Source organism: Glycine max, chromosome 4 (assembly GCF_000004515.6).
Source record: "Glycine max cultivar Williams 82 chromosome 4, Glycine_max_v4.0, whole genome shotgun sequence".
Taxonomy (NCBI): domain Eukaryota; kingdom Viridiplantae; phylum Streptophyta; class Magnoliopsida; order Fabales; family Fabaceae; genus Glycine; species Glycine max.
In genome coordinates this window covers 42,100,739-42,172,827 of record NC_016091.4, presented here as the reverse complement: position 1 = coordinate 42,172,827, position 72,089 = coordinate 42,100,739, and the positions used below count along the sequence as shown (strand labels likewise).

The following is a 72,089-nucleotide window of genomic DNA, read 5'->3' as shown; positions in this document are numbered from 1 at the left end:
TGTTATTATTGGCTGAATTTTTTTGTGGTCACTTCTTTTGATCCATATTTTGTGGGAAAAATAGCTGGAGCCCTTAGTTTGGTCAGATTTGAAAGTTCCAAAAAAGTAGCAAATTTGATTTTTGTCAAAACTTCAAACGGCCATAACTTTTGCTTCGGTTATCAGAATCGCTATTATTATATATGTATTTGGGGTAGAAAAAATTTCCCATGCCGTGGAAGCCGGCCATAGGCAGGCTGAGGTCTCCTTCTTCCAAAAATTGCGATTTTCTCAAAAGTTTTTTATTTTCCAAGTATTATTCACTTGTTTTTCTTAACTTATCATTTTTAGCTTCTATAGTTAGACTTTGAATTTTTGTTTGAAATTTTTTGTGCTATCTTCTCATCATTTTATAAGGTTGCTCACAAAATTTCAAGTCATTTGGATATCATTTAATGGTAGCTGTAGTTCAAACCTACACTGTTACTTGCATAAGAAGGCAACTAGCTGTGCATGCTGAATATAGTGTATGACTAGAGGCAATCCATCTGACTTACAACCCTTTGATCCTGAGATAGATAGGACATTTCATAGATTAGTTAGACATCATTTAGTACCTTTTGAGCATCCTGAGCATTATGCTATTGGTGATTTTGAACATTATTGTTTTAAACATTCTGATTTTGAACATTTTGAGAACATGACACAACCTCCACCCCGTGAGAGGACTCTAAGGGAAATGGTTGCACCTGACTTCACCTACGAAAGCTTCTGCATCCAATACCCTGACGAGGATGTCCCATATGTTCTTAAAACTGGACTGATCCATTTGCTCCCAAAGTTTCATAGCCTTGCAGGTGAAGACCCGCACAAACATTTGAAAGAATTTCATATTGTCTGCTCCACCATGAAACCCCCAGATGTCCAGGAGGATCACATATTTCTGAAGGCTTTTCCTCATTCTTTAGAGGGAGTAGCAAAAGACTGGCTTTATTACCTTGCTCCACGGTCCATCACGAGCTGGGATGACCTCAAGAGAGATTTCTTAGAAAAAATTTTCCCTACTTCCAAGACCACGACCATCAGAAAAGATATTTCAAAAATTAGGCAACTCAGTGGAGAGAGCTTATATGAATACTGGGAGAGATTTAAGAAATTATGTGCCAGTTGCCTTCACCACCAGATTTCTGAGCACCTTCTTCTCCAATATTTTTATGAAGGACTCAGTAACATGGAGAGAAGTATGATAGATGTTGCCAGTGGTGGAGCCCTTGGAGACATGACCCCTTCTGAAGCCAGAAATTTAATTGAGAAGATGGCTTCAAACTCCCAGCAATTTAGTGCCGGAAGTGATGCTATTGTCATTAGAGGAGTGCATGAAGTAACCACGAATTCATCTTCATCAGTCGAGACTAAGAAGCTTGAAGGTAAACTAGATGCCTTGGTTAACCTGGCAACCCAACTGGCCTTGAATAAAAAATTTGTACCTGTCGCCAGACTCTGTGGTTTATGCTCCTCTGCCGACCACCACACAGACCTTTGCCCTTCATTGCAACAATCTGAAGCAATTGAACAGTCTAAAGCTTATGTTGCAAACATCTACAATAGACCTCCTTAACCTCAGCAGCAAAATCAACCACAATAGAACAATTATGACCTCTCCAGCAACACGTACAATCCCGGGTGGAGGAATCATCCCAACCTTAGATGGTAGAATCCTTCACAACAGCAGCCTTATTTTCAAAATGTTGTTGGCCCAAGCAAACCATACGTTCCTCCACCAATCCAGCAGCAACAACAGCAACAGCCCCAGAAACAGCAAACAGTTGAGGCTCTTCCACAACCTTCCCTTGAAGAACATGTGAGGCAAATGACTATGCAAAACATGCAGTTTCAACAAGAAACCAAAGCCTCCATTCAGAGCTTAACGAATCAGATGGGACAATTGGCTACACAGTTAAATCAACAACAGTCCCAGAATTCTGACAGATTGCCTTCTCAATCTGTCCAGAATCCCAAAAATGTGAGTGCCATCTCATTGAGGTCGGGAAAGCAGTGTCAAGGACCTCAACCAACAATATCTTCCTCATCCGCAAATGAACCTGCCCAACTTCACTCTGCTCGAGAAAAAGATGATGACAAAAATTTAAAGAGTAAGTTACCTAACAATTTCTATGCAGGTGAATCTTCCACTGGTAATTCTGATTTACAGAAGCAGCATATCCCTCTTCCATTCCCTCCAAGAGCAATTTCCAACAAAAAAATGGAAGAGGCAGAGAAGGAGATCTTGGAAACATTTAGAAAAGTAGAGGTAAACATACCTCTGCTGGATGCAATAAAGCAAATTCCAAGATATGCTAAATTCTTGAAAGAGCTGTGCACTCATAAGCGGAAGCTTAAAGGAAGTGAAAGAATTAGTATGGGCAGAAATGTCTCCGCATTGATTGGTAAATTTGTTCCCCAAATCCCTGAAAAATGTAAAGATCCAGGTACATTCAGCATACCTTGTATTATAGGGAACAGTAAGTTTGACAATGCCATGCTAGATTTAGGAGCTTCTATTAGTGTTATGCCTCTGTCTATTTTTAATTCTCTATCTCTAGGTCCTTTGCACTCGACTGATGTGGTAATTCATTTAGACAATAGTAGTGTTGCCTATCCTGCTGGTTTCATAGAGGATGTCCTAGTTAGAGTTGGTGAATTGATTTTCCCTGTTGATTTTTATATTTTGAATATGGAGGAGGGATTTTCTAAAGGATCAATTCCCATCATTCTAGGCAGACCTTTTATGAAAACTGCTAGAACTAAGATAGATGTATATGCAGGCACACTATCTATGGAGTTTGGTGATATAACTGTTCATTTTAATATTCTTGATGCTATGAAACACCCATCTGAAGATCTTTCTGTATTTCGTGTTGAAATAATTGACCATATTGTTGATGAACACATGACTGATCTTCATTCTAATCTGCATGCATGTCACTCTTCATGCATTGAATCTGAACTTGTACTTGATCATATGTCTGAATTTGATGTTAAGAGTGAATCTGAATTTGATATTGATTACATGTCTGATGTTTTACCTCTTGAGATTGATTTTATAAAGTTAGATAGAACTAACCATGTTTCAGGAAGTACACATACCTCTAACTTTCTTTATGAGGTACAGACTGAGAAACCATCTCTTTCTACCACTATCCAGCTGCCCACACCAGAATTGAAGCCTCTACCATCAAATTTAAAATATGCTTACTTGGATGATAGCAAAAGTTTTCCAGTAATTATATCTGCCTACCTTGCTGATGAGCAAGAGGAGAAGCTGTTATCAGTTCTCAAGAAGCATAAGAAGGCTATAGGCTAGACCCTGGTGGACATTTCTGGTATTAGCCCATCCACATGTATGCATCGAATAAATTTAGAGGATGGGGCTAAACCAGTAAGACAGCCACATAGAAGACTCAACCCAGTGATTCTTGATGTAGTGAAGAAGGAGGTAACCAAGCTTTTGCAAGCTGGAATCATTTATCCTATCTCCGACAGCCAATGGATGAGTCACGTCCAGGTAGTCCCAAAGAAAACCGGCCTCACCGTGATAAAAAATGAGAAGGAGGAGTTGATTCCTACTCTGGTGCAGAACAGCTGGAGAGTCTGCATCGACTATGGGAGGCTGAACCAGGTTACCAAAAAGGACCATTTTCCACTGTCATTCATTGACCAGAGGCTTGAATGCCTGGCAGGTAAATCTCACTACTATTTCTTGATGGTTTTTCTGGTTATATGCAAATCACTATTGCTCTTGAGGATCAAGAAAAGACCACATTCAACTGCCCCTTTGGCACTTTTGCCTATAGAAGGATGCCTTTCAGCCTGTGCAATGCCCCTGGTACCTTCCAGCGGTGCATGATTAGTATTTTTAGTGATTTTTTAGAAAATTGCATAGAGGTGTTTATGGATGATTTCACTATATATGGATTCTCTTTTGATGTTTGTTTGGATAGTCTGGAAAAGGTTTTGAATAGATGCACTGAAACTAACTTTGTTCTAAATTTTGAAAAATGTCATTTTATGGTTGAGCAAGGTATAGTTTTAGGCCACATTATTTCCAATAAGGGCATTGAAGTAGATCCTGCAAAAATTTCTGTTATTTCACAATTGCCTTACCCCTCTTGCGTGCGAGAGGTGCGATCTTTTCTTGGTCATGCAGGATTCTATAGGAGCTTTATAAGAGATTTTAGCAAAGTAGTCCTTCCACTATCCAACTTGTTGCAAAGAGGCTTTTGATTGCCTCAAAAGAGCACTGACTACCACCCCCATCATCCAGGCACCCGACTGGATAGTCCCTTTTGAGCTTATGTGTGATGCATCCAATTATGCATTGGGGTCTGTCCTTGCTTAGAAAAATTGATAAATTTCCTAGGGTGATATATTATGCTTCTAGGACTTTAGATGTTGCCCAAGCGAATTATACTACTACTGAAAAAGAGCTACTAGCCATAGTTTTTGCTCTTGAAAAATTTCATTCTTATTTGCTTGGTACTCGCATTATTGTTTATACTGACCATGCAACTTTAAAGTACTTGTTGAAGAAGGCTGATTCAAAGCCTAGGTTCATCCGATGGATGCTCTGGCTCCAAGAGTTTGACTTGGAGATCCGTGATAGGAGCGGAGCACAAAATTTAGTTGCTGATCATTTGAGTCGGATCGAACATGTGTCTGATGAGGATTCACCCATTCGGGATGATTTCCCGGATGATCATTTATATATACTGTATAGTATTTCTGATTCTCTTTCTACTCCCTAGTTTGCTAACATTGTCAATTATTTAGTTGCTTCTGTTTTTCCTCCCTTAGCATCTAAGGCTCAAAAAGATAAAATTAAAAGTGATGCTAAGCATTTTATTTGGGATGACCCCTACTTGTGGAAATTGTGCAGTGATCAGGTCATTAGACGATGCATTCTAGATCATGAGACTAACTCAATCCTGCAGTTCTGTCATTCTTCCGCACCGGGAGGTCATCTGGGTGTTCAAAGGACAGCCCGCAAAGTGCTTGACTGTGGCTTTTATTGGCCCACCATCTGTAAAGATGCATGGAAGATTTGTAGCACTTGTGAGCAGTGTCAGAGAGCAGGAAGTGCACTTATATGGTGACAACAAATGCCTCAGCAACCTATGGTGTTTGATGTCTGGGGTATAGATTTCATGGGCCCTTTTCCTGTATCTTTTGGTTATGTTTACATTCTCCTTGCAGTTGATTATGTTTCAAAATGGGTGGAAGCCAAGCCCACTAGAACAAATGATGCAAAGGTTGTTGTAGATTTTGTCAGATCTAATCTGTTTTGCAGGTTTGGAGTACCTAACGCAATCGTTAGTGATCAAGGAACCCATTTTTGCAACAAATCAATGCATGCCTTGCTTAAAAAGTACGGGGTTGTACACAGGGTATCCACACCATACCACCCCCAAACCAATGGACAGACAGAAATTTCTAACAGAGAGATCAAGATAATTTTAGAAAAGATTGTGCAGCTAAGCAGGAAAGATAGGAGTACCAGGCTAGATGATGCTCTTTGGGCACATAGGACTGCCTACAAAGCACCCATAGGAATGTCTCCTTATCGGGCTATCTTTGGAAAGGCATGCCATCTTCCAGTAGAGATTGAGCACAAAGCATATTGGGCAGTGAAGACCTGCAACTTCTCTATGGATCAAGCTGGTGACGAAAGAAAATTGCAACTGTGGCGTCCCTAAATTAATGACTGGTTTAATAGTAATAATTTAAATAACAAAAACCATGGTAGATTTTTTTTTCTTCTTTTTCTTTTTCATTTCTTTCTCTTTTCACCATAACTAGGTTTAGAAGGAAAATCCTCACTACAGAGTCCTGAATGGCCAGTTCACAACTCTATTCGGAGTCATTTCTTTCTTACCGCTCATAATCTCTAAACTATTTTGCTGTTTCAAAAGGAAGAATGTACCAGCCATTACTTTAGGTCGTCACATGAAAATAAAAGAATAAAATACGGTCGATAAACTCTTTTACAAATAAAGTTGCTAATGCTTTCTTTTCAAATAACAAGATCGATCATAAATGCATTCATCATTTAAAGCTGTCCAAAATATGGGAGTTTTACAAAATACATAGTGTCATCCAGAGCAAAGGTGTTCATAGTGGTGGCTTCAGCCACATGTATACAATTATCAAATTCCTATACATCAGGTCTACCCATACAAAAACAAAAGAGTAAACCTAACAGTCAGTCCTAGATACACCCACCCTCAAAAGTATACAAAACTAATCCAAGGAGCTGTCCACTCCACCGTGCGCTGAAGCGTCCGTGTAGGTTCATCTGGATGCACCAAAGAAGTAGCTGTGAATCGAATGGTGCCCCGAAATCGGCACCTCGTGTTGCCTTCGAGGGTCTCCCAAGCTCCCTCTAGGCACTCCATCTCTACTCGATCACGGATTAGCTGCGTCGCCATCACGATCTACAAGGAAGAAAAGAAAGGGGTAGACTCTTTCACAAGAATCTAACTATGCCGCAACACAACACTTCTCATAACCATTACATGCAAGTAAAAAGGGTATCTTAAGGCTTTTCATCTCTGGTAATCGATTACACAGCCTTGGTAATCGATTACCAGAGGCTAAACTTGAATTACACAGCCTCAGGACATGAAATATGCAATAATGCACTGTGTAATCGATTACACATGCCTGGTAATCGATTACCAGTGACCCATTCCTCTGTGTAATCGATTACACAGGCTGGTAATCGATTACCAGAGGCTTCCACCATCTCCCAGTTCCCTTTTTAAGCCTGGTAATCGATTACACCCCTTGGTAATCGATTACCAGAGGCTTCCCTAGCTTCCTGACCTCGTTTTCAAGCCTGGTAATCGATTACACCCCGTGGTAATCGATTACCAGAGACCATCTTAGCCTCCTGTCTTCATTTTTAAGCCTTGTAATCGATTACCCACCCTTGGTAATCGATTACCAGAGGCCATAACCCACATATCAATCAAAGTTCACAGCTGGCCAGCCACCACAAGCCTCCTTGCTTTGTGGTCTTTGTTCCTTCTATCTGTTGACTGCCAGGAGCTCGCCTGCTTAGGTACATCACAGGTTCTCACTGACCGACTATGCCCGGGTTGGGTCGAGATTGGTCAAGCTTGGTTTTGGGCAATAGCACCCCACCTGACGTCCCCAAGGTCTCCTGACCCCCGCGACATATCTCCAGGTACCACTCTGTGGTCAACAATAAAAGCAGGAAGTTTCACCCTTCAACACTTCCTCATCTCAAGCTTGTAGGATTATGGGGTACCCATCACATGTGGTACTAGGTGGCGGTCGGGCGATGGTGCACAACAAGTTTTCCACATCCACAATGCGCGCATAAACCCACCATCCCCTGTTGCCCACCTCCAACTGAGCTCACGTACTCCCACGTAGCCCATATCCTCATTTCTCTCAACACCGGGTCCCCATCAATCCTCCCAAGCTTCCACAACATCCAAGCAAAACAACATTCAAACAGCACAAGCTATCACAGCCAAGCAAAACAGGGCAAAGGCAGAAAACTCTGCTCAACACACTAACCAAAATCACAGCTTTTCTCACTTAAAGACCCCAGTAACAATTCCTTCGATCCAATTCGTTAACCGTTGGATCGACTCCAAAATTTTACTGGGAGTCTATAGTGCATAAGCCTACATTTTGACCGTTGGGATCTACTAGCAAACATCCAGAACTCATTCTACATTACTCTTTCCACAACCAGCAAATACATGGATTTTTCTGCACTTGTGCAAAATTCTGCTGCACAATTTTACAGCAAAATCTGCACAAAGAGCATATTTCGAAAACCACACTTCCCCTCATCCAATCTTGCCCAAATCAAATCCTACAAGTCCCAAATCATGTATCAATCATGTCTAAACAAAAGTCAAGCTTCAAACCACAGCAACACAAAATCTAGGTGTCCAAAACCCCTCATTTTAATGGATTTTCAAGGTTTGAAAAGTGAAATTGAGAATGAGGTTAATTTGAAGCAAACTCTCACCTCACACAAGTCCATAACATCAATCTAAACTTGCTTAAAGTGAATTTACACCTAAAATTCCACCGAATCAAAATTTGACTCTTCAACACCCAAATTTGCCCTAGAAATGGCTCTTTGTTCACTTTGGTCATTTGTTCTTCTCTCTAGCACAGTCCAAGCTTTCTCCCAAGTCCTAAATGACATTTCAAGCTAGTATTAACTCACTTTAACCTCCATTTACCATAGAATTCAAACTTAGCCTTCCAACTCTCAAAGCCTCACTCTTTTTCCACTCATAACATCACATTCTCACTTTCTAACCCTAGGTTAACTCTACCTTTCATCTCTAATAGTTTCCATAAGCAATTTCAGCACATGAACATCACAAGCATCATCATAAAAACCCTAAAACAGAATGGGTATGTTTAACTCATCCAAACATGGCAATTTCAACATGCTTTCAACAAGTGTCTTCACAAATAATCATCACACAGCAGAAACCTAGCAAGACTACCCATCATATCTCCCAAAACCCCATACCCACGAAATTTAAGAGAGAAAGAAGTCCACCCAAACCTGAATTTTCGAAGTCCCACTCGTAGCCACGCACTTCACGACCCCGAAAATGCCCTCCTTTCGCGATTTGGAGCAGAAATGAGCACCAAAGGTTGGAGCTTTGTTGGGGTTTCAATGGAGAATGGAGGGGAAGAGGATGGCAACGTGAGGGAGAGAGAGAGCTGTCTGAAATTTCCTGTTTTGCTGAGTGAGGAGAGAGAAAAGTTTTTTGGTCTTAAATAAAAAGGGTTTTCCCTTTTTCCATTATTTTATTCAAGCTCTGCCACATGTCCCTATTTGAGTGGAGCCAAAAGGGCCCACTTTCCCTTTTTACTGTGACCCACACTCAGCCACAAAAGTGAGAAAAATCTGACCTTTGAAATGCTAAAATCCTGCCTCGGTTTGTGTGTCGTTTCTCTGATTCCAGTTTCTCGCGTTTCTCTGCGTCCGTCGGGGCCAGTTTTCGAAAGTAATCAATATATATATCAAAACGCTCAGAATAAAACCCCGAGCGTGGTTCAGAGGTTGGTTTCGTTAAATTTTAAGTTGCACGCAAAACGATGATTTTTAGACTAATTAATTAAGAATCAACCCGTAACTTCCCAGTTATGGACTTATCTTCCTTAATTAGCCTAACCCGCGTATCTTGCCCCCGCTATTCCTACTCTAACCAAGAACATATATGCATATACACTGAATAATACTTATATATATATAATCATTCAAAATACATCGTTTCCAAAAATTCCGGGTAGAAATTTCTAGGATGTTACAGCAACTGAGTGAGTTAGATGAGATCCGCCTAGAAGCGTATGAGAATGTCAAGTTCTACAAAGAAAAGACCAATAAGTTCCATGATAGCATGATAATTAAGAAGGACTTCATGATTGGGCAAAAAGTGTTATTGTATAATTCTAAGCTTGGACTCATGAGTGGTAAGTTGAGGTCTAAGTGGATTGGTCCTTTTGTTGTTACTAATGTTTTTCCTTATGGTACAGTTGAGATCAAAAGCGACTCCACAAACAAGAGCTTCAAGGTCAATGGACACCGAATTAAGCCATTCCTCACAAACCCTTCTTTAATGGACGTAGTGGTGGAAGAGACTTCCTTACTCCACCCTACTCTTCCTCCACCATGACTTAGGGAGTTCTCCTTTTACTATCTCCTTCTTTACTTTTATTACATTTGTCCGATTCTATTTGATGGTTTAATTGCTTTTAATCTTTTAATTGTGCTACATTGAGGACAATGTGTTGTTTAAGTGTGGGGGGGAGTGTTCTTTGGTTTTGGTTTTGCTAGTTTTGTTAGTTTTGTTTGTGTTAAATTTGTTAGTTTTGTTGGGTTTCTAGTTTAATATTTTAGGTCAATTCTGTTTGCATGTACAACTTTGCATATTTTTCTTTGAATTATAGGATATGTTCAGGAAATAGATAATTGTTCTGAAAATAAAAGTCTCTTGACATTTTGTGATTTGAAATCCTTGTTTTTCCTCTACATGTCATGTTAGTTTTGAAAGCTCAATTTGAAAGTGATAAGTTTACCTTTGTGAGAATTTGAGCCATCCAACATCATAATCTTTTGGTGTGTTTTGCCCCATTGATTGCTTGCACAATAGCCTTGGCTTGATTCTTGTTGATGCTTCCTAATTCACATGCATATTTGGAAATGATTTAGGCAATTTTGTTCTTATAAGCCTCTAGCCAAAAGGACTTACCTTGAATTAATCCCTATGATAGCCCTTTGAGCCTACGTTTCCCTTTCTTTGTTTTGAAGCTCATTACAAGCCTTAAGTGAAAAACCATGATCTCACCTTAACCTTAAGGAATTTTGGAGCTTTGGAATTGTTTTGGGAATAAATGTGGGGGGTTTTGTTGGATAACTTATTTCGTTGGCTATGCTTCATGATGTATTTTGGGCCATAATTGAAGTACATTGTATACTGGTTAAATGTTGGACATGCTGAATGATATGCTATTTCTCAAATGCTACAGTGCAAAAAAAAATAAAAATTAGTTGAATCAATTCGAAAAAAAGAAAAAGAAAAGCAATAAAGTTGAGTGAATAAGATCTTAAATGGAAAAAGAATGATGAGACTCTTGGCTCTACTCTTTGCGTTTAAATTTTATCTTTAGGTTTTCTTATTTTTTCTTAATATGCACTTATTCCCCATTGCTCCTCTATTCCTTTGGGATTTAGCTACTTATTCCATATTTTTCCCTACCTTGTCCTTGGCCCCATTACAACCTTAAAAGATGTTTTGATCCTCATGTGCTTGTGTTTATGGGTTGATTGTCAATTTTAGAATCTTGCCAAGTTTATGTGGTGTTGGTTTTCATGGGTGCTTTGAGGGTAAATAGTAGCCTAGACACTTGAGAGATAAAGTGTATATCTTGTGAGGCTTTATCACTTTTCATTCTTGAGCTGATTAACTATTTTGCCATGATTGGGTTGCTTGGATGATTTTCACGAATGTCTTGACTCTTTGGATCTCTTCATGTTAGATGTTACCCATTTTTTTCATTCCTTTAGATTCATTGAGAAATATGTAATTGTTGTTGTGTCTGTTTGTTTCTCTTTAATGTCTCTGAATTTGTCCCTTGCTTTGCTTTTTTTTATTTTGCCCAGGAATGCAAAAGGCTAAGTGTGAGGGGATTTGATGTGTCATCATTTTCTCATATTTCTTAACCCTTTTTGTCACCATTTTAATTACTGATTAGCCTTAATTGTCAAATTAATTATGTAGTTTTATCATTTGGGCTTACTGGATTAATTTTGTGTTTTTAATTTAATTTCAAGAGAATTATAAGCAATGGACTTGATTCCATAATTGGGCTTGGGCTTGAATCCATAATTGGGCTTGGGCTTGAATCCAGAATTGGGCTTGGACTTGAAGAGAGCAGACTATTTTATTCTACCAAATTTTATTTTATCTAGATATTATTTAGATTTGATCTCATCTAGATATTATTTCATCTAGATCTTATCTTATCTTATCTTATCTAGATTTTATTTTATTTATGGGCTTGGATTTAAAACATATTTGTAAGCTTTGGGGGCTGAAAAACTATATAACAGCATCAAGGTTCTAGTTTAGGCTCTCTTCTCTCTCTCTTCTCCTCTCTCTCTTTTTCGTTTTAGTTTTAGAGTGCTACTCTCAATTCATTTTAGTCTCTTTTTCATTTTGGAAGAGTAATTCTAGTTTTCTTCATTTTCTATTGATTAATGGAAGGCTAAGTCTTCAGCGTTGTTTTCTCTTGAGGATCAAGCACAGCTCTCTTTGAGGTTCTATTATTACTATTAAATTCTGATCAGTTTTTCCTCTTCACCAATTACTATGTATTTGTTGCTATTAATTCATGCATGCTTAGTGCTTGATTAATTGTCTCTGCGCTTAATTTACATTCATGCTTAATGATCGTTCATGATTAATTGGTGTATGTGTTTCTTAATCACATAATGAATGCCTTATGTTAAATTTTAATTTAATTGAGGGTTGGATTAAGTGGTTGAACTAATAAAGGATAAACTCTCGTAACCTAGGATAAGAGACTTGCTTGTGAATCAAGGGGAAACAACGTGTTTTAATTCTGATATTTTCTAATTCACATCTATTCGTTGTTTAATTTACAAAAGCAAACAACCCCCCCCCCAAATTCGTTACTATTTTCCTATTATCTGTTATGAACGTTTGGTTGACCATTGCTCGTTGGGAGACGACCTAGGATCACTTCCTAGTTACTACATTTTAATGTTTATTTGATTCGGGTACGACCTCGATCATAGATAAACTAATAGGCTTTTAGAACTTGGGAGCAATAGTCACTCTTATGACAGTGACCAATTAAGAAATACAAGAGTTCCTATCAAAGATAGGATAACAGGAGATAACAACATGATCTCTACAGTTGTTTTTAATGAAACATTAGCAATCTTTAGACAACAAATAGACCATATTAATCATGAAAGGGTTAACACTTTAACAAATCATATCGCCTCAATCTTAAATCCTATGTTAAGAACTACCAATAAAATTTATCAGTAGATGAATGATATTTTAACTCGAAAAAGAGATACTTTGGTCATTCCTAGAAACCAACTTGGGAATAGACATGTAATTCAGGAAGTACCTATACAAGAGGAACCTATTAATAATAATAATCCTGAAAAAAAATGTTAATATCCTAGCTCGAATAATGAATGATAGAGAACAATCAAATCCTGCTTTGGTTAATAGAAATTAGAATTCAAATGATGTCTTAACCAATATGCAACGAAATCAAATGCTTCAAGGGCCAAATGGTCCAAATAGAGGTTTAGGCCTCAAAGCAATTCAAAATCCTCAAATTAATCAAATGATCAAATAGGCTTTGAATAGGCATGACTCCGAAGTAGGAAATGCATAACCACCTTATTTTGTTTCTGCATTCCTTGATTATATTTTGCAATCTGAATTGCCAATACGTTATAAGGTGCCTAGTTTTTGAAATTTGTGGGAGAATTAGAAGAATCTACTATAGAACATGTAACCCATTTTCAAATAGAATGTGGTGACTTAGTATTAACATCGACATTTTTCGATTATAAAAAAATGATCTTTGACGAAGTATTGAGAAATAGTATTTTACTAGACTATTTTGACTAAGTGTCCAAATATAGTCTTTTGTCTAATTGTATGGAGATAGAAGAAATGAAGATTTAGAAATCATCAAGACACTAGAAGATATCAATGGTGGAGATTAAAGATACAAGTTATTAAGGGTGAAGATCGAAGACCAAAGTCATCGATGACAAAGATTTAGTGGAACTTTGTAGCGATTAGGGGTAATTATAATTTACACTCTATAAATATAGAACTTGTATGTTGTAATAAGGGGGGTTTGATACACAATCACTAAATTCCTCAAAACACCAGCAAGCTTACCATCAAAATTGGCAAAGGTTGAGCAGGTCATCGTGTTTGTATTCAATTCCTCACTTTTATGAATTCATGTCTATTTATTTTAATGTACATTTCTAAACCTTTTACTCTTTCCAATCTCCATTTCTTCTCAAAACTTTACTTTTTCAATGCCTATTTCTTATCATTATCAAAATTACTTACAAACTAATTACTGAATTGAAAACACGTTTATTAAAAGTTATTATATTATCTTATGAATTACAACCTTATTATAATTCAAATGGACATATTTATTGAAATTATAACCGTGATGTGCATTAAATATTAGACAATTCTCTATTAAGTTGAAAACTAGGAACTTGCTTGTTTAACCAAAAAGAACACATAATCAAAAATGGATTCTATGTCTCACTTTTAAACATTTATTTGTTGATAGAACTATTAACTGAAAATTCCTTTACTATCTTGAAAATATTTTCCTTTTGAGGAATAGATACAATTTTCATGGTTAACACTTAGTCATTGATGAATTCCTGAAAATGAAATATTTTCCTAGTTCTTTAACGAAAAATGATTTTACTTGGTTCACCACATTGCCACCAAATTCGATATACACTTAGGCACAACTCAAAAGAGTGTTCCATGAACATTTCTTTAGAGAAGAGACTATGGTTAGTCTCATGGATTTGGCAACCATTAAACGTTTCAATAGTGAAACAATTGAAGATTACGTAAATAGATTTTGACAAATGAAATCTCGATGTTATGATCAAATTCCTGAGTATAAACTAATCAAGATAGCTACTACAAGTTTAGATTTTTCAATTTGAAATAAGTTGGTGAATCAACATGTTAGAGATATGTCACAATTAGCATAAAGAGTAAGGAGAATTGAGCAAATAAAATATGAAAAAGAAAGGCATAAAAGATTTGACAAAAGTAGAAAGGTAGAAAATTGCATATTTGGAACCATTTAAAGATAATGATAATTTTATAAACTATCAAGATTTAGATGTTAGTCAAGAGAAGGATGAAATATATGTGGTAGAATTACAGTCTGAACCTCCTTATATACTTGTCAAATGTTAAAGGTGGATGAAATAAAAATTGCCCAACTCGAAATATAGTTTTGACATTAGTGAGGCAAATAAAATATTTGATGTATTGTAGAAAGACAAACAAATTTCTCTTAGTGATGATTGTAAAATACCTACATTCAAAAAAAGAAAAGGAAAAAGATATTGCAAATTTCATAATATTTTTGGACATTGGACTAATAATTGTTCACATTTTAGAGACATGATCCAAAAGGCTATTGATAAAGGAAGACTGAAGTTTGAGGAAACCCCAAGGAAAGTGGACACTATGACACCCTCTACCCGACATACATATAAATAAATAAAATATATAAAAATACAGATGAACAAATTCACGTGGGTAAAAGGTTCACATTCACTTCACTATTATCAAATAAAACTTATTAAAAATATATTCGGCTCACAACAAGGTCGTCAAAGTTTACAAAAGAAATTTTGTTAAATTAGTGAGGTAAATTAAAATAAAATAACATCATGCAATTAAAATAAAAATTCATCCCCAATGTCACATCCTATCAGAGCATTGTGTCCCAGCATCCTCTAGCATGAGGTTCTTTAAAGTCATTCACCTAGTCATCTGCTCTCACGAACACAAGGTTTGAGATCATCACAGGATCCAAACACAAATAGCACACAGGGAGTGAGTTATCACATTTCTAAAAAATTTACAAATAAACAAAGACATGATCAAAATAAATTATAAAAGTATTTATAGCATAGCTCAACTTAATACAATCCACACCACTTCACCACTTTATCATTTAAAATTCATTTTTCAATCATCAATCACATTACACATGAATCACACACTCGGGTCAAGATGAAATAACACTCATCAATTTCATAATAAGCAATTAGCAGGCGTTATGCAACAATTATACTAAGACTCAAGCCTATATGCAATGTGGTATTATGTCAGTGAAAAACCACACTAGGGTGCTTAGGAGTACATAACAAGACACACCACACAATGAGTATGTCAGGTCACTCTCACTAAGCAAAATCATAAGGTGACCAATCAAGGTCACTCTATTTTGTGAAAATGCTCCAACCATATGAGATCAACATAGGCTTAAAGGAGCACTCAAACCGAGTGTCTTTACCCCTAAGGCCTAGACTATGAAGATCCGTTAGGGTCTTACCTTCCTGATTCAGATCCAACCCCTAAAACAATTTTTGCACGCAGGCACTACTTATGAATTATACAATACTCACGACCTCACACTCGTGTTTCAAACACGTTTCACACATTGCGCTACAATTTAACACTTTAGGTTCCTAACTAGGAATCCTACATCTTCTCTTTAACACTGCGCATAAACATTTTTCTCAAAATAAATACCAGTCGGGTTATTGTATAATTCAAAACTCACAACACAAGTATTGTCACATCAAGTGTTAACCACTCACTTATTCACAACCAAATTTCATGTCCACAATTTTAACATCTCACAATGTCACAATCCACCATCACATGTTTACGTGTATCTCACAAATTAACACATGTTCCACTTTGCACTTATACTCAATCTCAATAACAATGTTATAATCTCAAAGCAAGATGTTATCCCATAATTCATCATATATTCAATTTATCACTTATACACAAATTCAATCACAATTTCATGATCCCAATATAACTTTTTATCACGCTAATCTTATCCAAAACATAAACAAATTATACAAAAATGTTTCTCACAACACGGGGAGTAAAACCCCTCAAACAATTTCACATAATCATACAGGAAGAATTACAATACAATAAGCATCCCAAAAAGAAACTCCAATTTGATCCTCTAAGGACCCCTACACATGTTCATTCTAACCCCAATTGTGATAGAATCATCCCTTACCTCTAAACGGGCTCACGTATGTAGTCCGACAGTGATAGTGGCGTCTCTAGCAATTCCCTAAGATTCCTCAAGTTTTTCCTCTGTTAGGGTTTCCAAGCGTTAGAGAGAAGGGGAAGAGATTATAGCCTCCATTTTACTATCAAGGTACAAGACTAATTTCTCTCTGTAAAAACATTATTTCGCAAATCCCAATGGTGAAAATGTTTGTAAAATAGGTTTCAAAGGTGGTGTCCAAATTTCACTATGATCCAACGGTTAACGATTCCGGGATCATAGTTTTACTAGGACAGGTTTGGGTGTATGTGGGAAACGAGAAAGGTCAGTGCGAGGAACATTTCTTCCACCATAGAAATTGTCCCAAATATCCCAACGGTAGGTGTGTGCACAAATAAGTTTCGAACTATGCGTTCAAATATCACAATGATCCAACGGTTAAAGAGTTTGAGATCGTCGTTTTACTGAGATAAGTTTGAGTGTATGCGGGAAAAAGAGAGGATTTTGGGAAAGGAAGAAAGGAAAATAGATTTGTGAGGAAGAGAGAGTGCAGGTAAAAAGTGACCTATTACGTCTCCAATTATAGCAAGGGTACTCTGAGCCTTTCATTTACTCTATTTTTCTTTCTTTCTTTATTTTATAAAAATGAACTTTATTTTATTTCCTATCAAATAAATAAATAAAATATCCTTTTTATTTTCCTTAAAACCATTATTTTAATTAATAAATTTATTTCTCCTTATTTATTTAATTATAAAAACTTCATCATTTTTTAAAACTCTATTTATTTTTAAATAAAATTTTTTTTTAATTTATTTTATGAAAAATTAGGTGTTACAGACACTGACCTATTTCACATTCAAGCTAATTATGTAGAACCCATGCAAATCATGATGATTAGAACCTCGGTTGTGACATGAAAAGTAAGCACCCCTCCGTTTGAAGAAGAGGTTAACGAAGCCCCAGAGGAGTTTGAAAAAGAGGAAGAGTCAATTTTTCCACTTGTAGGAGAATCATTGTTTGATTTTCTACCTAAAAAAACAAAAGGATGAGAAAAAGGTTATGTTATGTCCTCGTTGTAGCATCGTGTTTGATAAATTGACAAGCAAAACTTTCAAGGCATTATAAATTCGAAAGAGTTTTAAAAAATTGCAAGAAATAGAAGTTATGTAAAAGGAAAAGCAAAGTATAAGCATGATTGTGAGCTAGGTTTATAGGCCCTACAGTGTGTCTCAGAGGAATTCCTATGTCCCTCAAGCAAATGTTCGAGCAAACAAGTGGTTTCAACAAGGGAACGAAGGATCTAGTTCACATTTTAAGAAGTTTGAAGTGAGTAGTTTGACACTTCGAAGGGGAGGAACGACTGAAGGTTTGAGGAAGGGATATTATGGCTATCAAAATCCTCCTTGGGTGAATCGAAATATGTCAAAAACCCAATGGAAAAGGCATCAGAGGATGAAGAGAGATGAAATATTAGCAATGCATCATAAAAATGTTGTAAGACCGTTAGTCTTTAGCAAAATCAATGAAGGTCCACCTCCTAGGTTTGAAAAGAAAATCTCGATCAAGGATTAGGAGGAAAAAGAAATGATAGAAGACTCTTTCGAGTTTGAGTTTGAGGACTCAGTGGAAGCAATATATGGAGTTATTTTGATCTTGCCAATGGAATACATAGAAGATTATCAGAAGATGAATATATTGAGTGATTATGCTAGAGAGGATTACTTCGATGATCCTTCTTTAAGCCCCAAGGTTGTTTGGGTTACACAAGTTTCTTGTTTCACACTACATCAAAATGTTGCAGTTTTCGATCCACCCACTGAGGATATGAGATTGCACATGAAACCACTCCATTTGACTGCTATGGTGCAGGACCAAATTATTAATAAGGTCTTGGTTGATGGAGAGGTTGCATTTAATATCTTGTCAAGGTCTATGCTGCGTAGGTTTGGAAGGACTGTTGAGGATTTGATTCCTCACAATATAGTAGTGTTTGACTTTTGTGGAAAACCTTTAGATTCTGAGGGAGTGATTTGATTGAATGTTTCAATAGGTAGGAGGAGAAGGAGGAGGCCTATGGTATTATTCCTTCAACAGTTCATCAAAAGTTATTCTTTTGGAACGAGGATGGCAAACTTGAGATGGTCGAAGCAGAAATTCTATGTGAATAACAAATCAAGTGACAAAAAGGACAAATTCTTTTATTGGGATGCAAATAGAGTTTTTCTTTTGATTAACAAGGCCATTGAGAAAATGGCAAAAGCTGAAGAAACATGACTTCGACAGAAGTATATGTGAGCTTCATGGCTTGCTTATGGCCTTACAAAGCTGAAAACAACAAGCAAGTGGCTACTGCAACCGTCGAAATTGAAGCAACAAATATTGTGGCTGTCGAAATTGGGAAAGCAACTACTACGGTCATTGAAATCAAAATAATGGTTACTGCAGCCATAGAAGCGAACATGAAGGATGTTGATGCCATCAAGGAAGAAAAGAGTATAATGGATGTTGATGCCATCAAAAAAGAAAAAGGAGTGATGGATATTGGCGCCATCAGAGTAATGGAGAAATTGAAAGATGTTTCTCAACAAAAAGGTGAGGATTTGAACTTGGACTGTAGCTACGATAATTTGCCTTTAGGTTTCGAGAAACCAATGTCCTCAGGGTCGAGAAGGATGGAATCTCAAGATCCTTTAGAAGAGATTAACTTGGGGACTGAAGAAAATTGAAAGTCTACTTATGTAAGTAAGTTATTAGATGTTGGGCTTCAAGAGAAAATAATTTCTCTATTACATGAATTCAAGGATTGTTTCGCATGGGAATATAAAGATATGCCTGGACTTAGCAGATAATTGGTGGAACATAGATTGTCAATCCATGAAGGCAAAAAACCAATGAAGCAAGCACCAAGAATATTTGCTCCTAATGTCTTAGAGGCTATCAAAGCAGAAATCGAAAGTCTACTGAAGGCCAAGTTTATTCAAACTACAAGGTATGTTAATTGGATCTCTGATATTGCTCATGTGATTAGAAAGAATGAGAAAATGCATGTATGTATAGATTTTAGAGATTTAAATGCAGTAACCCCTAAAGGTGAATACCCTATGCCAATTATTGATATGTTAACTGATTCAATAGTAGGAAACAAAAATTTGAGTCTATTAGATGGTTATTCAGGATATAATCAAATATACATTGTTGAAAATGATATATCTAAAATTGTTTTTCGATGCCCGAGGGCATTAGGAACATATGAATGGATAGTGATGTTATTTGGTTTGAAAATTGTTGGTGCAACATATCAAAGAGCAATGAATCTTATATTTCATGACTTGATTTGAAAATTCATGCAAGTCTATACATATGATGTTGTTGTAAAATTAGAATCAAAAGATAATCATCTTGACCATTTGAAATTGTCATTCAAAAAAATAAGACAACATGAATTGAAAATGAATCCATTAAAATGTGCTTTTGGTGTATCTGCAAGTGAATTCTTGGGTTTCGTTATCCATCAAAAGGGAGCTGAAGTAGATAAAAACAAGGCAAAAGCCATTTTGGAGACTTCCCCTCCAAAGAATAAAAAATAACTTCAATCACTTTTAGGTAAGGTGAATTTTCTTAGAAGATTCATTTCTAATTTTTCAGGAAAAACTAAAGTGTTTTTACCTTTACTCAGATTAAAGAATGAAGTTGAATTTCAATGGGAAAAGGAACACAAAGAAGATTTTGATGACACTAAGAGATATCTTGCAAACACACTAGTTCTAGTGCCTTATGCAAAAGGAAATGACTTGACATTGTACATTGTAGCATCATATTCAACTATTGCAAGCATGCTGGTGCAAGAGGATGATAATGGCATAGAGCATGTTGTTTATTATCTAAGTTGAATTCTTAATGATGTTGAAATTAGATATAGTGCAATAGAAAAATTATGCTTATGCTTGTATTGTTCTTGTACTAAGCTCAAGTATTATATAAAACCTTTCAATGTTAAAGTATTTTCTCATAACAATGTTATTAAATTTATGTTGTCTAAATCTATTTTACATAATAGAATAGGGAAATGGACCCTTGCATTTACTGAATTTTCCCTTATTTTTGTGCTATTAGAAGCTATTAAAGGCCAAGTTGTAACATATTTATTGGCTGATCATTTGAACATCATAATATTGGAATGTTATATAGGAAATAAACCTTGGATATTATATTCCAATGGATTAAAACAGGTAAATAGGGGCAAGAAAGGGTGTTGTTTTAATTTCCCCAAGTGATACACCTATGAAGATCCTTTTCGAAAACCTGTTAGTTCCAACAATGAAACAAAATATGAGGTTTTGACAGTTGATTTGGAGACATTATTAAATTTAGGTGCAAAACATGTTTTGATTAGAGGAGATTATGAGTTAATCATCAATCAATTAACTCACAAATTTAAATGCCTAAAAAGTAATTTACTAAAGTATTTTTCATATGCATCTAAGTTATTGGCTCGGTTCAAAGAGGTTGCATTTGAACATGTGTTTTGAGAACAAAATAAGGAAGTTATAAGTTAAGTAAACAAAATTTCAAAGCATTGATAATTGTCAAAGAAAAATTATAGGAAGTGGTAGAAATTTTAAATATTGATGTGGTGACAATTCATGAGTGAAGAAAACCTTTGTTTGAATATCTTCAAAATCCCAATTTATGTGTTGATCTAAAAACAAAATATAAGGTTGTCAGTTACATCATACTTGGAGATGAGTTGTCTAAAAAAGTATGGATGAAGTCTTATTAAAATGTTTGGGAGAATCAGAACCTTATATAGCTTTGGCTGAAACCCATGAAGGAATTGTTGTTCTCACCAAGCTGGTGAAAAGATGAAGTGGATGCTATTTTGACAATGTTATTATTGACCAACTATTTTAAAGGATTGCATTAATTATGCAAAATCATGTGAAGAGTGCCAAAAACATGTTCCCAACACATTAAATGCTAATTAGACAAGATATTAAAGTAATACATGAATAGTTGTTACAAAATATTGCATTCTCTAAAGATATTACTCAAATACATTCTTTTTTGGGGGCATCTGTTACCTCTGTTATGTAAAATTTGATTAAGTTATGGAAACCAAATTTCGATGTACTTGTTTAAGAAATGAATAGAGGAATCCCTTCAAAAGCAAGCAGAAATTCGAGAAGCTTGATTGTGAAATCGAAGGAAATTATTTCAATTGAGATTGCTAATTTTGATAATTTCATTCACACTCATAGGATTGGAAAGCGTTGGAGAGCAAAGTATTTTTCGACAAATAGAAGTACCAGTTAACACGATTGCAGGGAAGTTATGTGAAGATAGTTACTAGTATCATATCAATGTATTTAAGAATATCTTTGTACATGTGTTGAAATCATGTAATTTGACTCTTAATATTAAAATTCTATAAATAAAATTGTTGACTGCCAATTTGGGGGGGGGGGGGGGGGGGGGGGGGTAAAAAACAAACCTTTTATTTCCCCAAAAACCCCCCGGCCCCCCCCCCAAAATAAGCAAAAGGTTTAAAAGGCCCCCGGGGGGGATTTCAATTCCCCCCTTTAAGGAATCCAATCCGGTTTATTTTAAAAACCTTTTTCTAACCCTTAACCTTTTCCAATCTCCATCTCTTCTCAAAACTTTATCATCCCTATTTCTTATTATTATCAAAATTATTCAAAAACTAATCATTAAATCAAAAATATTTTTATCATAGTTATTCTATTATCTTATTAATTACAACATTATTATAATTCAAATGGATATATTTATCAAGATTATAATCGTGATTTGCATTAAATATTAGACAATTTTCTATTAAGTTGAAAACTATGAACTTGCTTGTTTAACCAAAAAGAACTCTATTATCGAAAATACTTTTATCGAAGTTATTTTATTATCTTATGAATTACAACATTATTATAATTCAAATGGATATATTTATCAAGATTATAATCGTGATTTGCATTAAATATTAGACAATTTTCTATTAAGTTGAAAACTACGAACTTGCTTGTTTAACCAAAAAGAACTCATAATCGAAAATGGATTTTATGTCTCATATTTAAACATTTATTTGTTAATAGAATCATTTAGTGAAAAATCCTTTACTATTTTGAAAATACTTTCTTTTCGAGGAATAAATACAATTTTCACAATTAATAATAGGTCACTAAAGAAAATGAATGAGATACAAAAGCTTGCAGGGCATAACTCTAAAACCTCCAATCTCTAATCCATGAAGCATTACTGCCTAATTGGCCCCAAGATTCAGTCTCACCAATTTGTGTCTAACTACATCAATAAAAAAACATGTTACCCTCTTTTCAAAACTATAGAAATGTTTCAAATAATTTGACTCTTCAAACAAAGTTAGAGAACATAACCATCCAACCACTACCAAAAACATAAAATAATTGCTCTATGATAAAAAGTATACGTATGATAGTATGAAAATTAAAGAGAGAAAGAGATAAGCAAAAAATAATATACTCACAAACATTGCAATGTTTTTGTTAAACAAATAAAGCTTTTTCTTGTGCCATTCACTCACACTCATCGTTTTCATTTTCGCTAATGAGAGTAACTATATCGAAAAAAGGAAGAAAGAGAAGAAGCTAAATGCAAAAAAAAAACATTCAGGAAAATAGGTGAATAAAAATTGAAAGAATGTGCAGTTACATGTAACAGTTAAAGCTTAAAAGATATCCCATGTTGTTTCGAAGATTAATGGGAAATGGAAAAAAATTATCGGGAGTCATTTTGAACAGTTTGAAGAAGAAAATAAAAGTCATCAATCATATTGTTGTTAGACAAGTGGCCTCAGATATCTTAAGAAGGGGGGGTTGAATTAAGATATTCCAAACTACTTCCCCTAATTAAAAATCTATTTCACTTTTTATTTAAGTTATGAATTCCCTTAATGACAATATTCTTAAATATTAATTCAAATAAAACAATTTGAATATGAATATAAAGCAATAATAAATAAAGGAGATTAAGGGAAGAGAAAATGCAAACTCAGTTTTATACTGGTTCGGCCACACCCTTGTGCCTACGTCCAGTCCCCAAGCAACCCGCTTGAGAGTTCCACTATCTTGTAAATTCCTTTTACAAGTTCTAAACACACAAGGACAATCCCTTCCTTTGTGTTTAGAATTCCTTTACAACAAGAGACCCACAGTCTCTTAATTCCTTAGAGAATGAGTAGAAGAAGAAGAATGAATCTCTCTAGAAAGAGATAGATTTTTACAGATTGAGCGCTCAAATAATTCCTTAATGAATTGCAATTGAATTGGCCAAGGAATTCTTAAGAGGATAAAATGAATTTTGCTCTTGAGAGGATAAACACTTTTTGTTCTGAAAAACTCTGTCAAAATCGTGTCTCAAGTCACACATATATAGGCCTTATGAAGCCATTCAATAACCACATGAAAGGATGTGACTGATGAGAATGTTTTCTGAAAAACTCCTCTGGTAATCGATTACAATAAGTGTGTAATCGATTACACTCTTTAAAATTTGAATTAAAACGTTCAGAAACTGCTGGTAATCGATTACCATATATGTGTAATCGATTACACAGTGCAAATTTTGAATTCAAATTTTAATAGCTGTTGTAAATCATTTTGGCCACTGGTAATCGATTACATCCTCTGGTAATCGATTACCAGAGAGTAAATTTGTTGAAAAACACTTTTTAGCTTAAAATTCTTGGCCAAACCTTTTGCTAATCCAATTGGAATTCCCTTCCATTTTAATATCCTTTCTAAGACTCTATAGACTGTCTTGATCATCCATCTTGATTAACTCTAATTGCTTTGTCTTGAGTAAATCTTTGAGAAGCATATGATTCATGTAATCCTTTGGCATCATCAAAACTTTCAGCTTGATCCTTTGTCTACAATCTCCCCCTTTTTGATGATGACAATACCTGAAATCAAGACAAGCTATATACAAGATGATAGCACGTTCACACAACCCTTACTCCCCCTATCTTTTGGCATGTATGCCTAACTTTTTTAACGATAAATTTCTAATGATTTCTAATTGATTTCTAACCATGTTCTCTCCCAAGTTCTCTCCCCTTTGGCAACATCAAAAAGAACTAAGCAAGGCAATCAATAGCCAAACATTAACCAAAAATATCCAAACAAGCCAACCATTAAACCAAAATAAATCCATACATTGTCATAATCAACAAAGCAATGTCTAGAAATATAATTATAGTGCAAGATTACGATAACTAGAGCAATAAAAAGCCAAATACACGCGTTAAAACAAAGTACTAATAATACTTAACCACTAATAATACTTAGTCTAATAAAACATATAAGCTAAGAGGATGATGGAGGCGGTGGTGGTGGATCAAAGCAAGTACGGATGAAGGAGACATCTTCTTCAACTTTGGTGATCCTTGATTCCATGGCATCAAACCGCATGTCGACTTGCAATTCCATATTATCAAACTTGTCACCAACAAAAGTTTGAAGACCATCGAACTTTTCCAAAAGCTTTCGAAGAAGAGAGGAATTATCTTCAACTGGTTGGTTGCCTTCATCATCAGCGGGTGGAGCACCCTTTTTGACCCAAGAGCCATCATGCTCTTTGCGGTAACCAAAAGAAGCAATCACAGCAGCACCAATTAAAAAGGATCTCTTGATTGGAACGTAAGGTTCAGAATCAAGAGGAATTTGAAAATGGCGGAAAAAGAGAGTGACAAGCTGTGGATATGGTAGTGGAGCATTTAATCGCAATGCCTTATGCATGCGATATCTGACTAAGTGTGCCCAGTCAAGTTGACGCCCTGTATGAAAGGCCCACATGATAATTAGATCTTCCTCAGAAACCTGGGCAAGGTTGGAAGACCGTGGAAGCAAAATACGCACAATTAAATAGTGAAGGATGCGGCTTTCAAAAGCCAATGACCGGCAAGAAGACGTCCGGTCATATCCGCATTGTTGGTGCAAACCAACTGGCGGGCATCATGGCAGAGAAATCAAATTTCCAGTCGTCATTCAGTGTACCTTCAAATGGTACACCGTCACTGGGTAATTTGGTTAAGTCATGGAAAAGGGATTGGTCAATGACCATTTTTATCCCAAAAATTTCAGAAATCAGAGTGCTGTCCTGAATTTCAAGATTACAATAAAAAGCTTTAACCAATTCAGGATAAATAGGCAATTGTAATGACATAAAGGTAGAAGACCTAAGTTCTGAAAGGCTTGAATGCAATCAAAGGTTTCAGCAGAAAAGAATTCCATATCAATAAACTTAGGGTCGATAATGGAACGAGATGAGAAAAGATTGGAGTACCGTTTCTGCTGTTCGTCGGAAGAAAACACTGGGAAGAGGACAATGAGGGTGGAATTGGTGTGTGGATGCGCTAGTGGCTCCGGAACGATGAGCTCTTGAAGCCGAAGCGGAGGCGGAAGAACCCTTTCGTTTCTTTGACGATTCTGCCATTTGAAGGAGTTTTTGCAGATTTTAATCGGTGAAATCAAAAGAGAAATGAAAAAGAAGAAGATCGCAATTTACGGGAGTTGATTTGATGGAGAAATGAGTGAGATACGAAGGTTTGGAGGTTTGGGAATGGAGGAACGTCGTAAGAGAAAGGGCTGCGCAGGGATTTCTGGAAAATGTGATATTTATAGAGCAGGACGCGTTGGTAATCGATTACAAGTAATGGTAATCGATTACAGGAGAGGCAGCCTACTGGTAATCGATTACATGAATACTGTAATCGATTACAGGCTATCTGTTCTAGTGTAATCGATTACAGTATTCATGTAATCGATTACCAGAACAAAAAATAGCCTTTTTCTAAAAGAAAACTTATTTCTAAGTCTAAAACTTATACTATCTTAATAATTAATTATACTAACAAAAAGTAAATAAATTAAACAACACAAGCGTTATACTTAATCAAAACACAATCAATCATTCATAAAAAAAATTCAAACAAGATAAACAAACAAATAATCTAAACATAATAAGAGTAAATCAACCAATCAATCAATCATCCAATCAATTCCTATTTTTCTAAATCTCTTACGTCTAAGAGACCTAACTCTCTTCTAATAGAGAAGAACACTTCCTTGGGAGAGGTTTTGTGAAAATATCAGCAAGTTGATTCTTAGTATCAACAAACTCTAATACACAATCTCCCTTTAGGACATGATCTCTAAGAAAGTGGTGTCTAATCTCTATATGTTTAGTTCTAGAGTGTTGAACTGGGTTTTTGGATAGATTTATGGCACTAGTATTATCACACTTAATAGGTATACGATCAAGAATGATGCCATAGTCAGATAATTGTTGCTTCATCCATAAAATCTGTGCACAACAACTACCGGCAGAGATATACTCCGCTTCAGCAGTAGATAAAGCAACACTGTTTTGTTTCTTACTATGCCATGAGACAAGAGCAGATCCAATGAATTGACAAGTTCCACTTGTACTTTTTCTATCAGTTTTAGATCCGGCAAAATCAGAATCAGAATATCCTATTAAGTTACATGTTGAATTCTTAGGATACCATAATCCTAAATTGATTGTTCCTAATAGATATCTCATGATTCTCTTTACTGCACTTAAATGTGATTGTTTGGGGTTGGATTGAAACCTAGCACACATGCATACACTAAACATAATATCAGGTCTACTAGCAGATAAATAAAGAAGAGATCCGATCATACCTCGATATTGTTTTATGTCTATAGACTGACCAGATTCATCTTTATCTAAGTAACAATTAGTGCTCATCGGTGTAGACATGTGTTTTGCACTATCCATCCCAAATCTTTTGATCAATTCCTTGCAGTACTTGGATTGATTGATGAATATACCTTCTTGAGTTTGCTTGATTTGTAATCCCAGAAAGTACTTTAGTTCTCCCATCATTGACATTTCAAATTCACTTTGCATATCAAGGGAAAACTCCTTGCACAATGAATCATTAGTGGATCCAAAAATTATATCATCAACATATATTTGAACCAATAAAATATCATTATGCTTTCTCTTTATGAACAATGTGGTATCCACTTTACCTCTGAGAAATCTTTTTCTAGAAGAAAATTGCTTAAGCGTTCATACCACGCCCTAGGGGCTTGTTTCAAACCATAAAGAGCCTTTTGTAATTTATAAACATGGTTTGGTTTATCAGGAATTTCAAAACCAAGGGGTTGTTCAACATATACCTCTTCTTGAATTAAGCCATTTAGAAAGGCACTCTTAACATCCATTTGATAAAGTTTAAAATCCATTATGGATGCATATGCCAATAGCATTCTAATGGCTTCTAATCTTGCAACAGGAGCATATGTTTCTTCATAGTCTATTCCTTCTTCTTGATTATACCCTTTTGCTACTAACCTGGCTTTATTTCTAATAATTATACCATGTTCATCTAATTTATTTCTAAAAACCCATTTTGTTCCTATGATAGGATAATTTTCAGGTTTTTCTACTAATTTCCACACATTATTTCTTTCAAATTGGTTTAGTTCTTCTTGCATGGAAATGATCCAGTTATCATCTACTATGGCTTCTTTTATATTTTTAGGTTCAATCATAGATACAAAAGCCATATTATTGCATAAATCTTTAAGAGAGTGTCTAGTTGTTACCCCTTTTGAGATATCACCAATAATGTTGTCGAGGGGATGATCTCTTGAAGCTTTCCATTCTCTTGGAAGTTCATCATTGGATTTGACTTCTTCTGGAGGATCTTCATTGTTTCTTTATCATTTCCTTTGGAATCTTGTTCATGAATGTTCATATGTTCTAAAGAATCTGCAATGTCATCTAGCATATTCTTTCTTGACAATATAGCATTAGATTCATCAAAGGTAACATGAATGGATTCCTCGATATTCATAGTTCTTTTATTATATATCCTATATGCTTTGCTTTGTAATGAATATCCAAGAAAAATCCTTCATCAGATTTTGCATCAATTTTCCTAGATTATCTTTACCATTATTAAGCACAAAGCACTTGCAACCAAAAACATGTAGATGAGAAATATTAGGTTTTCTACCATTATACAACTCATATGGGGTTTTCTTTAAAATGGGTCTTATCAAGGCCCTATTCATGATGTAACATGCAGTATTGACAGCTTCAGCCCAAAAATACTTTGGAAGAGAAGTATCATTTAATAAAGTTCTTGCAATTTCTTCCAATGATCTATTTTTCCTCTCAACAACTCCATTTTGTTGAGGGGTTCTAGGTGCAGAAAAATTGTGTTCAATACCATGTTCATCACAGAATAATTCAAAATCTTTATTTTCAAATTCACCCCCATGATCACTTCTAATGGATGCAATCTTGAGATTTTTCTTGTTTTGTATGACTTTAGCAAGTTTTCTAAATGCTTGGAATGAATCACTTTTATGTGTAATAAATAATGTCCAAGTATATCTAGAGAAATCATCAACTATAACTAGAGCATAGTAATTTCCTCCAAAACTCATGGTTCTAGATGGACCAAATAAATCCATATGCAATAACTGTAAGGGTTGAGTGGTTGAAACAACATTTTTAGGTTTGAATGAGACTCTTGTTTGTTTGCCCTTTGACATGCATCGCATAGTTTATCTTTTTCAAATTTCAATTTAGGCAAACCAATTACTAAATCTTTTGAAATTAATTTATTTAAGTGATCCATGTTTATGTGAGCAATTCTTTATGCCATAACCATGGATCATCATCTTTACTAAGAAAGCAATGATTGTTTCTTGTTTTATGCTTAAGTCTATCATGTAAACATTATTGACTCTATGTCCTACATGCTTTATATTAATGTCATGCTTATGTTCTATAAGACATTTCTGAGAATCAAATGATACTAGATAGCCTTTGTCACATAGTTGACTAACGCTAAGCAGGCTATGCTTAAGTCCTTCAACAAGTAGAACATTTTCAATGGAGTTTGAAGAATTTGTACCTATTTTACCCACTCCAAGGATTCTACCTTTGTTGTTGTCACCATATGTTACATGCCCGCTTTTCTTTGGAGAGATATGTGTAAAATTTGATGCATCTCCAGTCATATGTTTTGAGCATCCGCTATCTATGTACCACTTCTTTCTCAAAGATACCTGCATAATCAAGTTTTTGACTTAGGTACCCAAATTTTATGGGTCCTTGCATGTTAGTCTAAACAGAGGATCCTTTTGGGACCCATATCATTTTAATGTTACTATAATTTTTCTTGAAGTAGCAAGTTGATATGCCATGTCCTCTTCTTCCACAGTAAAAACAAGTGATAGAATTAGAATTACATTTTTGTGTGGAAGTGGAAAAGTTTTTATGAAACTTTTGTTGTTTATCAGATTTATACCCTAGTCCATTTTTATTAGACACATATCTTTGTTTACTTAATATAACATCTAAATTATTTTTACTATATGAAAATTTTGCAAGTGAATTTTTTAACTCTTTAATTTCTTTTACATATTTATCACAACAACTACAAGAATCTGATATTTTCTTGTCAGAAATAGTGGAGATATTAACTTTTTCATTTGTTTTAGAAATTGAGACTTCATTCCTAAGAAGATCTAATTCTTTGTTTAATTTCGAAATTTCATTTTCTAAATTTGAAATTGTTTTCTTTTGAAGATGAAACTAATTTGCAAGTTTAATTGACTCTTTATGCAGATCAGCAAATGCATCTTGCAATTCATCAAAAGAAATAGATAAGTTATTTGAAGATGTTACCTCTTCATCACTTTCGTAACTTTTGCCATAAGGCAGAGATTTATCTCTTCATTTTCAGAATCTTCAGAAGATTCCATATCATTTTCATCCCATGTGATGTATGCTTTCTTCAGTTTCTTTTCACTATGATTTTTCTTTTCAGATTTTCCATCTTTTTCTTGAAGATGGGACAATCAACCCTCAGATGTCCAGGTTGATTGCAGTCAAAGCATTTTAGAGTAGAGGATGAAGTTTCTGTCCTTTTCTTTGATTTAAAATTAGGTCGCCTCTGATTTCCTCTTACTTTAAGAAATTTGTTGAACCTTTTCACAAAAAGACTTAGATCATCATCATCATCTGGATCATTATCCTGATCACTTTCTTCTTGAATTGAGGATGATGCTTTAAGAGCAATTCCTTTCTTTTCTTGTCATTTTCTTCATTTTGGTGCAATCTCAATAGTTCCATCTCGTGTTCCTGCAACTTTCCAAATAAAGTGGCAAGAGACATGTTAGACAAATCTCTTGATTCAGAATGGTCGTTACTTTGGTTGCCATTCTCTACTTAAACATCTTAACACCTTGTTTATAAGATCCTCATTTTGAAATTCTTTGCCTAAGGCTGCTAGATGATTTACTATATGCGTAAATCTCTTTTGCATGCTTTGAATATTTTCATTTGCATTCATTCTAAATAATTCATACTCATGAGTTAGTGCATTTATCCTAGATCTTTTAACATCTGTAGTTCCTTCATGTGTTAATTGAAGAGTGTCCCACATTTCCTTAGCACTCTTACAATTTGAGACCCTGAAATATTCATCCATTCCTAGGGCAGATGTTATTATGTTTTGGCTTTAATTGTATTGTACTCGTTTTCTATCCTCTTCAGACCATCTATCTCTAGGTTTTTCTATGGTTATGCTTTCACTTGATGAACTACCATTTATTGAAACTCTTTCTACTGTGGTGGGTATATAAGGCCTATTTCTATGGCTTCCCAGATATTTAGATCTATTGCCTCGATAAAAATTTGCATTCGGGTTTTCCAGTAGTAGTAAACCTCTCCATTAAAGATTGGAGGTCTATTGATAGAATTCCCTTCTGGAAATAAGGAATTTGCTGAGGCCATCTTTTCTTGAAGCTTCTAAACTTTATACAAGAATGAAGCTCTGATACCACTTGTTAGACAAGTGGCCTCAGATATCTTAAGAAAGGGGGGTTGAATTAAGATATTCCAAACTACTTCCCCTAATTAAAAATCTATTTCACTTTTATTTAAGTTATGAATTCCCTTAATGACAATCTTCTTAAATATTAATTCAAATAAACAATTTGAATATGAATATAAAGCAATGATAAATAAAGGAGATTAAGGGAAGAGAAAATGCAAACTCAGTTTTATACTGGTTCGGCCACACCCTTGTGCCTACGTCCAGTCCCCAAGCAACCCGCTTGAGAGTTCCACTATCTTGTAAATTCCTTTTACAAGTTCTAAACACACAAGGACAATCCTTCCTTTGTGTTTAGAATTCCTTTACAACAAGAGACCCACAGTCTCTTAATTCCTTAGAGAATGAGTAGAAGAAGAAGAATGAATCTCTCTAGAAAGAGATAGATTTTACAGATTAAGCGCTCAAATAATTCCTTAATGAATTGCAATTGAATTGGCCAAGGAATTCTTAATAGGATAAAATGAATTTGTTCTTTGAGAGGATAAACACTTTTTGTTCTGAAAAACTCTGTCAAAATCGTGTCTCAAGTTACACATATATAGGCCTTATGAAAGCCATTCAATAACCACATGAAAGGATGTGACTGATGAGAATGTTTTCTGAAAACTCCTCTGGTAATCGATTACAATAAGTGTGTAATCGATTACACTCTTTAAAATTTGAATTAAAACGTTCAGAAACTGCTGGTAATCGATTACCATATATGTGTAATCGATTACACAGTGCAAATTTTGAATTCAAATTTTAATAGCTGTTGTAAATCAGTTTTGGCCACTGGTAATCGATTACATCCTTGGTAATCGATTACCAGAGAGTAAATTTGTTGAAAAACACTTTTTAGCTTAAAATTCTTGGCCAAACCTTTTGCTAATCCAATTGGAATTCCCTTCCATTTAATATCCTTTCTAAGACTCTATAAACTGTCTTGATCATCCATCTTGATTAACTCTAATTGCTTTGTCTTGAGTAACTATTTGAGAAGCATATGATTCATGTAATCCTTTGGCATCATCAAAACTTTCAACTTGATCCTTTGTCTACAATTGTTAGTCGATGAAAACGACTAAGTTTTGTGTATAAAACTTGTATAAATTGTATCAAACTCTCCCAATTTATGGTTATTTTGTAGTGTTATAAGTATTTTATGTTAAGTATAAGTAATAAATACTTAGTATTTTCATTTTGTGTGTTTAATAATCATTTTCTCTCAATTTCAGGTTAATTAGGCAAGCTTTGGAAAGTGTTGTTTTCACCTTCTCGCTAAGCCAATCTGCTGGCTTAGCGAGCGTCCGCTAAGCGCAACACTCCTGGGCTAAGCGCGAGGAAGAATCCAGAAGAAGATGAGTTGTACGGGTTCGCTAAGCACACCGCTTCATCTCACTAAGCGCACCGCTTTAGTTCATTCGCTAAGCGAGAAAGGCGCGCTAAGCCAAAAATCACTAACGTGCGCTAAGCACACGAGCACGAACAAGGCCACATATTTAAGCATGAAATCAGATTTTGTGAGGGGAGTTTAGACTAGGATTCAGAGCTTTGCATGTCTAGCGTTTCTAGAGAGAGAACGGTCCAAGTTCCAGAGAGTTTTGAGAGATTTTGCTGTGTGAAGATCTGCAGAGACCAAAGCTTGAAACAGAGCCGTTTGAGAGCTTGAGATGAGTTTGTGAGTGATTGTGAGATCCTAGAGGTGAAGGAGACATCCTCACCACTTGTATTTTATGCAATCTTTCATCTTGTTCTTCTCTTTGTTGTTAAGAAGGCTTCCTGGTATGGAAAGCTAAATCCTCTGTTGGATCTTCCCTGTATCTACCTGATGTAAATATATTTCTATCTATTTAATGATGTTTTGTGTGTTCTCTGTGCTATCTGCTTTTCATTCCAGTATGCCTTGACCTTGATCACGTAGATGCATGCTTTGTTAGGGTCATTCAACAGTGGAAACTGGTCTGACTCTAAAGTCCTTGATAGTGCAGGGCTGAGTTATCGTGCTTTCACGAGGAATCGGGGTGTGATAAGTTAGTTGAGTATGTGTGTCTTAATGTGGTCCTGGTTGAGTTTAGTCTTACAAAAGGAATTTGCAGACGATGCTTGATCAGGATTAGGCTAAACTATCATGAGGAATCGGGGTTTAGTATCTCAGGAGACACCATAAGAACACATGAGTATTGTTAGATAGAGAATATCTTTTTAGCATCAAGCACCTATTAGGAAGACCAATGTGTTCTCTACTTGTTTTTACACATCATTTCTCTCGCGTAATTTTCTTTCTTTTTGCACAGATAGTTTATACACTTGTTCATATTCATACTTACTTTTACACACTAGACACCTATTTGCTAAAATAGCTTACCAAATAACACAAGTTCCCTGAGTGTTCGATACTCGGTTCTTACCGTTTTATACTACTTGTGTGATCCGGTGCACTTGTCGGAAGCCGAACACATATGCAATTACCAACAACGCATGAAGAAGACTCCACTTGCAGGAAGAAAAAACATGAAAGACAAATGAATTCAAATAGTTTGTATTGGTTCAAATTTTTGTCTCTACATTTTTCTGAACCACAAACTCCCACGTTGAAGAGTATGCAATTACATTTGAAGTGGTTAATGGGTACAATTTGAAGTATGCAGTTACAAAAAAAGAATGTATGTTTTTATCAAATGAAAGTGAACATATATTGTCTTTCCTCTCTTTTAAGTGGTACAAATTATAAACAAAAAAAATGAGAAAAAGACATGAGGCCCACAACATAAAGTATGCGGTTACAATTGTTTTTGAAATATTTAAAGGGTAAAATGGTCTTAAAAAGTGGTGACCAAAAAGCAGTTAGTGAAAATAGTATCCCTTTTATCTAGTGGTATAGATTTTCATTTCTATTCTCACTGTCAGAGAACTTGATAATGATTATTGTTAGTTTTCTATGTAGAACCTAACACTGCAAAATAGGATACTAATGATAATATTAAGCATGAGATTTTCTCACGCTCAACATGAGGAAGGTAACAAGGAGTTTATAACTCTAATGAGCTCAAGCTGGATGTGAGGAAAATAGTGAGGGGGTTTGAGTTTATAAGCTTAAGGTTGAGCACTTTGGTGAATTTTTTGGTTTCCCATAAGTCTTCTCCTTCAAAGGAATTCTATTCAAGGCACGACTGGACACCAAATGTGAGCACCTCTCCCAACAGGGATTTGAACCTTCGCTCACGACATTGTAGGAGACTAGCACCTTCTGCAAGACCCAACCCCTGTTTTTATGAACAAAATAACTTGTTTAAGTGTGAAATTAATTGAAGTATGGAAAAAATTATATTTTTTTCCCTTGATGTGTCATTATTTTCTCCTATTTCTTAACCCTTTTTGTCACCATTTTAATTACTGATTAGCCTTAATTGTCAAATTAATTATGCATTTTTATCATTTGGGCCTATTGGACTAATTTTGTGTTTTTAATTTAATTTCAGGAGAATTATAAACAATTGGGCTTGAATCCAGAATTGGGCTTGGACTTGAAGAGAGCAGACTATTTTATTCTACCAAATCTTATCTTATCTAGATTTTATCTCATCTAGATATTATTTCATCTAGATTTTATCTTATCATATCTAGATTTTACCTCATCTAGATATTATTTCATCTAGATCTTATCTTATCTTATCTTATCTAGATATTATTTCATCTAGATTTTGTCTTATCTTATCTTATCTAGATTTTATTTTATTTATGAGCTTGGACTTAAAACAGATTTGTAAGCTTTGGGCCTGAGAACTATATAACAGCACCAAGGTTCTAGTTTTAGGGCTCTCTCTCTCTTTTTCATTTTAGTTTTAGAGTGCTACTCTCAATTCATTTTAGTCTCTTTTTCGTTTTCGAAGAATAATTCTAGTTTTCTTCGTTTTTTACTGATTAATGGAAGGCTAAGTCTCAGCGTTGTTTTCTCTTGAGGATCAAGCAAACTCTCTTTGAGGTTCTATTATTACTATTAAATTCTGATCAGTTTTTCCTCTTCATCAATAACTCTGTCTTTGTTTCTATTAATCCATGCATGCTTAGTGCTTGATTAATTGTCTTTGCGCTTAATTTACGTTCATGCTCAATGATCGTTCATAATTAATTGGTGTATGTGTTGCTTAATCACATAATGAATCCCTTATGTTAAATTTCGCTTAGTAATTTAATTGAGGGTTGGATTAAGCGGTTGAACTGATAAAGGATAAATTCTCGCAACCTAGGATAAGAGACTTGCTTGTGAATCAAGGGAAAGCAACGTGTTTTAATTCTGATATTTTCTAATTCAATTTTACTCGCTGTTTAATTTACAAAAACAAACCCCCCCCCCCCCCCAATTCGTTACTGTTTTATTACTATTTATTATGAACGTTTGATTGACCATTGCTCGTTGGGAGACGACCTAGGATCACTTCCTAGATACTGCATTTTTAATGTTTATTTGATTCAGGTACGGCCTCGATCATCCCTTAACTAGTTATTTTTTACTATAATACTTATTTTTAACTTAAATTAACTTACAAAATTACTAAACCTTTAAATTTGACTCTAATTTTTTATTACAACTAAAATTCCTTATTTTAAGTCTAATATTAACTTTATTTGGTCAAATTTACCATCTTTCCCTTCATTAACCTAATTACTGATTAAATTACTAAAAGTAATTTAAATTGAACTATTTTTGTCAACCTTTTTCCTAAGTCCATCAACTCTTAATTAGTTATTTTTAAGTCTTAAATTTAAGTTAATACTATTGTATCAAGGTATAGAAATCCATTCAATATAGTGTTTTCTGCAAAGGTGATACAATTTTCATAAGTTTTAGAGGTTAAAGTTTCACTAAAGACGTAGTGTTTGGTTTAAAGGGATGAATTTGTGTTGAAAGAGAATTCAGTTGAATTGGGGTGAATGGGTAAGGTGAGGATATTTGGTGGGTGTGAAAGGGAGATGAAAGTTTTAAAAAATTGGTGGGATCCATGTCTTTAAACTTTCACCCTAAATTGAGATGAAATGGGATGAAAGGGGCTACTCTTGAGAGGCACAAGAGAACAACTTTTCATTTGCCAAAATTGACCTTCTCTACACCCTCGTGGGTGTCAAATTCTCTACATAATTGATTATGATGTTAGCATAATCGATTATGAACCCATTGCACTGTGCAAATTTGGTCAAGTTGGTCTCAGGTTGGCAACATAATCAATTATGCTTATAACATAGTCGATTAGGTAGTCACTAATTCTCAGACTTTGCTTTATGATGACCTCAGATATCAAGTTGCATAATTGATTATGCAGTTTACATAATTGAATAATAGCATTCAATTAGTTAAAAAGGAAAAAAAATTATCGTACTTAGTAGGGGTATAATGGACATTTGCTCCATTTCTCTATTTTTTTTATAAGTGCTCCATCTTTATTTTATTTACTTTTTCCTTTTATTATTTACCTAGAACTTTAATTTAAATCTTTTATCCATTTTACTCTTTTTTTCATCTCAATCAAACAACTTCACTTTACACTCTCTTTCATCTCTTTTGATTCTTTTCATTCTCACACTTTCATCTATTTTCATTTCTCTCTACCAAACACACCCTAAATCTACTTAATCTTTGATTAGGATTCTCATGGTAATCTTTTTATCACTTGTCCAACAACCTTGAGTCGTTGTGCTCCTTGTTCTAAAGGCATTCACAATGTAGCCTTGGTCCAAATTCCATTGTATACATTTTGTGTTTGATGAAACTTTAAGAACTTAGTCTTTATGTGTTTAAATCATCCTAAAATGACACACAAAACATATAATCATAAATACATGGTAAATCTTGGCAGGACAATATGAATCCATCCATAACATGTACAAAACTATGAGGAGAAGAGGAATAAATTAAAATTTTATGTAGCTCTATTCTCAAAAGAAAAAGCTCACCTAGCTTGTGGAAGATGGAGAGAATGAAGGCCTTGGGCCAATACCAACTAGGAAAACTAGGGATGATGGAGACCTTCAAAGGTTAAGTTTCAATGGAAGCAAAAGATGAAAAAGTTAGGCTATTTTGGCCAATAGCTAAAAGGGAGAGAATACATGAGTGTTGGGTAGGAAAATGACATTAGGTTTAGGGTTTTTAGAGTTAAAATCTTGGTGGAATCCAAATGCATTTATCTTAAGTGTGCTACGATAACTTTAAAGTTCTCCCTCCCTCAAGGCAAGGACCATTTGGCTAGTAGTGGAGACCCACATGGGCGATTAGTTCAAATTTTTAGCTAATTTAAAGTAATAAAAACATTGGCCAAAAAGTGGAAGAATTGATTTAGCTAGTAATGTATCTAATGATCAAATTAGAACACTAATTACATAATGGGTATTTTAGGTAGGAGATATAAGGTTTGTCTAGTAGTGAAGGAAGAAAGGAAAGGGAGAGAGATTGTAGGTTCAAATCCCCCCGCTAACAAAAACTAACAATACTTATAATTAACATTTGTCAATCGAAAAAAAAGAAAAAAACAAAGGGTATCTTAGTTAATAAACACGTGAAGGGATTAATTTTAATTATTTTATTACCTTTAGAAAAAATCCTCATAAAACATGCATTCGATATCATATTAAATAATATTATTTTAATCTAGAACATTAGAACTGACCCAAAAATTGATAGAAACTTAATTATGATTAATATTGTATAATCATATTAAATTTTTATAATTTTGGTTCTTTTGTAATTATTAATCTATCATTTTAATCTCCTTATTTTTTTTAAAAAAAATCCATAATTTTGGTCTTATTTTTATAAAAATCCACAATTTTGGTCTAATCTTCAATTTTATATACATTTATTTCTTTTTTTATATTTTAACTAATTAAATAATTTTGTATGGTATCTTAAGTTAATATGTTAGGTCTAAGATTCAATTGGACCAAAATAAGAGGAAAAAACATATGCAAATTGATGATTGGACCAAAATTGCAAATTTTCTAAAATAGAGAGATCAAAATCACAAGAAAAGAAACAAGGGACAAAAATGGCAGATTAAAAATTATAGGAGTAAAAATTCCAATTTAGCCTAAAATACTTAATTGTTTACTTAACAATGAAATAAAACTTGTACTTTTTGTTTCATAACATAGTCTAAGTTTTAACACACTTGACTTTCTCGTTTGCTTGTTGTCAAACTTCAATAGTTTGACATTTACTTCTTCACGTGTTGTTCTAGATGCTAGATTCTTTAGCTTTGGACATAAGAATAAGGGGGTCGCATCATTGGACTGGCCAATTTTTTTATCAGCAAAAAGAATATATAATGGATCACAATACAAATAGTACCAAAAGAAACATACATATGAAAAGTTTGATCAACCTACTCTACAATAACCACTAAAGAGGTTACCAACTATTTAGGGAGAAAATATCACCAAATAACAAGTAACTACCAAGGTTGGCACCCCCAATCAAATTTGAACATACAATTCGTGTCATAATCCAAGCCAACAAGATATACCCCCGCACAAAAATAAAGCATTAGTTGAAACCCTCTCACTCCCACTAATACACCCAGACAACAATATCCAAACAACCAATTAATGCCATTGTTACTAGCCCCAACGACAGTTCAACCACACGAACTCAAGGGCAAATGACATTTCCCAATAACAATTTCAGTGCCAAATTCTATAGTTCCCACCTCATAATAAATGTGCAATCAAAGTCTCCACCAAAACCTAGCAAATGATAACTTGAGCACTTATATGTGGCCATGATAACAAATAGTTCCATACATACATCTACCAAAAGCACCACACGAGCCAAAGCCCCAGTTATACAACATAATGGATACAATGGCCAGGACTGGTGTTCCACTATTGAAATGAGAAGCTAAAGTCCTTTGGTAAACTTGACGGCCATGACCATGTGTGGAAGTGAATTTGTTGCAGTAACAGATCTTTATCAAAATGGCCACCATTAAACACATTTATTTCTCAAGTTCCATATGCACTAAACGCAAGTGACCCAAATCACCCTCCCCTTCTAAATCTTTGAATTCCTAATCAACACACTCAGATGAAGGAAAAAATGATGCGTAGGGTCACTATGCATCATTGAAGTGCAATTCAGCCAAGAAAAACAATGTTGTGAAATATCATAGGACTCCTTATAGTACATAAGCACATGCTCAACAACTTCTTCATACTCATTGCAAAAGATACAAGATTAATCAGACAACATCGCATCTTTTTTCCTAAGATTCACTCTTGAGGGTAGTTTATTGAGCATTACTCTCCACACCAGGTGGGCGACCTTATGGAGAGTATGAATATCCCCCACTTACGATTGAACATCAATAACCTTAGTGCCAAACTTCCAGTTGTGAAGTGCAGAATAGGCTGACTTTACAATATAAGAGCCAGATGGGTCAATACTCCAAATCCACGAGTTCTTAGATTGTCTATGATAAGACATAGTGTAACACCTCAAACGAATCACACCAGAATGAGAGAGATCCAGAGGCTATGCAGGTATGGGACTGCACAGTTGAGGATGACTTAAAGGAATTAATTGGTACTACCTATACAAATAAGATGCATCTACTTTTCGTTAACCTATCACTTAAGAATTCCACAATTAAACGTGCTTGACTTGGAGTAATTATGGGATAAGTGACCTTCTAGGAAGTTCCCTAGAAAGCATGTGACTGAGGATAAAAGTACATTGAAAGTCTCGTCTTAGTTTGTGGGCACAATCAATGATCTTGAAAGAAGTCGAGCAATGTCAGAGTTGGTTGTCGAGGTCTCAAAAAGGGCTATCTACGGATGATTACGACCGATGGATGGTTCTGACCAACAAGGATGTTGAGAAAAGTGTCACCGTGTGAAGTGTCATAATATGAGAGTCATCGAGAAGTTGACAATTAGAGGCATTATACATAGAAGCAATCCTATTTTCCACATTTTGCACAATTTTTTTTTCATTCGAACCACCTCCTCCTTCATTCCAACTTCCACCTTCATTTTTCGAGCAACAATTTTTTTCCCACTTCACCCAACTTATTTTCCTTTTCCTTTCCTTATATCCCTAAAGGAAATGATGTTGTAATTTAATTATCTTTCTCTTCACTCCTATAGGAATTTTAAAGAAAGATAGGAAGAACAAAGGAAGAGAAGATAACACCGAGTTTATAAGGCATATTCTTCCAGCTAATGATATGGGCTTATGCTTCCACCCCATTAACCGCTTCTTAGTCTTCCTCACCATTGCTCTCCAGTCTCCTCCCTCCTTAGATTATCCTCCACAAGCACTCCTAGATAAACGAAAGGCACAATCATCAACCTACAATTCAAAATGTTAGCAAAAAAACCCAAAGTGTTTGTATCCACCCTTACTGTCCCTAGATAACTCTTGAAGAAGTTGACTTTAAGACCTGATGCCATGCTTTTTATAGTAGTAACATTTTTAGTTGTTGGCTCCCTAAAGAACACAATATCATCAACACACTGAAGAAGATTCACCTCAATGTTCTCCTTACCAACCCGAAAACCCTTAAACAAATTTTTTGAAATTGCTTGTCTCATCATGGTAGAGTGTAACACCTAGAATGAATCACACTAAAATGAGAGAGATCTAGAGGTTGTGCAAGTATGAGATTGAACAATTAAGGATGACTTAAAAGAATTAATTGGTACTACTTATACAAACAAGATGCATATACTTTTCGGTAGTCTATCACTTAAGAATTTCACAGTTAAGTGTCCTTGACTTGGAGTAGTTATGAGATGGGTAACCTTCTGGGAAGTTTCACATAAAACATGTGAGTAAGGACAAGACACATTGAAAAGTCTCGTATTTGTATGTAGGGACAGTCAATGATCTTGAGAGCAGTTGAGTGGTGTCAGAAATGGTTGTCAAGGTCTCAGAAAGGGCATCCTATGGAGAATTTTGATCGGTGGAGGGTTCTAACCAATAAGGATATTGCATGAAGTGTCACCATGTAAAGTGTCATAGTGTGAGATCCGCTGAGATCTCGACAATTAGGGCGTTACAAGTGGTATTAGAGCAAACCTCTCTCTTAGTATGGTGTGGTTTGAGGACGAACCAGGTGGAAGTAGGTAGACATGCAACACCCAGAACAAATTACACCAGAATGAGAGGGATCCAGAGGCTGTGCAGGTATAAGACTACATAGTTGAGGATGACTTAAATGAATTAATTGGTACTATTGATATAAACAAGATGCATCTACTTTTTAATAGCCTATCACTTAAGAATTCCTTAGTTAAGCGTGCTTGACTTGGATTAGTTATGAGTTATGTGACCTTTTGGGAAGTTTCAGAAAAAAAGTGAGTGTGAGGACAAAACCCACTAAAGAGTCTAGTGTTCGTATATAAGGACAATCAATGATCTTGAGAGCAATCAAATGGTGTTAGAGTTAGTTGTTGAGGTCTCAGAAAGAAATACCTACATAGAGTTATAATCGGTAAAGGGTTTTGACTATCAAGGATGTTGTGTGAAGTGTCACCGTGTAAAGTTTCGTAGTGTGAGAGCTGTCAAGAGTTGACAATTAGAGGCGTTATAGAAAGCCCTTCAGCCATAATGGTAAACAAGAAAGGTGTTAATGGATCACCTTGCCTAAGGTCTCTTTGAGGGATAAATTCATCTGAGGGGCATCTATTCACCAACACTGGACTGAACGAGTGGATGAAGGTGTGCCTCATTCATCAGAGGAGGCTTCTCGGATTGGAAGCAATGATAATGTCAACGTGATCATTATTACTAACAAGAATGAGGGAGTTTTCTCCTACAAGATTGGTCATAAGTAGATGAATTTGCTATACTTATGGTGTTGACTACCATAGAATGTGAATGATCTTAAAAGCAAATCATGTCCATAGATGATGGCAATGTTCAACACCAACTAAAGATGAAGAATATTTGAAGTGCATTCAAGAATCTTTGATGATATTTTGCAAACCAATTTTAAAGGATACTTGTAAGGACTTTGACACTCTAGTTAGTGTATATAATAGAAGATGAAGTGTGTAAAAATAAGATGTGTAGAGCCAAAATGTTGTCTTTTGTGTGATGACGCATAGGAGGTGCCATTAAGGCGAATTCCTTGATTTACATTATCTTTTATTATCAAATTATATTCATGATCCAATATTTGCGCTTACAAAAGCTTTGATGCATATTGGAAAAGGTTCTTAAGTGATAACTATGAAATTTGAGTTAATTTAATAGTCAATTTTGGTTAAGAGTGATTGTAATTTCTTTACTTTACCGCTGCTTTTAATGAAATAATAAAAAAATTAATATCTTTGCAGTTTTTTATTAGTAGAATTCAAAAGAAGAAGATTTCAAGTGTTTAGGAGAAAAATTGATGCAAAAACTAGAAGAAAAAGTCTTGAAGAAAAAGTTAAAGATTGGGATAGCTTGCTCAGCACGCAAGACAGGTTAAACGCGTCTCCTCGCTTAGTGGTCAGCTCACACTTAGCTTAGTGCGAAGAAGCCTAAAGGCGTGCTCAGCGTGAAAACCCGCACTAAGTGCAATGTCACGTGGAAATTAAGCTACCTTAGGCCTATAAAAGGAGTAGGAAGAAAAAGAGAAAGACACCGACACCAATCCCTACACACCTACACATCGGGACACAGAGACTAAGAACTCTCTAATGAATACATCCTAAGCCTAAGTATCTCTAATAGGAAAACCCCTTTATCTATGTTCATTATCCCATTCTCTTCCTCTATCCATCTTTCTTCTTCTATCCACATCAACCCAAGTGTAAAGCCTCTCATAACAATGAGAGGCTAAACCCCCATTGTTGGGAGCCTCGCAGGCCAACTTTTATAATGTAACTCTTTTTATTATCTATTTAATACAATCCTGTTTCTATTGCTCTTTTTTGTGTTTAATTGTTTATTATGGTCTGGTCATTCATACAGTGTTTAGGGGATAATGCATTGAGAAATGATTATTGTCTAAAAAATTGGGAAATGGTATCTAAATGAAATCATTGCTAGAAATAGATTGATATTCGTTTAGCCTATTTCATGCATCTCTAATCTTAATGCGGGTTATTGTTTTTATCTTTGCAAAGAAATTTGGGAGAAAAGAATAGATAAATTAGGCTTTCATGCGGGAAATCAAAGATAAAGTTTCTTAGTAGATGTGGGTGAAAAAAGAAAAAAATTCATTAATATTGCATCACAAGTAGTTTTGACATATTAGGCCCCAATATATTTGCATTCTAAATTATCTTTTTATCATCACCTTATCTTTTACTTTTCTTACCTTTAAATCTTTTATCTATTTTATCTTCCATTTTTTTTATCTTTAAATCTCTTATTTTTTCTCTTAAAACTTTATCTTATCTCATACCTCTTCTTATCTTCTATTTTAAATTCATTATCTAAAATGGGTTTGGATTAATCTAAATACAAACAAAGTCGTTAAGCATTTGACACTCGAACTTCCAGATACTGTGCTACTTGAGACAATTTGATGTACTTACCCATGAGTTAACATTAAGTCATGGAAACACAAAGCTATGGTTAAAAAAAGAAGATAAGAGCTCGGTAGCATTGAACTAACATATTTACTTTATTTTATTTACATGGACCTAAGTAAACTATACATGACCCAATTTATAACATGTAAATATGTATTTTTTTAATGTCATGTACATTTGTATTTATTGTTATTATTTTTATTTTTTAGTGAAAAAAAATCAAACTCATAATTTTTTTGTCTTTTCTTTTTTTATCATTGAGTATCAAAATTAACTATTTATTTTGGTAGTTGGATGAAAAGATCGAAACGGGTATTCAACCCAAAAGGAGCTGCCCAACTTATACTTGGAATATTTGGTGTATCAAGCTTTCTTTTAAATCACACACACTCACTCATAATGTTTATTAAATATGATGAAAGAAGAAAAAAAGTCTATATACACCACACCGACAAGGTTTTTTGCCCCCAAAACAACTCATCTCTACCACTATAACGTCCCTTCAAAATGCTACCCCTCCTTGATGGTTGCTCCCATGTCAACGTTGCAACTGCCGCCTGTCACATCTTTTGCAAGCTAAAAGATTCACTAGTGAATATTTTTCTTTTCATTATTGCATTTTTAAATGGACTTTTGCCGTCAGATAATTAATAATAATTAGAACTTTTCTATATAGATAACAATCAAACTTCAACGATTTATAAACATGATACACAATTCATTGATGATCTATATTCTATAAATAAGCCTTGGTACATCATAATATTAATTAACACCTAGTTTAGGTTACCCGAGGAAACTAGCACTCGAACCTATAAAGATTAAAGAGGCCCAATTATTGCACCTTATGACGCTATTGACACTTACGTGTTACAAGCTTCAAGACATAAGCGGGTTCTTAAGTCCTTGGTAGGTTTGTCAAAAAACAGAAAAGAAAAGAAAAGTCCTTTGTATCTTGTTGTAGGTCTACCTTCTCTGGATAAAAGTAATATCTTGCTTTGAGCAAGTAACCCGTTTATTATTAGGAAATTAAATATTATTAGACATATAAAATTATGAACTTAATTAAAATATATTCTCAGTGTGAAAGTTGTTTCTATATATTTTCATTCAATTACAAATATTGTCATATAATTAAAAATAATTGATTTTTAATAATTGTATTAAAATTCATATATAAAATAGTTTTAATTGTTGACAGTATAAAAAAATTATATTAACAATATTCAAATTAAACTCTAAAATTATGGAAAATAATAATAATAATAATAATAATAATAATAATAATAATAATAATAATAATAATAATAATAATAATAATAGTTGTATATGCCTTTAAAAATAATTTGCATTTGACCAAATATTGACTCAGTTAAAATTTATCTATTTTTTTAATAATACAAAATAATTAAAATTTTATTTAAAAAATTGAATTATAAGTAAAAATAACTATATTTAACTAATTTATTTTATTAAAGCATTTACAACATTATTATATTCTTCATTTTCTCAATTATTAATAATAAGGGTAAATTTTAGAAAATGATTATTTACTCTGTAGTTTTTTTAGAGGACGGAATTTGTACGTTGTTGTTTAGTTGTTTTTATATTATCTTTTAATTAAAATTAAATTTTCATTTTAGTAAATCGTGTAATAGCTGATAAAAAAATCGTGTAATAAAGACAAAAATTTATTTATTTTAGATTAAAAAACAATATTTAATTTTAATGTTAACTATCAAGATGAAAGTATAATTTGATTGTATAATAATAATAAAAGTACTTAAATAACTACATTTAAAATTACTTTTTTAAAAAAATTATAAAAAATAAAATAAGTTTTAAATTAATCGATAAAAAAACCAAAGGAATAATAAGGATATTTAAGTCTTAAGAGATAACTAATGTCTTTCGAGGAATGCTTACAAAATAGATTTTGCATGAAATTTATTTTGCATGATTATTTTTTGTTAAATTTTTTTTAGAGTTAAATTATTTATGTTTGAATGTCAACGAAAAACACCTTTAAATTTCTTCGATTCGAAATCATTTTGAATTAAAAAATAATTAATTTCTTATTCTAAAACTAAATATGATACATTTACCTAAAATTATAATAAGTATTTAAACATTAACATAATTTTAAGTGCTTGAACGTGAATACAAACAAGTCCGAATTTTGTTTTTCTCCACCAAAAACAAAGAAAAGGTCCAAAGTATCCGTTGGTTAAAATCGATTTTAATCACAGCAAAATATCTAGGGCGTTCCTTAAAAGATCTTTGCCGTCAGATTTATTTCGAGAAGTGTCACGTGAACAAAACCAAACGATCTTGGCCATCCACGGAACCAAAACTACAAACGGTAATAGGAGGGTTTGATTTATCTGACAATCAAAACAATTATATAAATTGTTTTGAGTTGAACGAGTGAATTATTTTTTTTCACTTCAATTTCAAATTAAATACATTACAATAATTGAAATAATTTATTTTTCAATTTGGACTAATTTGATGACCAGATCAATCTTTTCTTTCTAATCTTTAGATTTATACATTTTAGATTTTGATACTTAAATTTTACTTCTATTTTTGTCTCTTTTTTTTCATTCATTTTCATCTTCTTTATGATATTATCTAGTGTTACGGTGTTAGTATGTTACCAAGTATTTATATCTATTATCTAATTTCTTTTATCATATTTTAAATAAAGAAATTAATGAGGTATATAAAGTGATCGCTATTCAAAATTAAATATTGAATAAAGTAAGTATTTAGTCATTAAAAAAATATTTTTATCTTACATTAATATAACGCTTCCAAATTCAAATTGATGTTTTCATAAGGAGGCCATCGAAGGCTTTCCACAAATTGAGATTTGGTGTTAAAAAATTATACAAAACAAACAATAATTAGAGATAAAAACAAAAAAAATACATAAAAATTTAATCACAATTTGTTATGTATAATAGATTTTTAACTTTCAAATAATTACTTTAAATATTATAATTAAGAAAATTTCTAATTAGTTAAAATTATTTTTTTTTCATAAATAGTGAATGGAAATTAAGCTTTAAAGTTATTTAATATTCAAGTATTAATCTTCATTTTTAATCCATTAAATTATTTTTTTATTCTCTAATTTTTTTAGGTTCTATTTGGTCTTTTAATTCTTAAAATAGATTCAATTTTATTCTTTGTGTAGATTAGACTGATGGTAGTATGAAATGTGTATTTTCTAACGATTTGAAATCATTTAATGATAATTTTAAATTGTCATAAAGTGTAATTTTTTAATACAGATGATCCATAGCCATGATCAAATTGAATCATTTTTTAAAATTAAAAAATCAAATTTAAATATAAAAAATTAGAAGATCAAATTAAACATAAAAAATAAATTAAAGGAGAAGAAACTAATTTAACTTTTTAATCTTCATAACATATAAATATTTTGAAAATTTTAAATTATGAAAATTAAAATTAATAAATATTTTAAAAGGTATAAATTATACTTTAAATTTATAATAAATAATTTAAATTGTAATATAATATTTTTTTTAAATAAAATAAAATAGATAATCCAATTAAGAATATCAAATATATAGGTAGAGACAAAAGAATGATAGTTACAATTATAAAAAAACTTGTTAAATGCACTCTCCAAATTAAAAAATTTAGTTTATAAATAGAAATAGACATGAGTTTATTTTTTTATGTTTTTCAATAAAAAAAATAAATTTTTATAAAGCCGATTAATTACAAATTATTTAATATATATAACTTTAAAATTAATTAATATAAAAAATAACAATTTCATTATATAAAATAACCTATGATTAAATGACAATGCGAACAGAATATTTAAGATTTTTAACTAAATTATAATAACATATAGAAGTTAACATTTGAAATGATTTGATGACTCAAAACTAGAACCAAACATTCAATCTTGTTTAACTTTGAATTTGATATGTGTTAATACACATAAAAAAAAACTAACTTCTCACTTAAATTTTAAAGAATATATCTCGTGATGAAAGCCTTTTGAAAAGGAAGAAAGTTAAGATGTGGGAGTAGAGTAAATTATGCAAGGAATAATTTCATCTTTTTTCTAAAATAAATCTACCCTAAAACAACAATAGAAAAAGTGTTGTTTGTTTTGTCCCACTCTAATTATCCACTCTTTAGTACCAACCCGACACAACAGGTCCAACTAACTCCATTTCCATCCCCACCAACTTCCCCACGCGCCTCCATGCGCGTCACTTCCACTTCCCTCCTGTAACGCATTCCAACGGCTCCCGTTCCCCGCGCGTGAGATTCGTATTTCCACTCAAGGGCAATAAAGTCATTTCTCAATAAAGGAGGTGGAACACTTGATTCCGAAGTAACTGCACCCGCACTCCCACCACAACCACTGCCCCAAAACGCACCGTATCAACAGTTACACCCTCCACCGTACGATCGAGTCAAGTCATCACATCAACGGCTACAACAAGATTTGCCGCCAAATTTTCAGTTAGTGTTGACCACACGCCGTCGTTTCCCAAACGGAACAAAATAATCCAAGCTTTTTTTCAGTTTTGGTTTCAGTTTATACATTAGTTGTTGTTGTTTTTATTATTTTTCAAAAATTGTAACTTTCACTCTCTCTCAGAGAATGATGACAGCATGCAAATGCATCATCAAACAACTAATAAATTGATGAAGCCTTAGGTCACATTTTACTTTCTCAGTTCTCATTATTTTCAGTTTCACTCTCTCTTCTCTTCCATGGTACACAAACCTTTCTCTTTTGTTCTCCCTCTCTCTTTTCTGTTCTAACTACGTCTCTTGTTAAATATTTTAATAATTTTGTTGTGGAGTTTTGATTTTGTATTCTCATACTTCCAATGTGGTTGTGTTTCATAGGAATCGTAAGATTTGAGGACAAGAGCTTCCACGTTTATCAGGTAATTGTCAGATCTAGCTTCTCATAAGTTAGTTCAGCATCAATTTCAGCTGTTTAGGTCTTGCTTTGCTTGTAGCAGATCTTGTTGATGATTCTAATTTTGTGTTTTGTTTTTGGTGTGTTTTGATTTTTTGTTTCAGTTTGCTTGTGTTTTTATTTTATTATTTTTTTATCGGCAAATGTTAACGATGGTTAATTTTTGTTAGTAGGAGGAAACCAACGGTGACTATTCCTCCTCTTCTTTCTTAACCACCCAATAAACCTTATATTTCCTATTTTATTTTATTATTATTACTAAAATTATAATTGTTGAGGTTTTCTTGAGAATTCCAGTTGGTAATTGTCAGTGGAGTTGTGTTTTTGTTTAATTGTTTTATTTTAGTGCAGAATTATTGTCGATGACTACAACATATTAAGGTAATGAGTGCGGGGGACCATGATTAGGTGCAGTATTATTATTGCGTAAGAGAATAGATGTGATCAATTTTTTATCATTATGTCTTTACACTGTTTATAAGTTGTTGGTCATTATTTCCCTTAACGTTTAGTTTCAAAGCCTTTGGCCTACCTTTCTCTTTATGCTATAAAATTGGCTGATTGCTGAGCGTGTCACCCCACTTTGTTAATCATTAGTGGGAAAATCATTCTCTTGTTAATTACCTATTCATTAAGGAAAATGAAGTTTTTTTATTATCTTCATTAAGAATATCCTTGTAGCAAAAGCTGTTGTCTTTTTCAGCCATCAAATTTTAAAGAATGCATAGTTAAAACAAATGAGATAAGATTTCTACCGTCCACCCCCAAGAAGAAGAAAGAAACTATTTCTTAAACAGAGACCACTAAATTATATTTTACTATAATATAGTTTGTTTGTGCTTGTAATTCTGTAGCATCTTAATATCTTCAGATGTGATGACTTTTTTGAAATCTGTTTTTCTATTTTCCAACAAAACTCTTAAATCTTAGTCGTCATATCTTAAGATTCCTGCTTTATATTGTCTGAATACTTCAGCTTATTAAGCATTTGAGGAATTTGTTCTTTTCTTCTTTTGGTATTGTGATCAAGTGGTATCTAGGCCAGCATAGAATGCTAATTATAAGAATTTATCCCATAAGTTCCCAAAATTTGCTTTTCTACCTGATGACCATAATGACTTGTATATCTTAGCCATACAACACAGTGGGGTCATAGTATAACCTATGGCAACAGTTCACTGCTAGTACAACTAACAAAAGTATCTAAATTTGACAATCTTATTTATCTTGCATTATTTCAGGATTAAGTATTTTTTTTAGTGGAAGATGCAGTGTTCATGTTATGGTCATGGCTCAGATGTTTTGAAAAAAATTTCTCTTTACATTTCAATCATTGGTCCTCAAATCTCAAAGATGTTTTTCTTAGGACAGCTATTTGAGAATAGTTTAAGGCCCAGGTCTTTTTCAGTAGTTTGGACTATTCTAGCTGCTGTATCTTGTTTGTCCCGAACTATCTGTACATTGGTTTTTCATTTGTATTATCTAGTACCTCTGGTACTCATCTTAATATAATATGTTATTTTTGCTGAGCAAAAAAAAAAAGTATTTTTTTTAGTATTTTTTGTTTTTGACTCGTTATTTACTTTTGTATTCAATATACGGAATATAGAGATTAAGTTCACTGATTTTCTGCTGCAGGTTGTGATCTCAAAATGGGGAAATCACCAGGAAAATGGATCAAGACCGTACTATTTGGGAAAAAGTCATCCAAATCAAATATTTCAAAAGGAAGAGAGGTAATGCAGTTAGTTAAAGCAATGCCACAACTTTATTCAATCATTTTAGTCGCATGTGTGCATCCTTAAATTTCATTTAAATGACATAATTGGTGACATAACAAAAATAATTAGATCCCGATAGCCCTTACATTACAACCTAATCGGTACATCATCAGGATTATGGATTTTGCTCTCCAATAAGGGCCAATAGCCAGTTTTTTTGTCTCTGACATTTATTTCTGTAAAACCACATTCTGCTTTGGTGTCATTGCTGAGACTAGAGTTTTCCATTGCCAAACACCTAAGATTATGAACCAGAAATGCAGCTAGGGTATATAACTGCTGTTGTACTATTGAAAATATAACTTCCTTGAAGAAATAAATGTGTTTTAATATGAACTTTCCTTTGTTAAATTTCTGACTTCTTTTGCTGTAATTTTATGTAGAAGTTTGTTAATAAAAAAGAAGCAGTGGTTTCTTCCAACGAGTTGGAAAATGGTTTGTCTTTAGATCCAACCCCCGATGAGATTGCTACAAATGAGGAGGACCATGAACTGGAGAATGAAGAATCAGAAAATATTTTACCTGACAATCAAGAAAGAGACATTATTGGATCTGTTGACCCGGATGCACCACCTGATCCAGAGAAAATCAGGCTGGAGCAAGCAGCATCAAAGGCACAAGCTGCTTTCAGGGGTTACTTGGTAGGTGACTTACTGTTTTAGAGGACCTTAAGTGATTAAATTCATATTATTGTTTGTATAAGATGTTAGAATTTTGAATTGTACTCTGGGATAAGATATCTAGGACTAGAAGTAGACCGCAAAAGGATATATAAACTGTGAAACTTATTTTCTATTATGATTGTAAATTCAATTGTCATAGTATCTCACTTGAAGACTGGTGAGTTTTTCACACATGTATAATAATTGAAGAAAAGGGAAATCATATTTATGAGAGGAGAAATAGGAATACTGCTAGGAGTAAGGATAGTCAAGTCAATAGGCAAATAACTTCTTGTCTTTTAAAAATAAAAATAATCCAAGAGTTTTCTTAATGTTGAAATTAATTCTCAGATATTTTCCTGTCAGATATCAACTCATCCCTGCTTCCATTGTCATGAGACTGTTTTGGCAGAAATTATATTTCATTGAGAAATAAATTGCAATCTTAATTTCTTTACTACTGTCCTGATACTCTGTGAATATTTTCTCGTAAGAGTTGTAAGATGAACCTTTTTAAGCAAATTAGAATTATCTTTGTGGGTTTTGATTGTATTAGTAAATGAAAATTGTAATATTTGATATTGACTAATGGAAGCATCTCTTGTGAAGGCACGAAGGGCATTTAGGGCCCTGAAAGGCATAATAAGGTTGCAAGCACTTATTCGTGGGCACTTGGTTAGGAAACAAGCCGTTGTTACATTATGCTGCATGTATGGAATTGTAAAGTTACAAGCACTTGTCCGTGGAGGAAGGATTAGACAGTCTAATGACTTCCATGAGAAGTGCAATCTATTTAAGCCTCTGGTACTGTTTTCTAAGAATCTGTAAATTATCAATGATTTGTCGTCTTACTTGATTGTTCATGGCATTTTTCTTATTGTGTGGGTTTATGATATACCTGACTATCTTGGTCAAATTAGAACAAAATGGCCCTATTAAATGTGAACATTTTGGCTGAACAGGTAGGATCTTCAAAATGAGGAGTGAGTAGGCAATAAATGGGGTATATTTTGAATTAACTATTACTAAATTTAGGGTGGCCACTTATCATCCATCACTTTTTATTGTAATGAGAACTAGTTAAGGATTGTGTTCTTCAATTTTTTTGCCACTTATTATGCCAGATGAAATGTTGGTACATGTGAATAATGTGTAGTTTATTGAATAAGATGTGAAATTTCCAATGAGTTTCTTTTGGTTGGTGGGTAGTGCATCAACCAGGTATTGTTAGATAGCACCAAATTTATGACTGAATCAGTGAATCATGTAGGGAGAGAAGAGGGATTATTCTGCCTGTATAATATCTTTGCAACTGGTTAATGATGCTAAAAACTTTGACTAGAGGTTAATGAATAGCCACTTTTTGACTTAACCACTTCAGAGATTATTTTTTCCTAAATTAAAAATGGTTTACCAAGAATTCCTTTTTCTGTTATTTTCCCTATTTTTCTATTATTGTTGGTTCTAAGATTTTTCCTTCTGAATGTGTTGTGCTTTTGTGCTTCAGGATGCAAAACTTGGTGAGCCAGTTGGTATCTCCACAAAAATTTCAAAGCTGACTGCAAATACTTTCATCCATAAGGTAACTTAAGTTATGCCATGCATGTGACACAATTATTTGTTTATTTTATACATATTTTGGTTAGATTTCATTGGAGAATGAACAATACTATAAATTTTGAGGTACTAACTCTTACATTTCAAAAGATAGAATTTATATTCCTTGGTTGAGAGAACAGAGGAAGAGTTCTGTTCTCTTTTGTTTTCTTTCTATGAGAAAGTGGGATCAACCTGATAGTAGTAAAGAGATGGAATGTACATCACCCCTTCTAATTGCTCTCAGCTGCAGAGGATTTCAAATTCAAATACAGACATAATTTATCATTTATTTTTCAAGAATGTGGTATATAATTTCTTTTTCTTAATCAATATAATGATGAATTTTGATGTTAAGAAAGGTTAAAGAATGTCATTTCCTTGAGCAAGAAGCTGAGCCAGAAAGTAAATTATACATTACTTCACAACCTGTTGTTTTGCAAACCTTACTAGTTTAAATATGAACATGTTTGAATTTACTCCAAGTGGATTTATGTAATTATGTGCAATACTGGTCTTGTCTGACCATAATTTACATCAGTTAAATCTGAACTTGGAAATGAAGGGGTTTTTCTCCTATATTGCTGCACAAATTATCTGGATCGCACACTTTTATCAAATTTGTGTTTTGATCTGTTTACTTGAATTGGGCATTTGAGAATTTTAGTTTGTTGTTTCAGCTTCTTGCTTCATCAATTACAATAATGGCACTGCAACTGCAATATGTTAATGGAGATCCAAATTCAGTCTTAAGTTGGTTGGAGCGCTGGTCAGCATCTTACTTTTGGAAACCAGTTCCCCAACCCAAGAAAATTCGAGACTCTAAATCTCAGAGAAAGCAGGGTAATGTTTCAAATGGGGAAGCTCAAATTACCAAGTCAAAACGCACTACCAGGAAGCTTCCTATTGCAAATTTTGAAACAGCCCTGGAGCAAACAAATCCTGAATTCGAGAAACCAAAACGTAATTTCAGGAAAACACCATACCAAGTGTCAGATCCAGAGCAAGAAAATCCACAAAGTGAGCTTGAAAAGGTTAAACGTAGCTTGAGAAAGATTCATAACCCTGTTGTTGAGAATGCTGGTCAGCCAGAAGTTGAAAGTGAGACCCCCAAGCAGCATTTGGAAATGACGAAAGTTATTCCGGGTCACGCTGTTTTAGAACAAGCGACCATTACTTCTGATGATAAGATCAAGATGGAAGAAACTTCAACCATCTCGAATGTGCCTGATGTCGAAATCACTCCAATACCATCAGTCAACAAGGAAGTGTCTGAGATTCTAAACAATTATCAAGTGTCTGTAGAATCAAAGCCCTTGTCAGAGACTCCAACTAAAGATAGGAACACTTCTCATGACGAAGTTAAAAACAAGCTAGGCAACCTACCAGAGACTATTTTCAAAGATGAAAACTCCCTATTAACAAATGGAGATTTGAGTCATAGTGATCTGACAGGTAATGAAAACCAGAAACCTACCCGTAAAATCTCAAATTTGACAAAGCAGGAGAATGGAGAAGACGGCATAAAGAACAGTCCAAAATTACCAAGTTATATGGCAGCAACTGAATCTGCCAAGGCAAAGTTGAGGGCACAAGGGTCCCCAAGGTTTGGACAAGATGGGACTGAGAAAAACAACACTGCTGGTGGTTCTGGGAGGCATTCTCTGCCATCTTCAACTAACAACCAGATTAGTTCGCATTCACCTAAGCCACAGAGATCAGTTCCGGCAGGTGGCAAAGGGGGAAACAAAAGTGACAGAACAGTACCATCTTCTAAAGCAGGGAATGGTATGATATAGTCCTTCCTACATATAGTGGTTTTAAAATATGTCACATAATGATTTCTCCTAGAAAGTTACAATTATCAAAGAGTTTTAAAACTGAATTGTTAGTTTCTAGTGACTTATCCAATTTTCAGTGGGATAAATGTCATCGAGAAAGTTTTGGGTACTTTATAGTTTATAGTTTAGTGTCTTGATCACAGATTCCAAAACAATACAGTTTCTTTTATTCATGGTAATTAACTTGGTAGAAGTGAAGTTCTAATTTCCAAAATGAATCAACTATATGCTGGTGCATGCCTTTGTTTTCTCATGATTGATAATCTTAAACTAGTCTATTCATCTTGCAGGGAAGGTAACTCAAGCTGAGTGGAGGAGGTAAGTGAGGGAAACCTGGTTTTCAGGTATTGAACACGAGGAGGTTGAAAATTGTGTGGGGTCGTCTTTGATTAAAGTTGCTGAAATCATAGGACCATTGTATGAGCTGGTTTGATCAGCTTATTTTCCCTGAATTCTGGGTTGTGAGTTGTACAATATAGGTTTTAAGTTTTGCATGCTGCAACTTTTAATGTCTTATGTTCTGTTTGTCTCTGGCATGATTCCTTGTCTGTCCATATTGTACCTTATCTGTGTTCCCCAAACTTCCGTGTTTGGACAAGTATGATCTGGTAACACGAATACTTTCACACAAGATTTCTTCGGCCTTCAGAAAATTTCTTTTGGCATTTCAACTCTTCAGGTGCGTAGTGGAGGATAGATCTTATTGTAGTGTCTAGCTAGTGTAACGACAAAAAATATCACTAAACACAGTGACTTGCTGAATAATACGATCTGCCCTTATTTAGTAATACAGAGACTGATATCAGTGTAGCAGCAGAAGTAACAAAGAATGAAGGAAACCTAAAGGGTGATATTGCTTATTGTTTGCTGGGTGGGAGGTTTCTTCCATAAACCATTTTAATTGGAGTGAAGCACTAACTAGTATGAAAAGTAGTGTTGTATTGTACGAATATTCTGTCCTTGTTAAGCACTTGGACCAACTTCTAGGATTTTGGAATGTAAAGCATATTAAATACAATTTAAGGCACTATTTTGGTTCTTATGGAAGATTAAAAGTGGTGATAAAAAAAAAGTGTATAAAGATTTTAGAAACAAAATCTTTAGAAGATTGGAGTGGTGATATAAAAAAAGATTTCAAACGCTAAATTAAGGATAATTTTTTCTTGAAGACTTGCAGTGGTAAATGGTGATGTCTAATTTTTGAAGAGTAAATTGAGAGATTTTTCTTATTTAACATTTTCTTTTGTAATTAAGTTAAAAGACATTTTCGCATAAATTTAATTTCGTTTTGTCTACCGAAATATAGGGATAGAATCATAAACAGGATATAATACAAACCTATTTTCTGGATCATGCTTTCTTTACGGATCTTCCCATTTATTGTCTGCAAAGTCATTGCACACATAACTCCTCTTAACCGAAACAGAGGGTATTTTTTATCCAAGTTAAGATATCAAACGCTTGTTTAACAAAATTAATAATTAATATTTGTTGATAAAAAAAAAATATATCAAATGCTTGTACACAGCAAAGGTAAGGCCGTACGGTGTATTGAGAGTATTTCTTCCAGGATGTTACTACACACGATAACAAATCAGTCAGCGTGGTTGTGCTGTCGTTCACGATAAATAATTTTCGACAATTGCAATAAAAAAAATACTGTTTGACTTCAAATAAATATTTGGAACAGAAAATCAGATTTTTTTTGTTAATGCAGAAAATCAGATTTTAAAAATGGTGTTATTTAAAAGTAGATTTATAGAGGACAATAAAAATTATAAAGTTAAAGAGAGAAAGAAATGATAATACGAAGTCCTCCTTTTGCCGTGAAAGTGAGAAAAAATGAGTGTAACGAATAGTAATATAAGGTGGAATGCATATTTTTACTCTTTATTTTAATTTAAAACTTTCATTCCAATTCACTTTCATTTTTATTCCGTTCCATCAAGAATAACATGAAGATTAATAAAGTTAAAGTAAATAAAGAAATAGATCAAATAATTAAATACAAGTGATTATTGTGACGAAGTTAAAGTAATAATTGGGAATGTAATATTTATGAGTTAAATTTTCTTATTTTTTTTTCTTTCTTTTCGTATGTACAAAAAAAAAAACAATCATTTGAACTACTTTTTTTTTCATTGTTATTCTATTCAGTTCTTAAAAAAAATATCCTGTAACATTTATGTTTTTTCCTTGTAAAACTGTAACATTTATGTTTGAAATCAAATTAATAATTTCAAATTTTAAATTAGTTATTTAAAAAAAATCCGTCACATTCTTCTTATTCTATAATAAAATTTAATAAAATAAATTATAGAATATCATCTAATGCATAAAATTTAAACTGCTACATTGTGCGCTTGTTTGTTCACAATTGGAGTATTGAATATCGATGGCATGATTGAATTTTAAATTAAAATTACAATCTACGAATCAGTTAAGAAAGGGTGAGGGAGTGATGTCTTTTTTCAGTCCATTGAAATTTAAAATAAATACTAAAAAATTTACAATAATTCATGTACTCTTTAATCAATTAGATTAATCTCTCTTGACAGGAAGAAATGGTTTAAACTTAAATAAATATACATCATTAAAAGAAGAAAAAACACTCTTTAAATAAAGGGAAATAGTTTAACTCTGTATGCTAGTCCAACATGATACCAACGGCCAAAAACATGTAAAAGTCAAACCTCAATATACTATGCCCTTTTATGGTAATATTGTAACTATATTTTTAAAACTTAAGATAAATAAAAAATATATAAAATGAAATGAAGGATGTGATAAAATAAAATTTGTACAATACAAAAAAGTATAAGTTAAAAAATTGTATACATAAGACACAGAAAAGGGCATAATCATAGATTTGATATCAGTCATGGGAGAGATATGCAAGCTTGGAAAACTTGCAAAGAAAGCAAAATAGAAAATAAGAATAAGCTTAATCTGTTGGACATTCCTAGCTTGGAGTATAGGAACTAAAAAGCACTAGGCATGAGTGCTTTGGTGTATATATCTGCAAGCTGATTGGCAGAAGATATTGGTAGCAACTTAACAAGCCCTGCAAGGATCTTCTCTCAAATGATTGGCAATCAATTTTGATATGCTTGGTCCTTTCATGAAAGACAGGATTTGCAGTAATAAGTAAAGCTGGCTTGTTATCACAATACAGAACAACAAGTTGATGGAAAACAACTTTAAATTCTTCTAACAGAAAGGTTAGCCACTGCAGCTCACAAGTGGCACTGACTAGAGCTTTGTACTCAGCTTCTAAAAAGCTTCTAGAAACAGTAGCTCACTTCTTAGATTTCCATGAAATTAAAAAAGAACCAAGATAAACAACAAATCCTGTAATAGATCTTCTAGTGTCAATGCAGCCAGCCCAGTCTAAATCACTAAAGCCTTTCAATTGGATAGAACTATCTATTGAAAAGAAAATGTCTACAACTGGAGATCCTTTGATGTATCTTAGAATTCGGGAAGCAGCTTGTTGATGAGGTGAAGTTGGTTGAGCCACAAACTAACTTAAATGTTGAACAACAAATGTGATATCAGGCCTTGTGTTTGTTAAGTAGATTAATCTACCTATCAATCTTATGTGAGAAGAGGCATCTTTAGCTGAGAGAGGAGAACCAGAATGTTGGTGCAACCTGGTAATGTAATTAGAGGGAATGGATACTGGTTTAGAACCCAACATGCCAGTATCAATAAGAATATCTAATGCACACATTCTCTGGCAAAGATTGATACCAGTAGAAGTACAAGCCACTTCAAAGCCTAGAAAGAACCTTAGATCACCCAAATCCTTAATTTTGAAAGCATTATCCAATAGATGTGTGGTATTTTGAATCTCAGTAAAATTGTTTCCAAATAAGACTATATCATCCATATAAACCAGCAAAGCAATGATAGAATTGTGTTGATGCTTGAGAAATAAAGAATAGTCAGAAGCACACTGTTTGTAACCATGAGATATTAGAAAAGAGGATAACATGGCATACCATTGCCTACTGGTTGTTTCAACCCATACAAAGACCTTTGAAGTCTGCATACTAAACCTGGCTTTTCTAGATTCATACCTTGAGGAATCACCATGTAAACTTCTTCATTTAAATCTCCATGTAAGAAAGCATTATTTACATCAAGTTTCTTTAAGCGTCATTTGTTAATAGCAACTATAGCAAGTAATAATATGACTGTAGTCATTTTAGCAACTGGAGAAAAAGTATCTAGATAATCCTAGCCCTCCACTTGAGTGTATCCATTGGAAACTAATCTTGCCTTGTATCTTTCTATTGAACCATATGATTTATGTTTGATTTTATAGACCCACTTACAACCAATGGCAGTCTTATGTGGAGGAAGATCAGTAAGTGTCCATGTATGATTAGCTTCTAATGCCTAAATCTCAACATTCATGGCTTAAATCCAATTAGGATCTTTGGATGCCTTAGTGTATGACTTAGGTTCAACTTGTTGAGTGACAAATAAAATTGCACTATGATAAGATGGAGATAATATGCTATAAGAAAGTATGGAGCTTAAGGGATAGAGACTACTTGTAGAGTGACTAGCCACAGTTGATGGTAAATAGCTAACATGAAAATCTTTATATTTACCTGGTCTTTGAATATGTCTTTCCGATCTTCTAAGAGTTTATGGTATTTCTGTGGGTGTAAAGGCTACAAGATAAGAATCAGGTGGAACAGATGGTAATATTGAAGAAGCGAAGGTAGGAAATTCAATGTCATCATGAAAAGAAGTTGGTATAGGCAAAACAGTAATGGGATCATGAGAATCCTGAGCATTCAAAGGAAAACAATCTTTATAAAAGATAACATTCCTGGATACATTGATGGCCTTTGTTTTAAGATCAAAAGTGACATAACCTTTTTTGTGTGACTTGAAGCCTAGAAAAATAAAAGTAGCAGTTTTAGGATCAAGCTTCTTCCTATTTGCAAAAAGTGTGTTAGGGAAACAAAGACAACCAAAGTCTCTTAGAGTGGTAATTCCATAGGGATGTCCATAGATTTTCTCATAAGGAGTTTTGTTGTCAAGGAAGGGAGTAGGCATACAATTTATAAGAGTAACATAATGAATAAGAGCATAGGACCAAAAGACAAGAGACAAATTAGATTGAAATAGTAGAGATCTAGTGACATTAAGTAAATGTTATGTTTTCGTTCGACAATCTCATTCTGTTGGGGAGTTTCAACACAAGAACTTTGATGTATGATACTAGATTCATCATAAAATTGTTTCATGATGAACTCTGAACCATTATCTGAGCGAATCATTTTTACTTTTGTATCAACTTGTCTTTCAACAAATGCAACAAAAGACATTAAATGAGATTGAGTTTTTGCTTTAGATTTCATAAGAAATATCCAAACAAGTCTTAAGTGATCATCCACTATGGTAAGAAAATATTTATGATTTAAAGAAATAATATGACATGGAGCCCAGATATCAACATATATAAGAGAAGGGGGGGGGGAAGGAATGTGAATCACTGCTAGGAAAAGAAAACTTTCTTTGTTTTGCATGATGGCAAGTTGGACATACAAATTGTTTATCAACTGAATGTAAAGGATGTGATTGCTTCAACAATTGCAATCCTTCAAATGAGGGGTGTCTTAATCCAAAGTGCCAAAGATCAATAACTACTTTATTACATGAGTAAGTAGAACTATTAGAAGAAACAGAAGATGTGACAAAAACAAAATCAGATTTCTTCATGTTGAGCTTATAAAGACCTTCCACCAAGTCAACTGTACCAATCCTCTGCAGGGTCTGTACATCTTGAATAAAACAAGTGTTAGACACAAAGGTTAGCTTACATGGCATGGAAGATAGTAACTTTGATATAGAAATCAGATTAAATTGAAAACTTTATATGTATAATACATCCTCAAGCTATGAGGAATGAGAAAATCTAACAGTGCCTACATATGTTGCAATAGTTGTATGACCAGTGGGAAGTTTAGCAATAATGAGACTTATTTGTCTACATGAAGAATACAAGTGAGAAAAGGATGTAACATGGTCTGTGGCACCTGAATCCAATATCCATTCACTCTCACCTACCTTGCTCATACTACAACTTATTGATGACACATTACTTGTAAGTGCATGACTAGAACCAATCATTGTGCCAATCTGATTCACATGTGAACTATTGTGAGTTGAAGATCCTTGTGGTTGTAGTAGTGTCATTAAGGTTTTGTATTGTTGAGCAGTCAATTTGACATCTGAACCTTGTGCCTCTTGATTCTGCTCTACATCTGAATTTGCATTTTCCTCTTTTGCAACATTTACATTATTGATTGATGAACCTTGGGGCTTATGATATTTATGATCAGGAGGGTATCCATGCTTTCTATAACATTCATCAACAATGTGGTTAGTAAAATCAGTGAGAACAAATCTTACTGTCTCTTCCACCTGAATTTCCTCGACCAAAACCAATTGAACCACTTTTTCTTCCTCTAGAAGATGAATTATGAGGAAAGTCATTTTTTCTGTAACATCTATCAACAGTATGCCAATCCTTACCATAATAAGTACGTGAAAAGGGTGAGTTTGATGAGCTAGTGTTTGCTGTATTAATCAAACCAGTGCTTCCTAATGCATCATTGCTATTAATTTGCCTTTCTTGTTGCATTGCATATGAGAAAGCCTTAGCTATGCTAGGTAGTGGATCCATCATCAAGACACTAGATCTAACCGTACTAAATTGATCATTCAATCCTCTAAGAAATTGCATCACATGATCCTGTTTCTTCCTTTCTAAAACATTACTAAGTGCATCACATGAACATTTTGGATTACAAACACATATAGGATCAGGTCTATAACTCTCTAACTCGTCCCAAATCACATGCAATCTTGTAAAATACTCAATTATAGACTTGTCAACTTGTTTAATTGATGTCATGTCTTGCTGCAATTCTGAAATTCTCAAAAGGTATCCTTGTGAATATCGTGATTTTAAGTCTTTCCAAATATCTTGTGCATCATCCATCCATAGTATGCTTTGTGTAATTGAAAGAGAGATTGAATGAACCAACCACGAAATCACCATATTATTGCACCTCTTCCAAGCTGCATGATCTGATGCAGGTCTTTGAATAGAACCATCAACAAACTCAGATTTTTTCTTCGCGCTTAATGCAGTAAGCATATTCAACTCCATGAATTATAATTAGATGAATCAAGAACCGAAGAAACCAAAGCTATCGCTGGATTTTCTCCCGAATGAAGGTAATAGGGTATGTGTACATTGAGGGATTGATCTTGTTGTTGCTGTTCACTCATGATGTAAGAATGAAAGATATGATAATCGAGAGGAAGAATGTCAGTCGTGCAGCAGAGCTCTTCAAAGATACCATCATAATCATAGATTTGATATCTGCCATGTGAGAGAAATGCAAGATTGGAAAACTTGCAGAGAAAGCAAAAGAGAAAAGAAGGATAAGCTTGATCTGTTATTGAAGTGTAAAATTGGTTAGTTACATTTTGTTATTGTAGCTATATATACATAAGTTAGTTGAAATAACTAATTTTCAACTAACTAACTAGAGTTCTAACCATTGACCATGATCAAACTAAACTAAGGATCTAACTATGCTAAGACATGATGCCTCATGCCTGTTTTCTTTTTTTCCTACATGTATCTTTTTGGAAGCATTCATGTTTGAAACATTGTTGGGTATTATATGCTTTGAAAGAGGTGTCTATCTAATATCAATACCTCATATATAATTGCTTCCCATACTTGTTGAAAAAATAAATAAATTGGGCATGATGCATCTTCGTGTACATTTTGCTTGCACATCATTGAAAATCCACTGAACTAACTTGACTTGGATCAATCACAACCCCATGAACTGTTCCTGACTGGCCTAAATATCTACGGTGTCTTCTAGAAGGAGAAGATGATAGTTGAACGCCATGAGGAATAGGAACCTTCTGTGAGTGGCTGGCAATGCATAAGGCACCAGTATCATCTTGTTCCCAGTATACTTCTACCATGAACCAAGTAGGGTTTTCAGCAGACTCTGTTCCTGGAATTCCCACAAACCTAGCTCCTATAGGAATCTGCATTTTATTGTATTAATCAGCAAAAATGTACTAGTTGTCTTAGTTACAACTTATATTGAACTGAAAAGCAGAAGGGTAGTATCTGCAACTTTGACCATTGTGATAGGGTATACATAAGGTATTTTATATTCACTTTATGTTAGAGAAATAAATAAACCAATTACAACTCAACCCTTTGAGAGGTATATACCTAATACCTCACCGTAGAAAAATCTAAAGCAAAATACTGTTACTCTGACCTGCACAGATTCCCCAGATGTTAAGGTCAGTGTCACTAGTCTCCCTTCAGCTGCAGCGCTTTCAAGCTCTGCTTGTCTTGCAATATTCAAGAAAACTTCTTCGAGAGTTGTTAGACCAAGCTGGATGTCAGATATGCCAAATTCTTTTTCTCGATCTTGGAGCTCTGAAAAGAAATTCTGTTTGGGAAGCAACATGAATATAAGACAATAATGTATCCCATATAATTAAGCTCGATCAGTGTTTTTATGGCTACTTTGGTGTGTGCTACGCATAATTCTCACTAATATATAGGCCACACTGAAGGGTGGAGCCTGCCTGCTTCTGTGTTACCTAACTAATTTTCAGCTTTATATCAAATACATGTAGTTTGCACTCATGATTGCAACTGCAACTTATATGTCCACGGGGAATGTAAATATAGGAGTTATCCTTGATTATAATCATAAACTGTGATATTATATTTCTACAGATATAGACAGGATTCATTTAAAATACTTTCATGAAGAAAGGAATTACTGAATTAAGAACATATTCCCAAATTATTAAAAGACAATGCACAGATGAATATTTTTTTTCCCTTTTTGGCAACAAAGAATTTGTCAGATCTTTTGCCATTTAGAATTAAGTATTATTGTTCTCTGGTAATACACTAGATAAGTTGGTTAGAGTCTATTTTAATTAATTATCAATAATTTAACCAACTTTGAAACTTGACTAAAGATACAGAAGTTTACATGATCAGCACAACCAGAGCAACTATGGTGACTCAAAGCAAAAAATTTAGCCAATGGGGATCAACTTTAAACTATAAAATTCCGATAAAAATCTGCCTCCATGTCAATCGGTATTTAAACAAGTTGATATTCAAACCGTGTTAGAGAAACTTTAAAGGATATGGACGAAGCCAAGGAAAGAAAGCTCACTTTCAGGAGCGCCTCTCGGTCATGAGGAATCACAAAAGTTAGGAAGTTATTGTTCTCCTCTTTTGGCACTACATCTAAATGCTGTCAAAAATATTTTAGGGGTTAAAAACTATTACTTGTCATGGAAATATTTTAAATCATCATAATAATTCATCTCACATTCTTAAACAATTTCTTCACTGCCTCATGATGTTCTGTAGATATTGCATCTCCACTGGCAGGACTACATTCAATATTGTTTCCATTGAAGCTGATATTAGCAATAAAACCAGCACCAAAGCGTGACTTCAATCTGATTGAGGTGCCAATGCAGCGAAGACTTCCTTTTGCCATGATACCTATGCGGTCACTTAGAATGTCAGCTTCTTCCATAGAGTGTGTTGTAAGAACAATGGCACGCCCTCTCTTTGCATTTTCAATTATGTCCCACACATGCCTTCTTATTATTGGATCCATACCAGTAGTCTAGGAAATTAAAATGAAAGATTAATCTTGTAATCATGTCAACAGAAAATATGCATGAAAGGAATATACTGCTTTGCATACCGGCTCATCCAGAATGACTAACTTAGGGTCACCAATAAGGGCAATAGCAAAACTGAGACGGCGTTTCATTCCTCCACTGTAACTTCCAGCTCTCACTTTGGATGCATCCGTGAGTCTCACCTCTGCTAATGAAGTCTGGGTAATCTACATTTTTACAGAAGAACTTGAATTAAAAGGAATGAGAGGCAGTATCCATAATAGCTAATAATTTCAAATATTGCACACACACACATAATCATTGATTGTATGGAACAATTTCAGGCATGTGCAGACATACTGATTTTATGGAAGATGGGGACAGGCCTTTAATAGTAGCGAAGAGTTGGAGGTGTTCTTGACCAGACAGTGCATCCCATAGGATATCAAACTGCAGATTAGAAAATTCAGTACAGGCCAGTCATCTGTTAATGAAAAGAGAAGAAAAATTTATTGCATTTGAAAATCATATTTATGCATTCTTAATGTGCTAAGATATCCATCCTTACATCAAAAGCATATCAATGGGGGGGGTGTGTGTGTGTGTTTGTGTGTGTGTGCAAGAGAGAGAGAGAGAGAGAGACACCTGTGGACATACTCCTATAAGCTTTTGAATGTTTGACAAGCCACTAGAACTTCTGATTGAATGTCCATAAATCAATGCTGTTAAAGAAATTGGAAATGTTAACATACTCTTCTCGATTATTGTAATTTTGATTAATGAATGTTCAATGTGGTTGTTAAAGACAGAGAGACGGATAGAGAGTATCACCATCTCCATCAGTTACTGGAGTTATCCCTGCCAAACAATTAATAGCTGTAGTTTTTCCAGCTCCATTGGGTCCTAGAAGACAAAATAACTGATCCTTTGCAAAGTTCACCCACAAACCCTGAAAATAATTTCAGAATAGCACATTATTCATCATCCTAAAATGGGTCAATCTCCACCATGTTGCCTTGTTGAAACATGAAATATGTGGAACATTCAGATAAAATAATAAAGTATGGGCAAAAAGTTGGGGAAAACAGAAAATTGATAGTCATGACCCAAAAAGAAATCAAGCTGAGAAGATTTCTGCATGTTTGTAGTTTGTATGACTATTCAATAGAACTAATTCCAACTAATTACAACAAGCACTCAAGATACAAGATCCCTTTGTGCTTGAAGCATGCATAATGCAATTCTTGTCCTGATTCCTGAGATTTCACTTTTAATGGGAAGAATGGTGAACAACAATCAAACTCGTGACAGCACATTTATAGCTCTAATATCATATCATGAATTCATGATCCCAAAAAATTGTTGCATGAATATCAGACAGAGGAACAAGAAATGCTTTACCTTAACAGCATTGTAAGGTGAAGTTCTTTTACATTTAAAGCAGCAACCAATGCTACGTGTGCCAGGGTATGTCTTTGCAAGGCCACGTATCTGAACAGCAATATTTGCATCAACAAGACCTTCTGTTAGTTGCTGTTTCACTTTGTTTTCTTCTTCAAGGACATCATCATCTGGTGTACTTTGTTCTTGACATAGGGCTGAACCTATACAGCTACAAACCCCACCCTCTTCAAAAGGAAGACAAGGAGATGGGGAAGAAGAGTTAACCCACAAAGAGCAGGAAAGAAGAAATAAAAAACACAACGTAAAGCACAATATTAATCACCTTTCACTTTTTGACCTCCTTTGCCCATCCAATAATTGGGATTTAGAAAATACCATATTGATTTCCTCACACCCGATGCATTTGGGATTATATTGTCAAAGTAAATGGCCAGAACAAACCAGAGAAAGAATGTAGCTGCAAGCCATTTATAAATGTCATCCTGTCAATGAAAAGAAAAAAAACACTGAGTAACTGCAGTAACACAACTAAGGCTGAACAGAAGGGAGGAATCAAAGCAAATTTAGAACTATGGAACAAAAAGTAAAAGGGAAAAGCAACCAAAAGGCTTCTAAAAAAGAAGTGGTTTATGGAGTAGGGATTTAGAGGTCAAATCATTGCATACAATAGTTATAACACAGTCTGTTTTGTTAAGAGCACATTCTCCCCGTTTACTCCAGCTAACACCTTTGTCTTCAGAAGTTGCAACTGCATCTGAAAGCACATTTATACCTTGAGAAAAAAGATTGGGGGGGAATAATGACCACAAATTTCGTGTGGTTTTGGAGAAGCTATCTTTGTAAGGAAATCCTACTAGTGCCACAAGCTGCAAACAGAAAAACAACAGACAAGAAGAACATGAACATTCTTTCTTTCTGCTTCTAAATAAACCTTGTCTACAAAGCACGAAAAGGGTTCATACCTGAGTCACAAAGCCCACAATAAATATATAGAACCCCACTGTTGTTGCCGAAGATGATTTCCGAATGAAAGCAGATATCATGAAGGCCAAGCCAGTCTTAAATAAAAAGGGAAGCCGTGTTACACATCATACAAAACCTAATGAACAAAAGAATCTGTAAACAGTAAGCCTATAAGAATTCCATGAATATTCTCACCATACTAAGTTCAAATAGGAAGAAAAAAAAGAACAGGACCACAAAACTGTTATCCAAGAAAAAGCGAAACTGGAACATCATTCCAAAGAGAACTATGAGGAGGGACGATAGGATTGCGACAACTGCCTCCCAGATGAGCCAGGAAAACCAGTAAGCAAAGTCGTAAAGCCCCATCATAGTCATTGCCTGCGTGAACAAAAAACCATACAGTAACAACAACTTCAATCATAAAACAATAGCACAATTTCGTAGAGTCTTGGACTTATTAAGTGTGTATTTGGGTGAGAATATCAGAAAAATTGATTATGAATTAAATTAATTTTGGTTAATGTTGATTTTAAAGTGAAGTGATTTACATTTGGATATTTTTTTATTCTAAAGACATGTTATTAGCAAATCTCAGTACAATTTTTTTATCCAAGCCTCCAATGTAAAAACTGTTAAATTAAGAATCAATTCCTCAACCTGATATAAAATATTAAAAATTTGCTTAAAATCATGTTTTCTTCTGTTTGAACATGATTTCAGATGATTCAACAAGAACAAAATTATGAAACATGCACTCATGGTAAACACACACACACACAAAAAATAATTATACTGCATCCGTACCTGGCGAAGTTTAAGCTCTTTCTCCGTGACCAAAGACCTAATCTGAAGAACAAAATTAAATATGGCGATCACGAGGAAAAACGCTGGACCAATTGAAGCCACAACAGAGAAAGGAGTCGTGGAAGGGTGCGCGAATTCCCTCAGAAAAACATTCCAACTGAATTCCGCGTCTGAAATTATACCAATCCATCAATAACTAGATCACACCAATTCCAAACTCCGAAGAACACAAAGATAACGAGTAATTTTTTCAATTCAGACCTCCAATAAGGTATCTGGCAATTTCACGTTCTGCGGCAAGCTGAAACGACGCCGTGGGGTTCTCGAACTTCCCTCGCCGCTGAAGACTGGTGGAATTCGTCTGAAGACCGTAGCCTATAACGGTATCGTTTCGCTCTATAAAATGAAGCGCCGCTGGACACCGCATAGGGTTACTGAAAAGCCATGCATCCACTTCACTCTTGTCCTTAAACGATTTCACCTGCACACACAAAAACACAAAAACAAGTTGTTCGGAATATTAAGTATTCATGTACTTATTTATTCATTATGATTATGATTATGATTTTCAAATGGATTTTGTTGGGTGCCTTGGAGGGAGGGATGGGTCGGCCAGGGTTGTTGTTCATGATGCGGGCAACGATGATCCGAAACTTGGGGCTCTGGTGGCCGCTCCAGACGAAGTCGTAGCAGGGGAGATTGATGAAGAGCTTGTCCTCGCAGGGGGTGATGGGGAGAGAAGGCTCCATGGGAGGTTCTGTGACGCTCTTGTAGGAGGAAGAGGTCGAGGTCTTTGCCTTCATGGCTTTGTCGATTGCGAAGATGAGGAAAATGAACATGAAAGGGGAGAGTAACTGTAGCAGACTCGCCCTCTTGTTCCGCCATGACAGCAAGAGGTTCTTCTTCAAGAGCGCCTTGACTTGCAGCGCCACCAGCGGGATGCCGCTGATAGTGGTCGCCATGCTATGCTGTCTGTGAGTCACCGGTGGGGAATGGTAGCAGTGTGTTGTTGTTGTCCTAGACTGAGATTTGTGTTTTGAATGTGAATATATATATATATAGGGTGTGTGAGAGTTTCCGTATGCAGCATCGCCATTTCTTGTAATGAATTCCAAGAAAGGAAAGCGCGGGTTTTCTTTTCCGTCGTTATTCTCAGAGGGGGGTGAGTATATCGTGCTGACGTGATCGTACTTAACGTTTCACACTCCAATGCTAAAATAATTACCGGTCTTGCCATTATTTTTTAGTTAAAAGAATTAAAGAAACATTTGTAAACATAAAAAATTAAGAAAAACAAATTTAAATTTGGAATGTAAAAAAAAAATATTTGACAAAAAATATTGATCTAAATTTGATGGATACAAATATATTTAAGTCTTTAATTTATCAATAATATTTTTTAGTACTTTTTATGTATTTTTAAATTTGTTTATGCATTAATATTTTTTAGCATAAATACAGTTTGTCATGTTTCACTAGATTTATCAAATTGGTTTGATAAATTGATAGAAGAATTAACGGTCTAATAGAAAACATTTTAAGAAATTAATGTAAATTTTATGTAGATTGGATATTAAATAGAAACTAAAAGAAATTAATGAACCAATGGGTGTAAATGTTATCATATTATTATTATTTAATTATTATGTATGTTAAATTTTAAATTAAATAATAATTTCTTTAAAAACTATACTATGGTTTTTAATTTAGTTAATATGATAAAAAAAACTTTTATAATAAGAATGTTTTTTTTTAATTTCTTATTAAAGTTTAAAAACAAATGGGTTTTATTTATTCAAAGATTAGATGATGGTATGTTGAGATTCAAAAAAAAAAATTAAAAAAACACTAATATATAGTTCTTAAAGGAAGCAATATTAAAATTTAAGTCCACATAAACCGAAATAAAAATGTGCCAAAAAAAAAACGGAAATAAAAATAGTTAGAAAGCAACATAACCAAAAACGTTGAATGGTTCAATGAAAAATGTCTAGGCATCCGATGTAAAATGCAACTGATGTAAAATGTAACAGATGCAATACATTTATCTACAAAATTTCGTCAAATAAATTAATGGAGTTGAAAAAAAAAATATGATTGTAGTGTTTTTAATAATTAGAAAATATAAGTGAACTTCTTTAATAGTTAAGGAGTGTAATTAAACTTTTACAAATTATTAACAAATCAATTGTATAATTAATCCTAAAGTTATTTAAGTTTTTCACATAGTGTGTAACATAATTTTCTTTTGTTACGAATCATAAATATCATTTGTTGAAAACAATCATGTCCAAGATAGATAAGCAATATAGTTATTTCTCAGATATTCAAAACAATTTTATTTTCTATTTAGAAACAATATAATTTATAAAGCGTATTTTTAATATTTAAAGGCAGAAACGGAGCCAGACCTAGACTATTGAGGAGCCAATTTATTTTTGGCCAGTTTATGGAAAATAAATGACATCCAATAAATATACGTGTTTGAAACACAATTAAATGGAAATTCAAATCTTAAACCACATTTAGATGCAATTAGTCAATTACTAACACTTCAAAATTTAATATAATTATAAAAAATATATAAAAACCAAATTGTATAAACTTATACTTGAGTAATAATGCCACCAAAAAATGCACATTTGAAGCATATGCTTGTTCGATTGTTTGTAACTAGTATATTGTTGTAGACGAACTAGGAGGCCTATTTTAATTTGCAGCAATTGTAGATATTAAAGTTTAAAATAGTTACATTAGTTATACATAACGATACATACAAATGGATTATAAAAAAAATACATACAATTATACCCTGACAAAAGAAAATAATACAAACAACCAATTACATATTAGTAACACATGTAAAATAATTAAAATAATAATAATAATAAAATATAAAGGCCTTTATTTATGTGATGAGAAATAAATAAATAATGTCCTGTCAAATAAATAAATAACATTGTTTAGCTTTTAATTTGGATGGTCATACAAACTTGCAAAACCTTAATATTATAATAGACTCTTTATATATTTATTTGTTAATTATTTTTTTATATTTAAGACATTTTTAATTCATAAGATGGCACACTCACGCCTTGGATTACAGTGGGCTCTAATGAACAATTTTTAATTTATTAGTTCATGATTCATGCATAGACGCACTCCTTACAAATATTAAGAAAAGTACATTTTGATTCAACCGGTTATATTTCATTTACGGTGAAAGTGAGGACCGGATAATAAACTACAAAATAAAGATTCACAAGTCACAAGCCGGCAAATTTCCCCATCTGGGGTACTTTTAAAAAGTATTTCCTCACATGGGGTTCTTTTGGTTTTATTTCCGGCATGGGGTAGTTTTGTACGTGAACAGTGCGCCATGCAGGACCCAAACCGCCATTGCCAATGGCGAGTTTGGTGTCACTGAGCAAGCTGCAAATGGCACTGGCGAGACGTGCCTAAACCGCCATTACAGGTGGCGATTTGTACAAGCCCGGAACCGCCAGTCAAACTGGCGAGTTCCTTTGTCAGCTAGGTTGCAGGGTTGCAGGAGGTGACAGGAGCTTTAAAGGGGAGTTGCAACTGCCATTGGCGAGTTGCCTGGAAGTTGCAACTCCCATTGGCGATTTAGGGCTCAAAATAGCCATCACCAGTGGCGATTTTATGCCTATATATACGTTTCAGCTGTGTGTTTTCTGAATGCATAACGAGTAGCAGAAATAGCTTAGACGAAAGGCTTTGAGTTTTCTGAATGCACAAAGGAGTTTTGAGTTTTTTGAGTGTTTAGGGTATAGTTTTTGAGTTTTCTCAGTGCTTAAATTTCTGTCAGTGCAGGCTTTGAGTTTTGAGTTTTAGAAGGTATAGTTTTTAGTAATTCTTTAATTAAATTAGTTTTATATTTTTATTTCGTAATGTTCTGTAAAATAATTTGTATTATTATGTTTTTAAAGTAATTTTTTGTAGCAGTTTCAATGTATAGTTTTTATGAAATTTTTAATTAAATTAGTTTTATATTTTATATGATTGTTTGTGTGTAAAAAATAGAAAAAATTTGTCATTATATTTTTAATTGGTTTGAAATTTGGTTCTTGAGGGTTAAATTTGTGAATGAGGTTCCTAAATTTTTTAGACTAGTTTGAATTTATAGTTGTTAAAATTTTTTTAATTAAATTAGTTTTATATTTTATATCCTTTTTTATGTGTATCAAATAAAAGAAATATGTCATGATATTTATTTAAAGAAAATTTTTGAGTCATGAAAAAATTTTGTAAATATGAAATTTTTAGTATATTTTTAATTAGATTAGGTTGGTGTTGATAGTTTGTTAAAAATAACATGTTCTTATATATATTAAAAAAAATTGTAATTGATAATACGTTAGTTTTCTGGAAGTCAAAATAATACGTTCCTTTTTCGAAATTAATAATTTG

At 33.9% G+C, this 72,089-nt stretch overlaps 2 protein-coding genes and 1 non-coding gene across 9 annotated transcripts; 1 reads left to right on the top strand and 2 right to left on the bottom strand.

The window, feature by feature from the left end:
- Window positions 1-1,057: 1,057 nt before the first annotated feature.
- On the bottom strand, window positions 1,058-1,164 carry LOC113001516 (small nucleolar RNA R71). Its single transcript, XR_003266911.1, has one exon. It is a non-coding gene; the product is annotated as a small nucleolar RNA R71 (small nucleolar RNA).
- A 47,306-nt stretch (window positions 1,165-48,470) lies between these two features.
- Window positions 48,471-55,540, top strand: IQD12 (protein IQ-DOMAIN 12). Of its 6 annotated transcripts, NM_001357540.1 has the most exons (8): window positions 48,471-48,661; window positions 48,797-48,837; window positions 50,511-50,608; window positions 51,037-51,294; window positions 51,925-52,119; window positions 52,823-52,897; window positions 53,592-54,699; window positions 55,043-55,413. In NM_001357540.1, the coding sequence occupies exons 3-8, from the start codon at window positions 50,525-50,527 to the stop codon at window positions 55,072-55,074; spliced, it is 1,752 nt and encodes a 583-aa protein (NP_001344469.1). In that variant the 5' UTR covers window positions 48,471-48,661; window positions 48,797-48,837; window positions 50,511-50,524; the 3' UTR covers window positions 55,075-55,413. The 6 variants fall into 6 exon arrangements, with proteins under 6 accessions (NP_001344469.1, XP_014630249.1, XP_040870480.1 ...); XM_014774763.3 differs by lacking the exon at window positions 51,925-52,119 and having other exon boundaries at window positions 48,476-48,661; window positions 55,043-55,540; XM_041014546.1 differs by lacking the exons at window positions 48,471-48,661; window positions 48,797-48,837 and adding an exon at window positions 49,235-49,253 and having other exon boundaries at window positions 55,043-55,540.
- A 6,485-nt stretch (window positions 55,541-62,025) lies between these two features.
- LOC100798138 (ABC transporter A family member 2) lies at window positions 62,026-68,765 on the bottom strand. Of its 2 annotated transcripts, XR_414020.4 has the most exons (17): window positions 68,249-68,765; window positions 67,920-68,139; window positions 67,659-67,828; window positions 67,047-67,232; window positions 66,851-66,946; window positions 66,554-66,754; window positions 66,211-66,370; window positions 65,886-66,112; window positions 65,316-65,433; window positions 65,130-65,206; window positions 64,845-64,934; window positions 64,568-64,711; window positions 64,181-64,486; window positions 64,022-64,102; window positions 63,098-63,274; window positions 62,509-62,855; window positions 62,026-62,166 (listed from the first exon to the last, which is right to left on the bottom strand). XR_414020.4 is itself a non-coding variant. In XM_003522289.5 (16 exons), exons 1-16 carry the CDS (start codon window positions 68,618-68,620, stop codon window positions 62,592-62,594), a joined length of 2,889 nt encoding a protein of 962 aa, XP_003522337.1. In that variant the 5' UTR covers window positions 68,621-68,765; the 3' UTR covers window positions 62,219-62,591. The 2 variants fall into 2 exon arrangements, 1 of the variants encoding a protein (XP_003522337.1); XM_003522289.5 differs by lacking the exon at window positions 62,026-62,166 and having other exon boundaries at window positions 62,219-62,855.
- Window positions 68,766-72,089: the final 3,324 nt, after the last annotated feature.

Bases quoted from the DNA above. Each gene is read 5' to 3' on its own strand.
- IQD12 (XM_041014546.1), top strand. From the start codon at position 50,525: ATGGGGAAATCACCAGGAAAATGGATCAAGACCGTACTATTTGGGAAA. The intron at 50,609-51,036 runs GTAATGCAGTTA...AATTTTATGTAG, and splicing joins ATATTTCAAAAGGAAGAGAG to AAGTTTGTTAATAAAAAAGA. The intron at 52,120-52,822 runs GTACTGTTTTCT...TTTGTGCTTCAG, and splicing joins GCAATCTATTTAAGCCTCTG to GATGCAAAACTTGGTGAGCC.
- LOC100798138 (XM_003522289.5), bottom strand. From the start codon at position 68,620: ATGGCGACCACTATCAGCGGCATCCCGCTGGTGGCGCTGCAAGTCAAG. The intron at 66,947-67,046 runs GTGAGAATATTC...TTTTTATTTAAG, and splicing joins TCCTATTTGAACTTAGTATG to ACTGGCTTGGCCTTCATGAT. The intron at 66,755-66,850 runs GTATGAACCCTT...TTCTGTTTGCAG, and splicing joins TTGTGGGCTTTGTGACTCAG to CTTGTGGCACTAGTAGGATT.